The 55,656-nt window shown below is 37.7% G+C and overlaps 4 protein-coding genes and 1 pseudogene across 4 annotated transcripts; 2 read left to right on the top strand and 3 right to left on the bottom strand.

The window, feature by feature from the left end:
• The first annotated feature begins 3,614 nt into the window (after window positions 1–3,614).
• On the top strand, window positions 3,615–4,241 carry LOC140037959 (secreted RxLR effector protein 161-like). The gene has a single exon (XM_072083147.1). It carries the CDS (start codon window positions 3,615–3,617, stop codon window positions 4,239–4,241), a length of 627 nt encoding a protein of 208 aa, XP_071939248.1.
• A 2,270-nt stretch (window positions 4,242–6,511) lies between these two features.
• On the bottom strand, window positions 6,512–8,884 carry LOC113735923 (protein indeterminate-domain 4, chloroplastic-like). Its single transcript, XM_072083246.1, has 3 exons — window positions 8,594–8,884; window positions 8,020–8,416; window positions 6,512–7,685 (listed from the first exon to the last, which is right to left on the bottom strand). Exons 1-3 carry the CDS (start codon window positions 8,763–8,765, stop codon window positions 6,815–6,817), a joined length of 1,440 nt encoding a protein of 479 aa, XP_071939347.1. The 5' UTR covers window positions 8,766–8,884; the 3' UTR covers window positions 6,512–6,814.
• Window positions 8,885–18,612: 9,728 nt separating this feature from the next.
• On the top strand, window positions 18,613–19,991 carry LOC113735038 (probable aspartic proteinase GIP2; annotated as a pseudogene).
• Window positions 19,992–31,832: 11,841 nt separating this feature from the next.
• On the bottom strand, window positions 31,833–39,070 carry LOC113735922 (disease resistance protein At4g27190-like). Its single transcript, XM_027262888.2, has 3 exons — window positions 38,870–39,070; window positions 38,689–38,763; window positions 31,833–36,136 (listed from the first exon to the last, which is right to left on the bottom strand). The coding sequence occupies exon 3, from the start codon at window positions 34,709–34,711 to the stop codon at window positions 32,237–32,239; it is 2,475 nt and encodes an 824-aa protein (XP_027118689.2). The 5' UTR covers window positions 34,712–36,136; window positions 38,689–38,763; window positions 38,870–39,070; the 3' UTR covers window positions 31,833–32,236.
• Window positions 39,071–49,915: 10,845 nt separating this feature from the next.
• On the bottom strand, window positions 49,916–50,305 carry LOC113735921 (uncharacterized). The gene is made up of 2 exons (XM_027262887.1): window positions 50,110–50,305; window positions 49,916–50,046 (listed from the first exon to the last, which is right to left on the bottom strand). The coding sequence occupies exons 1-2, from the start codon at window positions 50,303–50,305 to the stop codon at window positions 49,916–49,918; spliced, it is 327 nt and encodes a 108-aa protein (XP_027118688.1).
• Window positions 50,306–55,656: the final 5,351 nt, after the last annotated feature.

The raw sequence follows: 55,656 nt of genomic DNA, 5'->3' as shown, positions 1-55,656 counted from the left end.
GAATCGAATCCTTGAAAACTAGGGTTGATTCTCACTCAATTCAGATTATTACTATTCGGCTGAATGGAGATAATTTTCTCCGATGGTCACAAGTAGTCCGGATGTATATCAGAGGTCGTGGCAAGATGGGGTATTTAACAGGTGAAACAAAGGCTCCAATAAGCACGGATCCTGCTTACGCAACATGGGACGCGGAAAACTCCATGGTAATAACATGGCTTGTAAACTCAATGGAAGAAGATATTAGTTCTAACTACATGTGCTATTCAACGGCACAAGAGTTATGGGAAAATATCAATCAGATGTACTCTGATTTGGGAAATCAGTCCTGAATTTTCGAGTTGACTCTCAAAATTGGAGATCTACGTCAAGGGGAAGACACTGTCACAAAATATTTCAATTCGCTTAAGCGAATATGGCAGGATTTGGATCTCTTCAACAGTTATGAGTAGAAATCAACAGAGGATTTTCAGCATCATAAGAAAACTGTTGAAGACAGCCAGATCTTTAAATTTCTGGCTGGGCTAAACGTTGAATTTGATGAAGTTAGAGGGAGAATTATTGGGAGACAACCTCTTCCTTCAATTGGTGAGGTGTTCTCAGAGGTTAGAATGGAGGAAAGCAGAAGAAATGTAATGCTAGGAAAGAAGGGTCCTGGAGTTGCTGTTGAACGATCGGCTTTAGAGGTTGTCTCATCCTTTAAAACATCAACTTATCAGCGTAGAACAGAAGAAAAATCCAGTGAAAAACCACAGGTCTGGTGTGACTATTGTAATAAGCCTCGTCACACTCGTGACACATGTTGGAAACTGAACGGAAAACCTCCAAATTGGAAAAACAGAGGAGAGAAGTCTGGAAGAGGAGTTCCTACTACTAATGAAGCTGATGCTGGCCCTTTCACCAAAGAACAAATGGAGCATCTTCTTATGCTACTGAAATCCAGTTCTACCTCATCTGACTTTCCTAATGCTTCTATGGCTCATACAATTGGATTTAAGGCTCTATTCAATTCTTTTTGTCTAATTCCTCAACCTTTTCTGCTCCATGGATCATAGATTTTGGAGCCTCAGATCATATGACAAATTCATTTAAACTCTTCCAATCATATACACCATGTTCTGGAAATAAAAAGATCAAGGTTGCAGATGGAGGTTTCTCTCCTGTTGCTGGAAAAGGTTCAATACAGACCTCAAAAATATTAACCTGAAATCTGTTCTTTATGTTCCAAAATTGGCCTACAATCTTTTATCAGCTAGTAAACTAACAAAAGATTCTAATTGTTTGGCTATTTTCGATGAATCTCATTGTATTTTTCAGGACAAGAATTCGAGGATGACAATTGGCAGGGCTAGAATGATCAATGGCCTTTACTGTCTTGAGGATAATTCACCTAGTGCTCAAATTGCTCAAGAGTCTAGTAGTAATATTTCTGTATCTGCTTATGAACAAATAATGGTTTGGCATTACAGATTGGGCCATCCTAGTTTTATTTATCTAAAACATTTGTTTTCTTTGCTTTTTAAGACTGTGAACCCCCTGAAACTAAAATGTGAAAGTTGTTTGCTTACTAAAAGTCAACTAAAATCTTATGTCCCAAGGCCTTATTTACCATCAAAACCATTTTATTTTTTCATAGTGATGTTTGGGGACCCTTAAGGGTTACTACTGTTTCTAAAAAAAGGTGGTTTGTAACGTTCATAGATGACCATACTCGTCTATGTTGGGTATACTTAATGCATAAGAAGTCAGAAGTAGCAACCATTTTTCAAAATTTCTATAACATGATAGAAAATCAATTTCAAACAAAAGAAAGTATTTTGCAGTCTGATAATAGAACAGAGTATTATAATAGTATTCTTGGAACATTTTTTGAAGAAAAAGGGATCTTACATCAGTCTTCTTGCACTGATACCCCCGAACAAAATAGAATTGCCGAGCGTAAAAACAAACATCTGTTGGAAGTCGCTTGTGCCATGATGTTTTATATGAACTTACCAAAATATTTTTGGGGGGATACTGTTTTAACAGCATCATACCTAATTAATAGGATGCCTTCTAAGGTCTTACAATATAGTACTCTTTTAGAGTGCTTTAAAAACAATTTCCCTGAATCAAGAGTTAATTCAAATTTGCCTTTAAAAATATTTGGATGCACTGCTTATGTGTATATTCCAAAGAAATCTGGTCCAAGTTGGATCCTAGGGCCGAAAAATGTGTCTTTGTTGGTTATGCTCCAAATAAAAAAGGGTACAAATTCTTTAATCCTCTCACACGAAAAGTCTTGTCACTATGGATGCAACTTTTTTGGAAGGTCTTCCTTTCTTTAACAAACCTTTGATTCAGGGGAAGAATTCTAGTGAATCAAATTTTTAGGAAACTGAAGCTTTACCAAATATAATTTTTGAAACAGATAAGGAAACGAAGATCCCTCAATTTGATAGTGCAGAAACTGATATTGGTTTATCATATATGGAAATATTACGATGAGAGAAAAATCGTTCCAATCTTGAGCCTGTGGTCTACACTAGGAAAAATACTTTTAAAAAGGGTGAAGGTCCATTGATGAGTCCAGCTCCTGTTCACAAGAAGTCCTCGAGTGAAGTCTGTCCAAATACATCAGGTAATACTTCACCTTTCTTTTCTTCTACTGTTCCAGAATCTGACCCAGTTTTAAACCCTATTCTTCCTACTCAAGAATCTGATCTTGATCTTCCTATCGCCATTAGGAAAGGAACCTGTACTTGTATTAGACATCCAATTTCCAAATATGTGTCCTATGATAACCTTTCTCCTAAATATAGAGCCTTTACCACTGAAATTTCAAAACTTGTGATTCCTAGAAACATTAAAGAAGCGTTGGATGATCAGAACTGGAAATCTGCAGTGTTTGAAGAGATGGAAGCATTGAGGAAGAATGATACGTGGGATATGGTGGAGTTGCCTAGAGAGAAAAAGATTGTTGGGTGCAAATGGGTGTTTACAGTTAAAAGCAAAGCAGATGGTACTGTAGAAAGGTACAAGGCCAGATTAGTTGAGAAGGGTTTTAGACAAACCCATGGAATAGATTATCAAGAAACATTTGCCCCTGTTGCCAAGATAAATTCTATTCAGGTCCTTTTATCTCTTGCTATTAATGCAAATTGGCCATTGCACCAACTTGATGTGAAAAATGCATTTCTTAATGGAGACCTAGAAGAGGAGGTGTTTATGAGTCTTTCTCCAGGTTTTGTAGACAAATATGGTGTTGGAAAAGTTTGCAAACTGAAAAAATCTCTTTATGGACTTAAACAATCACCAAGAGCTTGGTTTGAACGCTTCGGCAAAGCTGTTAAAAAATTTGGTTTCTTACAAAGTCAGGCTGGCCATACTTTGTTTTATAGGCATTCAAAAGAAGGTAAAGTTGCAATTTTAATTGTATACATCGATGACATTATTTTAACAGGGGATGATTGTGGAGGATTAGAGAATTTGAAGAAGTTTCTGGTCAAGGAATTCAAAATCAAGGACTTGGGAAACTTAAAGTATTTTCTCGGGATGGAGTTTGCACGATCCAAGGAGGAATTGTTGTAAGTCAAAAGAAGTATGTGCTTGATTTGCTCAAAGAGACAGGTATGATGGAATGCAGGCCAGCTCAAACTCCCATGGAGCCAAATTTGAAACTTCAACTAGCTAGTGCAGAGAAAGTAAGAGACGGAGAAAAGTTTCAAAGACTAGTTAGAAGACTTATTTATTTATCACACACTCGGCTTGACATAACATTTCCAGTAAGTATTGTTAGTCAGTTCATGCATTCACCGGGCCCAGAGCACTTTGAAGCAATTCATAGAATCTTAAGGTACCTAAAGAGAACACCTGGCAAAGGTATTTTCTTTAAGGCACAAGGACATCTTCAAGTTGAAGCCTATACTGATGCGGATTGGGCTGGATGTATAACAGATAGAAGATCAACTTCTGGATATTGTACATATGTGGGAGGTAATTTGGTAACTTGGAGAAGTAAGAAGCAGAATGTTGTGGCAAGGAGCAGTGCAGAAGCAGAGTTCCGGGCTATTGCTCAAGGTATTTGTGAAGTGATATGGATTGGAAGAATATTACAAGAGTTGAAGGTTTTAGAAGTACTTCCTATGAAATTGTATTGTGACAATAAAGCGGCTATTTCTATTGCTCATAGTCCAGTTCTTCATGACCGAACGAAACATGTTGAAGTAGATAAGCACTTCATCAAAGAAAAAATAGAATGAGCTGTAGTCTGCATGACCTATGTGCCAACTAGAGACCAAGTGACAGATCTGCTTACAAAGAGTCTTCCCAAAAAAGAGTCTGATTTGTTAGTGAGCAAGCTGGTGATGAACGATATCTTCAAACCACCTTGAGGGGGAGTGTAGGAAAATCTGTATTTTTAGGAAGTAGAATATTGAGTAATAAAACCGTGTAAATTAGGAGAGATTAGTGGAGAGAAATTCTATATAACTATAACTGTGTATTAGCTGTAGAGGAGCTAATTTGGTGTAAAATCTATTCCTAGGATTAAGGATATAATTGTGAATAGTTTCCTAATATAGGCTAAAACCTGTTATATATATTCTTTTGGATCAATGAAATAATTATTCCCCTCATTCATTATTTTCAAGTTAATGTTTTATCATACAACCCCGATATGATTTTCAAAATATACACATATCCCCCTTGGTTAATAAATAATTTTCAACTTTATATAAAGGTATTTTTGACATTTAGGTGATTCTGTTACAAATGATCATTTCTGTCACTTTGACACTTTAATCCAAATTATGAAGGGATTATATATAGCTTTTAAAACCATTGGGGGATTATGTAGAAAATACTAAATTATAGGGGGATAAAGTGTAATTTGCCCTTGCTTTTAATTACACTGACAGGTATTTTAAATGTGCAGCACTCACACATGCATACACTTTTACCCTGTGCATTTGGCACTCCTAGCCATTGTCTACTAGAACAATTATTTTTAAAATTTTTATACTTTTATAATTATGGGAATATTAACTAATCCACTAAAAGGGCATGTACAATTTATTTAGGCGCTATTAACAGTAAAGGGTATTAAATTGTTTGATAATTGATTTATTTATCAATCAATAAACCTATTGAATTTATTGTCAAATAGTTTGAGAAAGTACATCATAGTTGCTGTTTTTAATGTGTTAAATCAATATCAAGTAACACAACTTAAGTATTGGTTAAAAATATAACACATGGATGTCGACATTCTAATCCTGATAATACATACAAATTGTTGGATAGTTATATACTCACTCATTCATGTCTTATTATCTGTACATGTTTATCGTAGCTGTCACATGCCGGAAGGTTTCTTCCTGCCGGGGCTATAGGTGCAGACCTGATCTAGAATTTCTTATGATATTGGAAGCACTTTGCACCCAGTTGGCATGTAAAAGACTAAACCCAAAAGGTTGCTAGTTTAACGACTTCCTTCCGCAGACCTGCATCATTATTTTACAGGAGCTGTCCTCTTACAACCATAACATCAACTAATTTTCAAGTTTGATGGAAACCTTTAGGCTTGCTTGGTGTTGATTTCCTAGTTGATGGAGAAGCATCATCTGTTATAATGTAGTACCAAAGGTTGTGAGGAATTGCAATTTGCAAGCATGAAATTGCTGTGTGCCTGTAAAAGAAGGAATAAACAAGACTTTAGTACACAGGAATTTTATGCAGAAGAAGGTTTTAGCTACAGTCTCTGTCTAAGATTTGGTTTTCTAATACCATTCTATTTTGAGCTGGTGATGTAGGGGTTCAAGTTTGGTTCCGAATTTGAATAGCCAAATATGTTAATCTTTTGCCTGGCGAGAAAAGTGTTCCTACGATCTTCATTGTGTATTTTATTTTTGGGTAAAATATCAAAAAACTCGTGATTTGTCAAATGTCCAATTTAACTCTCTCTGGTTTGAAAACTTACATTATAACTCCTTGTGAATTGAAAATTAGACGGAAAGCATCCAATCTAACAGTTATACATGAAATGTCAATATTGCTCCTGTATAAATGAACTTCCTACAGTTTGCCGAATGTTCAATTTAACTCCTTTTTGTTTGAAAACTACACTATAACTCCTTGCAATTTTGACTAAATTGAAAATCAAATGGAAAGTATTTCATGTATAGTAGGTGCAATATTGACATTTTATGTACAACCGTTAAATTGGATACTTTCAATCCAATTTTCAATTTAGTCGAAATTATAGGAAGTTATAGTATATGTTTCCTAATTAGGGAAAGTTAAATTGAATATTTGGCAAATTATAGGAAGTTTTTTGGTATTTTATCGTTTATTTTCTAGTAGGAGAGGAATGAGATTTAAAAAATAGAAAGGAACTTTGCTAGTTACCTCTCAGCATCGTTTTTAATTTGTGTTAAAGCTTTTGTGCTCCGATAAATTTCGTATGTGCTTATCTATTTGAAGTGATCAAATTCCCTCATCGTCCTAGATCAAAATCAAAGAGATTCAACAATTAATGAGAAATATTTCTCGAAGCCTCATTGCTTTTTATACCTTTTGACTCTTTCTTCTGTTTGTGTCAAGAGAAAACTGCCCGGTTACAGAAATCAATCACAAGCATACATGGCTCGGAGAAAACTGAATTCTGTAGAGAACTAAATGATAACGAAGGAAGGGGAAAAAAACTTTTGTGTTGAGTCTAGGATTAAAAATCAGATGGTAAAAGCAGAGAAAGAGACAGCGAGCTGGAGCCAGACAGGATTGGTGGCAGTGCATAATTTCATCAGTGTTTTCCTGCAATCACCTTCGCCTTCATTTACCAATCTGAATGAAGATGATGCAGGTTTTGTTGCGCTTTGGAGTAGTCCATGACATCACCTTCCAATCTTCTCTTCTTTGCAAAACTTGACTGAGCAGCCGCAGCGGCAGGCTCTACCCCTAGGAAGTCGAGAGTCAATCTCTCACTTCCCCCCATGAGGACGTGATCTCTATCCGAAAGGATACCAGAAGTTCCATTTGACGAATGCATCAAAAGAGTATTGGGGTCATATAGGCCACCAGATTGGGAAGCACTGAAACTGTTAATTCTCTGAATTCCAGCCTCCGTAGACTTTCCGTAAGCATCTAAATTTCGCATATATAAACTATTGGGAACTCCACCGGAAGTTTGCCCGCCCACTGCACTAGAACCCTCCTGAATTGAGTTAGAAGTATTCATACTACTGGTAGAATACCCTGAAAATCCTCTGAGGAGGATTGGAGCCATTGAATTGTCACTGATTTTTGCACCCATTTCTGCAGCCTTCTGTAACAAGGCTGTTGCTGAGCTGAAAGCCGATCCAATTGGTAGATGAGAATTGCCATTGTGACCCCCTAAGGTGCTGAAGCTTGTGCGAGGATTCGCCCCATTTGGGCTAAAAATAGGATCCACATTGCTTGACACCGCCAGGAGCCCCTGAGCATTCAGGGATAAAGGCTTTAGTACTGAAGTATCCATGTTAGCGTGAGAAATGGACAGATTCATCATGGGGTTAGTGGGGTCAGGCACTGGCAATGGAGAAGGAAACAATTCTTGTGCTTGGTGTTGTAACATTCCTCCCGTGGCTGCAGCGAGGGTCTGGTTCATTTTGTTGTTCTCTTCGATCAAAGCATCACAGAAGGCTCTGTGAGTCACGAAACTATCCTTTCTGCAAAAGAAAGAATCTAAGAAAACCTCTTCAAGTGGAATGCAGGCCTGATTATTGAGGGCTTTTTCTCAACTTATTTTCTGAATCTGCTTTTAGCTTCTAATTTTAGAAAATCAGTTACGTGATATCATCAATTGCTATTTGTTACGTCTTTTAGATTTTTCTTTATCTTTAAAGCTAAAACAAGCCAAAATCAGAACCAACAAAGACACCTGTTTCTTGGATTCTGATTTTGGCTTCTAAAATCAGCTTTTACAAAAATCAGAATCAGTTGAGGATAGACCCTAAGTATGCAGATGCATTACATCAACAAGAAGTTTCATGAGTATTTCACCTTGAGAAGATGGTTCCACAATCACAGCGGTACTCGCGAGTTCCACAGATCTTGGTGTGGGCCTTCCAGTCGGACTGCACAGCATACCGCTTGGAGCACTTGTCACATTTCCATTTCTTCTCTCCATGCTTCCTGCAGAAATGCTTCTTGATCCCAGTTAAGTCCCCTAGAGCCCGGCTTGGATCATGATGAACACAGCTCGGTTCTGGGCAGACATATACCCTCTTCTTCACTTGTGTCGTTGGCCTTTGCTTAAGCTTCCAGGGCAGGTTATGGCCTCTCCTGTGCAGTTGCAGATTCTGATCCCTCTGGAATCCTTTGTGGCACACTTCACAAATGTACCTGTTCGTCGCCATAAGAGTCCTAGGTGACAAGGCCACAACCTCTGCATCAGGATCTGCAAGTAAACAGAAAACACAATCAACATTAAGCAAGACACAATCATGATTAGTCTACTTTGTTTTTAATTTGATTAACTAATTAGCTATGTTGGTTCGATATTTGGGCAAAAGAAAAACAGATTAAAAATGAGATGATCAATCAAGTAGAGTTATAATTAGTATTGTTGCATTGCCTGGATTCCCAGGAAGATTTCTTTTCTTCTTAGAAGTTGTTGCAGTGTTTTGAGTGGACTGATCAGCGCCATTATCCAAAGGATTAGGACTATCATTTGATGATTGTGTAATTACAGTTCCTGGAAACTGCTCATCTTCTTCTTCAAAATCCTGAACTACATAGTTGGACATGTTGATTGCAAGAAACAAACTAATCTCGCTTTTTCGGGTCCGCGGGCAAGAGATTCTGTTGCAGGTTTTGGAGAAGAGGGAAACATTACTGAAGTTATATGGTTCTTGGAAAGTGTAAGCAAGCTAGGAGACAAAAACAAGGAGAAATTCCTCATCATACTCGATCAAAGAAACCATGGTCCAAGAATTGTTAATCAAATGCCTTAAAAATTCTGTTGAACAATGACACATCCATTCTTAATTCTTCAAGAATGGACGTTTAGGAGTTGCTTTGTTTGTCCTATTTAGCAGCTCAAAGCATCAGTCGTTCACTACAGATACGTAACATGTAATCTATTACACAACTTTATAGCTACTTAGTCAGATGAAAATGAAACTCATGACTCGTTAAACTCAATGCAGATTTACATGTATATAAATCTACATATCATTGACTGCAGTCTAGGGTACTAAACACTTCTAAAATAAGTTAATTTGCCGTTCATGGATGAATCTACATGACAACTAATAGAAGAAGAAAGAGCAAAGAAATGAGTGGGAGAAAAGAATGAGTCGGGAAATATGAAGATAAGGGCATCAGACAATTTGTAAGCGACAAAGAGGAGAATTACAAGCGAGAGATCCATATAAAGAGACAATCTAGGCCTCCTACTGTTAAATATACTAATTTAGTAAATTTGTTCAATCGTAATATTATAAACTCAAAAGAGTTTTGGATACCTGCTTCCTACCTTCGTCCATTCACCCTGCAGCATATACTCTCATGACCGAGCAGCATTGTGGCGCCCCACCTTTCGGCAGCTCAGGACCCCACAATGACAACGTGTTCCACACACTAACCGACTTTTCAATACCGTTTGTACACAGTAACAGAGCCAACACCCTATAGACTAGACTAGTTAGAGGGCTCAAATTTATTTTTCACAGTACATGAAATTAAATTAGGGGTGCAATCAAGTCAAGTCGCTCGCGAGTAGCTTGTGAGCGGCTTGGTAAAAAGCTTGGCTCGAGCTCGGTCAAACTGAGCTCGAGCTACTCGTTACATTCAACGAGTCAAGTTTGAACTCCAAAAATAAATATTCGAGTGCTCGACGAGTTTAATCGAGTTTTCATATTATATTTATATTATATTATATGAGAAAAAATTTATAGGTTTATTTCAAAATTCGAGCTCGAGCTCGAGTAGATCGGACTTGATATTTACTCGAGTTTACTCTAGATTAAACGAGTTGAACTCGAGTTTAATTTTATTTTATCGAGTCGAGCTCGAGTCCAAATTTATTTACTTGTTCGAGCTCAAGCTCGAGCTCCAGTCTAAATTTATTTACTTGTTCGAGCTCAAGCTCGAGCTCGAGTAGCACTGATTCTAATTGAGTTCGAGCTCGAGTATGGTGCTACTCGAGCTCGAGGCTACATGAAATGAAGTAATAGTACAGTTAAAACCGATTGATGTTTTAGTTAAACGTATAGTTTTGTTTTTAAGTTTAATTGGTTTTGAAGTTGATATTGTTCTTAAATCTAGAAGTGAAATCATGCTCTCTATTTGAATTTGAAAACTTTGAAGGAATTTACTCTTAAAATAACTTCCACAATTAATTTTAAAGAGATCCAAAATTCCTGTAGATTATAATGAATTTTTTTTAATTGTTTTCGGGCAATCGAGATGTAATTTTTAAAGTTTTTAAATTTTCTAAACCTATTTTCTCAAATTTAAGTGGGGGCAATTAGATACATGTGGCTCCCCATGTTTATAAACATTGTAATGAAGCTATGTCTCTTGTGTAAATTTTTTATTTTTTTTTACATCTCTTTTGCAAAACGTTCTCAAGTTAGGCAAAGGAAAATTTGTCAATTCGGTCTTTCACATTTTTGAAAAAAAAAAACTTTTTTAGTCCCTCACATTCAAAATCAACCAAAATAATCCCTGATATAAAAGTGTTTACCTATTTAGTTCCGATGCTCATTTTCGCTCACATCTCCTTCACTTCCTATATGTTTCAAGTGGATGGATCTCTATCATTTTCAACCCCCATTTCTACAGTTTCTATGCGTGATTTTATCTGACCACCACCCCAGTTCCTCAGCCACAGAGGGCTTCTTTTTTTTTTTTTTCCTACTGGACATGGATAGATATCCCCAAGCTCAATTTCATCTCTTTCTTGGATTATTATGTTAATTCTATGGTAACATCATTTGCCACTTGAGTAACCATGGCAAGATCACTGATTTACATTCTTGCAATGGTTTAATAGCTCTCGCATTCCATTTTTATCCTTGAAATTCTGGCTTCATGAGGGAGGTGTGCATTTTTGGCTGGAGAAATGAGTGAAAATGAGTTTTGAGACTAAACGGGCTGATATTTTTAAATCTGAGTGATTATTTTGGTTAATTTTGAATGCAAGGTACTAGAAAATTATGCAAACTACTATGCAATTTACATTTAAATCTTGATCCTAACAAAGATTAACAAGAAATGTGAAGTACTCATTCTCCTATGCTAGTATAATTTAAATAGCACACTATAAGCAACAATAAAAACTCTAAATATTTGTCCATAAATAAACATGTATGTTTAATCAAATAAATTATCTAATCGTGCACAAATTAGGTCGATTCAAAAAGGAAGAAATAGCAAGTGAAAAAATATCCACACCTTCTTAAATAGGCAATACAGTACAAATATGGAGTATGTAAGACTAGATTTGTTTGTCTAACTGCACTCGAATTACCTTTTTTTCGAGACTTCTTAGTTTTGCGAGTGGGGACTTTGATGATAAAATAATGACTTACATCTTCTATTCCGCCAAGATGCCAATAAGAAAAGCAGTAGGTAACTAGCTATAGATTACATTTGCTATACTTGACCGCGTACAACCTATTCTAATCCTAATTCTAATTCTAAGAAAATAAGAGAGTCAATTAGGGTTTATGAATAGTATCAAAGTCCACATTAACCATTCAATTCTCTTATCCCTCCCTTTTTTAAGTCCCTCTTATCCCCTGCTAGAAAAAAATTTTTTTTTTTAAAAAAAGTCCATATCAACACCTCGACTAGGTGTCTAAATCTGGTATTTCAAGTGGAGATAAGGTGTATAGGTGTCATGTGTGTGGATATGATTTGTTTTTACTGTATTGCCCTTAATTACCGAATTTACCCTTGTTACAATAGCGGGTGTTGGTTGTCTTTTTTTCTTTTTTTTTTTTTTTCTACTCAGGGGGTATCCGGGCTTCGGGTATGCTGGACCCGACTAATCCCCCTGAGACCCGAGAGAAGAGGCCCCATTCCTTCGAACCGGTAACCACCGAGACCCGATCTCTGGTGGGAAAGAATGGACAACAAGACCTTAGGAGGATTCCTGTGACCAACCGAGCTGCCCAGGAGAGGCGGGTGTTCAGCAATATGATTTTTTGGTCTTTCCATGAAGTGCAGTTGCATTCCAATTTAAATTCTTGCAGCGATTTGCAGCGATTAGCTGTAGTGTAATCGTTGCTAAGCATCGAGATTTCACCTATATATTGCCGATTTGTATAATTTGCAATTGTCGAATGTTAAGAAATTGCCTTTCCCGTTCATGGGGCGTTGCTCTGCGGCTTGTTCTGGCTGTGCTTTACCAAAGCTCCAGACTCGTTAAATTTCCAGTTTTCTGACTAGTTAAAATGGATATGTATACATGAACATTGTGATTTTATTGACATGTTTCAATAGTTGTTTTAGGAAAGCTGGTTATAAATCTTTTTAAATGAATACTTTATTTTGTAGTAAGATTTATGATCATACCTGTCTTTATTCTCCTTGTCTAAAGAGTAGTTAATCGTCAATCAAAAAAAAAAAAAAAAAGAGTAGTTAATCGTCTCCAATTGGTGTGGAGTATTTCTCTTGGCATGAGTCCGATTAGGTATTGTCTCTACTCTTGCCGTGTTACGAGTCTGATTAGGCTTTTTGTCCCTATTCTTGCAGTGTTTTACTTATTTTGGGCTTGCTTAATACCACAACTTGCAATTAGGGGTGTAAATAAACCTAATAAAGTTGAACACTTTACTATTTAAAAATTCGGTTGAGGTTGCAATAACTTATTGAAAAGTACTTTTCTAATAGAGCTTTTAATAAAAGTACTTATTAAGTGTTTAAGTAGTTTTTAGTCTACTGTTAAGTGCTTTTAAATATACTATTTGGAAATATAGTTCAATAAATATTTATTGTACTGGATAATGTGTGATTTGAAAATTTTTAAATGTATTCATCTTTTTATTTAGTGTATAATATAGAATAAAATGATTAAATTTAATGTTTTATTTTTTAAATCATCAAAGCCACTCTAAAGCACCAAATTTGAACTTTTGCTAAAAGTGTTTTTAATACCAAAAATTTCACTCCTAATTTTATGGAATGATATTTATCAAATGCCTTAAAAGTATTTTTAGCACTTAAAAGTGGTATTTTATCAAAAGCACTGCAAACCTTAAACGGGGGCTAAACTTGTTTGATTATTTTAATGAAATTGAAATTTTGTTTGTTTATTTGTCGAAGCGAGTTTGAACAAGTTTTTTTTTTATCAAATTTGAATGTTATTGAACATTAAATGCTATTCAAATTTGATTTAATTAGTTGGTGAATTAAACTCAAACGACCTCTTATTAAAGAACTCGATGTAGGTTAGCTTATTTTTCAATCCTAATTGCAGTCGAACACACTACAATTAGCAAAAGTCGATCCACTTCTTTTGCTCAAAAACCATGTATATAAATGTCATGATCGACTATCCAATGATATATGTAAGGGTTAACAACAAAAAAACCCCCTATGATTTAGCCATCATACACAAAAGCCTCCTGTGGTTTCATATCATACAAGTTGATACTCCATGGTTTGAATTATTCTGAAAAGTGGATGGAAATCGTCAAATGTACCGTGCGTGTCTTAAACGCACAGGAAAGGCGCGTGTTTCTTGCGGAAAATAGATTTCTACCACAAACTTTCACCTGATATGCCTAATTTATCCTTCATACTTTAATAACAAGAGACGAGCTAGCTGTTTGACAAAATAATAGAAACCCAGGTGGAGGATTGCAATCTTGTATGATCTTTGAACGCTAGCTGTTTGACAAAATGGCCAAAAGACACTATCAACAGCAACATCTCCACCTGGGTTTCTGTCTCGCTCTCTCTCCGTCTCACTTAGCTTCTTTAACCCCACTTTTTTCGAGTCTTAAACTTAGTTTATTGCTTCTCAAATTTTCTTATTTTCCTTTCTGCTCTGGGTTGGCCGCTCCCTGGCAATGGACAAACACCATCAGCAGCTGCCACTGGCGAAATGCTCGCGGCAGCAGCAATGCAGCGAATGGTTAGTCTTTGGTCCCCTGTTTTTCGTTTATGTAGCCAGACTTTTCTTTACCAAGTGCCTCCTTGATTCAACAGTTGGGTCTTATGTTTGAAAATACCCTTCGAATGCTGTCTTCAATTTTGGCCGAAGCCGAAGTCTCGGAAGACTCGGAAGCTCGTATGCTTAAACAAATAAATCAACAAAGTATGAAGATAGTGGGGTTGTTTTATAGTAGAGTGTATTATTCTTTTATCCATGCAGATAAAAAGGCGAAAAGGAAGCAAGTGGCCGGGGAGTGGGGAGTGGTGGAACTTTGTTTCATTCATGAAAGAAAGCCAAGAACAATATGCTCTTTGCCTGAAGAAAGGAGGAGGCAAAGCAAAGGAAAGCAGAAAAGAAGCAGGAAGAAAGGCCGTTATTCTGTTTTCTGACATATTTTACTCCCTGTATGGTTGTCCCCCTCAACTAATCCCACTTAGTCTTCTTATCCCACAAATAATCAATGAAAACTCTTTTCTCCCCCTTTTTTCAAGCTCTGTTCGGATACCTTTTATGGATTTTTCTGTTTTTGTTTTTGTGTACGTGTTTTTTCTCTCCCATTGGTTTCGACAGAATGAAGGTGCAAAATTACTTCTGCAATTTTCGCTTATATCAAAAGGATATTTTCGTCTTTTCACACAGCTCCATCTGTTTTAACGATTTCCGTCCACTTTTCAGAATAATTCAAACCATGGGGTATCGATTTGTATGATATGAAATCACAGGGAACTTTTCTGTATGATAGCTAAATCACAGGGGCTTTTTTGTTGTTAACCCTATATGTAAATATCATACTACATGTCAGCTTAGCAGAATCCAAGCATAGTACTACCTCTCTATGTAGTCAGATCAAGTCAAGTCAGGAATAACTCTATCTAAGTGTAATTTGGACATATATCAAATCAGGTCGCAAAATTACGTCGTTTTTCGTGATTACATTTTTTATTATATTTTTCCTCACATACATCAAATCACTACAGTAATTTTTCTATAAAAAATCCAAGAAAATACAATCTAAACAAGGCATAAACATGTCTCACCACTTTGTATAGCTTATCCATGCTGTTCTTTTGAAATGTAGCAAACTTGGAATTAAACTACTCCATCTTACAATGTAGTAAACTTGGTACATAGTTCCAATATCCTGCCATTCTTCTTTTATTCACCACATGAAATCTAGGCAGCCTTAAGCATACGAGATCAATATATAACTTTATACGCTCATGAATTTTTTTGGAGGAGACAATAAGTGGCCATATATCAGAGTTCCAATATCACATATTGTGGAGTCCAATTATGTATTTGTCCGTCTCGGCACCGTCTTAGGCTAATAACTCAAGTGGTACTAGGAAACATTTCCAAGACCCTTTATCCTAAAGGACCAGGGATCGAATCCTGGGGAGACCCCCCTCCAAACACTACCACGGCCCTAAGCTAAGACGGTGTCGAAGCGGACAAATACACAATTGGCCTCCACACATATCTTGAATAATTTGCTGGCTCTGTATTCATCACAAAATGAAATTAAACAAGTTGATGAAGCTGCCGGATGTAATTGACTTTCTTTTGAGAAGAATAATTGAAATATATGAAAATAAGACCAAACCAGAATACGTTACTACTAAATATTATATTGCTGTACATCAGGGATAAAAGGGATTACCTTTTTTTTTTTGGTAGGTAAAAGGGATTAGTTATCTTTACCACAATGTCATGATTTCTCTCCAGATTGAAATTCGTACATTTCTTGGAAAACAGATTCTGCTTTGTTCTTTAATGGACGACGGATTTTGCCTTCTAGTGACACATTTCTATCAAGCTCTTGTTTGCATTTAACTTGTAAAATGACGCTTTAATCTTGTGTTATTTTTTGTAAGAAGCAAACCGTGTAAATGGTCTGAATCTTTAGATTCTTTACTAGGATTAAAAATAGGTTAAATTACCCATAATTACTCCTATGAGCTTTTGTATAATATCACATTACTCTGCTAAGATTTTAAAATATCCACATACACTCGGTGGTTTATGTTAAGCAGAAAATAGACAGAAAGTATCTCTGGTTACTACAATTGATCTATTCGTGCTCCAAAAGTTTATGTGATAAAATATAATATCCACTTAACCTCACTATAATTTACATAAACATTTACTTGACCTCTCCGTGATTTTGCATTCATCTATATAATTTTCCTATACTTTTTATGTAAAGCGACTAAATTCTTATTCAATTTGGTACTTAAATAAAGGCTCAATTGACATCTCAACTAACAATAACTCTTACAAGGACAATTTTTTTATCAAATTTTTACTTTACATAAAATTACAATGAATTGTATGAATATTTTAAATCTTAAAGAAATCATATAATACCATGAAAAAGTGCAAAAGGGGATATGAGCAATTTACCGTTAAAAAAAATCTACAGTTTTATGGGTTCATCGGATAAGAAACAGAGAACGCAGTTGTAGGTGGCTATATCTCCCCCACGGCTACATGGTCGAAGGAAGCCAGTTGAATATTCTCGAGTACTGAAAAGCAAATTTAAGAGATATATGAAAAAGCTCGGGAACGCGCTCGAGGGAAATATCTTTTGACGAGAAAGTCACAGAATGAATCAGATTTTGCTTTAGTAAGCAGTCCCACGCAGACCAAGGGCCCAGACAATCATAAGAAAAATCGTCTCCGATGGTTTTTATCCAATTCAATAGGATATAATCTCAACCACTGAACTCACCACCAAAGTTGGTGGGGGTGGGAGGTCGGGGATCAACCCTGCCTTCCCCTATTCGTCATAAAATGTGGCAAGTCACTTCATTTCAAGTGACTTTCAGACGTGCGTGTCACACACTCGTTTGAATCAATAGATGATTCAATTTCATTCGATTTTTTTTTATCTCTTCAGGTCTTCCCTTTCTCATAGCATTGAATAATTGTAGATCGATTGTATAGACAAAAAAAAGGATATAATCTCATTTAATCAGAATTATTCAGAATGTAACTCATCTTTAACAGCTTGTAATTATAAAATAAAATTACATGAGCTTCATATATAATGCTAAAATTAATGTACAAAATATATTCTGAACCTTATATGTTTTTTTTTTTTTCGATCCAATAATGGCCATCAATCTTTAGGGACCGTCCCTGTCCCATTTCCGTCCCACGCACTTGATTGATCTGGCCTTGAATGTCTTTCGATGTCAAAGCCACCGACAAAAAATAGTTCCACGCAGACAAATCTACTTGCAATTTGCAAAATGGTGTCATGCTTAGATTAGGTTCTCACAAGTTTCAATTCAGAGCAATTGTTTATAAAATGATTTTTTTTTTTTTTACGTTATAATCTTATCAATTTATACTTTACTTGGATCTATTTGCACCATACTCTACCTATTTGCATTTGAAGATCAAACTAGTTTGAACTGAACCATCATACTATGTGATGAGCTGGGCATTAAGAAAATAACAAATTCTACATTTCAGTTGTGTACAATTACCTAGTACCATACTACCATTCATTTGTTCAAGTTGGATATATAATTCGAAATTGTTATTAATCTACAAAATTTTCTAAAGGTTCGAGTCTCACACAATCGAGAAGTGGGCTAATTTGAAGTTTGTCCCTTTCCATTCAGTTGACATAGTCTTTTACAAGATTTAGTAAAAATTCATATAAACTTTGGCATTCGTGTGACTTATGATGGTTGCATCAACTCAGTGAAAAATGAAAAAATGCACCAAATTATATACAAATGCACCAAAAGGGAATAGTAATATCTCAATAGAAATTGTAATATTTTTTGGGGGGAAGAAATTACAAGAACTACTAAAATATAGAAAAAGAATGTTAACATTTATCATTATAAAATTTCATATTCAACATTTTCAAATTTTCTATATTCTAAATTATGATTAATTTAGTACAAGTGGCTTAATTATTTCTCTCAATATAATTACGTAATATTTTCTAAGTTGCGAGCATAATAAAGTAATTTAACCATTGATAAGATAAGCATTAGACCCAAATGACTGACAGGGAAGTGAGTGATTTATTTCCAAAACCTCAAGAGAAGAAGATAGTGAAATTGAGAAAACCTCCCCTAACGTTTCTGAAATTTTCCCTTCATTGAAAAACGAATTTATATCGTCATTCGCAATCGGCGGCGGCTTGTCCTGGGCCAGTCTATGGCACGCAGCCTTGTACGATAGGATAATTGGGACCGCCCAAGGTTTTATATTTATAAATAGACAAAGGCATTTTCCAAACCCATCTATCCTTCTTATCAGCTGTAAACAATTGAATTTGCAAGAACTCCTCTAGCTTGATTCATTAAAAAATGATTTATATCATCGTTCCTGATTGGTGGCTTGCCGTGGACCAGCCCGCCAAGGTTTTGTATAAATAGAGGAGCCGTTTATCCACATTTGTCAAGTAAAACCCATCGAGTTCATCCTTCACAACTGTAGCAACAGCTTCTGAAATCAATATGGCTTTTTCCGACACTACATTTGTCAATTTATCCATTTTCATGCTGCTTTTGGCTTCAAATGTTTCAGCTCAGAGCTCATTTCGCCCACCTGCTCTAGTTCTTCCGGTCCGAAAGGATGCTTCCACTTTGCAATATGTGACCAAAATCAACCAAAGAACACCCTCAGTTTCCCTGAACCTAGTTCTTGATCTTGGAGGCCAATTCTTGTGGGTTGATTGCGACAAAAATTACATATCATCTACGTACCGCCCGGTTAGATGCCGCAGTGCCCAGTGCTCACTAGCTGGGAATGATGGGTGTGGAAATTGTACCAATGGGCCTAAGCCAGGGTGCAACACTAACACCTGCGTCGTTTTCCCTGACAACACCGTTACTCATACTGCCACCGGGGGAGAGGTAGCTCAGGATTCTCTCACCGCAGCATCAACCGATGGCTCGAATCCAGGTCGATCCGTCACGGTTCCTCAGTTCATTTTCGGATGTGGCTCTACTTTTCTGTTGAAAGGACTTGCCAGTGGTACAGTTGGCATGGCTGGACTTGGCAGGGCGAGAATTGGACTGCCATCCCAGTTGTCTGCTGCCTTCAGTTTCCATAAAAAGTTTGCAATTTGCCTATCAACTTCATACACGGTTGATGGTGTTGTCTTTTTCGGTGATGGCCCTTACAATTTTCTTCCAAATGTTGAGGCGGCCGGGTTTTTGCAATACACCCCGCTTTTCATCAATCCAGTGAGCACTGCTGGAGTTTCCAGCCAGGGCGAGCCTCGGAAGAGTACTTCATTGGAGTTAAATCTATCAGGGTGGGCGATAAGGCTGTGAAATTGAACAACACATTGCTGACCATTGATAGACAAGGCTACGGCGGAACGAAGATCAGCACTGTCAATCCTTACACTGTACTGGAGACCTCCATCTTTAAAGCAGTCACCAATGCCTTTATTAGTGAAGCTGCAGCAAGGAACATCAGTAGAGTTGCTGGAGTAGCACCCTTTGAGGTGTGTTTCAGCTCAGAGAATGTTCTTGGCACAAGACTTGGTGCATCAGTTCCATACATTGATCTTGTTTTGCAGGGTCAAAACGTGGTTTGGACCATCACTGGTTCAAACTCCATGGTTTCTGTGAATGATAATGTTTTGTGCCTTGGATTTGTTGACGGCGGATTGAATCCCAGAACCTCAATTGTGATTGGTGGTTATCAGTTGGAAGATTTGCTCTTGCAATTTGATTTGGCAACTTCAAGACTGGGCTTCACCTCTACGCTTTTGGGCGCTCAAACCACATGCTCCAACTTTAACTTCACATCCACAGCCTAAACTATGTCAAGAGAGTCATTTGATTCCCAATAGATGCTTTCTTAAGCTTTATGTTATTTTTATTTTGAATTTTTTTGGGGTGTATCACTCGTGGTTTGCATAAGAATTTGATAAGCAGAAATTTGTAATTGAAATATAATTGCTAAATTTGGCATTTTATTTATGTTTCAATTATGGCCTCATGATCAGTGTCTTTGGATTGTTGTAAACTTTTTGTTAATACAGAGATTTTATTTTCGACTATAGAACATTAATCTTCTTTTGACTGTTAATGATAATCATACACAACCACGCATGCTGTTAAATCTTCTATTAGTGATCTCCCAAAGACTTCGATGGTTTGACATGACATGAGTTGCAAAATCCCTGCAATTATGGTATCAAAGAAAAGAGTACATCTACCACCTATTATGGTATAGTTATTCATGGCAACTTGTATAGCTGATTGTGAGAAATTAGGGATGGCAATGGGGCGGGTGTCCCCGCGGGGGTTGGGGCGGGGGTGGGGGGGATTTTTCCCCCCCGCTTAGAAACGGGGCTGGGGGCGGGGGAGTATACCCCCGCCCCATCCCCCGCCCCGCCACCCGCAAAACAAAATATATATATATATAATTATATATAATATATAAGTTAATTAGTTATAAACTTATGATAATGATATTATTAGTTAGATGTATTATATAATGTATATTAGTTTATGTAATATAATTGATATTATCAATTATATGAATAATTATACATGTCTACTAATAGAATTTATTAATTAGTTATACTAAATTTACTAATACATTTATACTAAATTTCTAATTACACTTAATAGAATAACATTTTTTTCTCAAAAAAAAAGCACAAACACAATAATGAATTAGTGATTGCATTTGTACTAAAAGTGAAAACTTGACTATTTTAGTTATATTTATTTCATCATATTGGATTGTATTCAAATAACTTCTGTTTGATTGATTTTATGAGTTTCAATTGTAAAATTACAATGAATAATAATTTGGTGATGTGTTGATATTTTAGTACTTGATTATTTATTAAAATTTAATTATAATAAAATTTTATTAACCCCGTGGGTGACCCCGCGAGGGAAGCGGGGCAAGGCGGGGCGGGGACAGGGCGGGGGACGGGGAGAACTAATAGGCAACGGGGCGGGGGATGGGGGAGAGGTCCCCCGCCCCAACCCCGCCCCGTTGCCATCCCTATGAGAAACTCAGTAAATGTCCTCACAGGAAACAAATTGATCTCTAATTTTGGTGCCTACACCAAAGTTGGAGCTGAAGAAAAGAGACAAAGTACAACTTACACAAATCAAACTATTATACATACTAAACAGGCAAAAAGTAGAAAGGGAAATCAAAAGTGAATAATTTAATTAGAAGCATAGCCAAAACTTGGATAGAGCTGGTATTCAAGGACTTAACAAAAAAAAAGAAAAAAAATTACTATCTTATGTTAATAAAAAGTTTTAGGGTTTGGGTTTGGGGTTGGGTTTGGGTTGGGGACGAGCATAGCTATTCGACAGACTGCCCGGGACACCTATGAATTGGTCCGACTTACATTGCATTATTAAAGCTGAGGAGTAACTGGGCTTGATCGAGAATCTCCAGGCTAATTTATCGTAGCATGTATCCATCATGATTGAATCGCCGTGCTGTGTGATTGGAGTAACCCAGATAAGGTCCATCTGCAGCCCGTTTACTAAATTGGAACATGTACAAAAGAGAGAGACTACAAATAACTTAAGTTTTGTCGGGTAGGAGGTCAAGTATATAAATTTTGTCTTCTATCATTTTGCCATTAATATATGACTTTTCTAAACTCATACGGTACATAATGCATCCGTCTAATTCGACAGTGGTTCAATCCCCTAGTCTAGAATCTCACTTTTCAAATCTTGATACATGTAACAACTCACGTGAAATCACTTAAATCAATCAATTCCTACAACAGAAATTATTACATGTGTCAGGATTTGAAAAGTGAGACTTGATAAGGATTTGAAGAGGGAGACTTGATAAGGGGGCTCTATAGTAGGATCCAAAGTTTCCTAGATTAGAGTAGGAACATGCACCCGTCTAATTCGATTGTGGTTTAGTCCCCTAAACTAATAGTAGTAGTAGGAGTAGATATTGACGATTGACAAAAAAAATTGACTTTAATCACTGAAAAAAAAAGAGGATGCAACAAAGGAATAACAATAAAAATTAGAAATTAAAAAGCAAGCTTTTAGTCGTTCAACCAATTCTAGGCTTTAATCCTTAATCTAAACAAACCCCTTTTTGGTCCAAATTTCTTGTCCAAGATAACTAATTCTGAAATTACAATCTTCAATCTACTCCAGTACCATTGCAAACTCATAGGATTTCCCAGTAGTTGTGGTTCTGAAGTACTTGAAAACGCCATTCTCAATGCAGTAACGTTCCTTCAGAATCGTATCGTTCTCATCCCCAAAATGGATATGATTGAAGAAATCATCACCTGGATACAATCTCTCGAATTGCCCTTCTTCAATTTCATCATCTAGATCTTCTTGATCAATCGAATCATTCTCAACAGCTTCGTCGTCCAAATCATTCCAATCAGACAAACGCTCCTTGCCAGCATCGGATGGCCTAGCCGCGGGATGTTCAAGCCGGGCATGTTTCCTTAATTGAACACAATCCCCTGAGAAGTCGCGTGTTTCCAACTTCGTACTAACGTGTTCAGAAATCTCCGAGCAGATTCGACAACAATCCATCCATTAATCTGCCCCCGACAAAGAGGGCAGAGTAGTTGATCATCTGGTTCATCTGCCCCCTACTGTTTCTAAAAATTTCACTTAGTACCCCTCCAATTTTAAGGATTACACTTACATCCCTTACTTTAAGTTTATGGTTACAAAGTCAACCCTTGTCAAGATAAATGACTTAAAGTGCAAAAAATAGTGCAATTTTTTGTGGACGAGCACAGGATAAAAAGTCTGCATCAACTTACAATAATGAGCAACCCATTCAGTCTATTTTGCACATATAAATTACCATTATTTCCGCAAATGTTCAAAAAAATATTGCAAAACAATTCAATCAAACAATGTGACTTTTCCACAACACTTTTCCATCATATTAACGGACTTACAGTTTGATTTATTATCTAAATTCAGTTTGCCAATTTCACTATTGGTTTGAAAACATGCTTAAAAAATAACTGCAACAAAATTTTAAGCATAAAACTCGATATTTAACCACACTTGCACAATGGTCAAACTTACATAAACTAGAATACATACAAATTCTAAGTACATAGTGTTAGAAATTTCCAAAATTTATAAAGGATCTGTGGACGGATCCTTGTTGATCCCTCCATGGATCCATAATCCTGCAACGAATTCAATTGTAATTGAACTCGATTCGTGGACCGGATTCTGTTAAGAGAGTTGTGAAATTCCATCTAGTTGGATCTATGGGCGGATCCTTAGTAATGGTCAATTTTTCTATTTTGACACCTTTTCATATTTTGGCGATTTATACCCCTCCAAATGGTGTCTAAAACTTGTGTAAAACCTCTGACCACTTGTGTTAGTAAAATCAAGGAATAGACATCAAATCGTTGGACAAAAGTTACAACTCTTAGTTTATAACAATCTCATCTATATAAGAACAAGTAAGAGGATGGTTTGCTGCAGAAAATTACTTTCCTACTTACTTGAATCCTTTGTAAAATACACCATTGTTCAAGTAGGTTTGTCTTACTTTATACAAGAGTTGAAAGATAAGCAAACTTCAAATTAACCTAAAGGATATTTGTCCAATTTCTATTGCACACAATACTGCACAAATAAAGGCCAAAGGAAAGTGATTTTGAATCATGATTTGAACCCATTTTTTGTATCTTATACTTTGCAATATTTAGCCATTTCTTTTGTAATATCCTCAACAATCTGTAGGCTTAAATTTGTTCTTTTGCAACCGCTGGTACATTAAAAGAATTAGCATCCAACATTATCAAGTTAGAAAGGTTTGATGGCAGGAACTTTATTAGATGGCAAAAATGTATTCTTTTCCTCCTTACTGCTCTTCAAGTAGTTTATATTTTGACCACTCCAAAACCGTTGATTGTCAATCCTGATGAAGCTCTTGAGAACATGCACAAACGCCAAAAATGGTAGAATGATAATGATGTTGGGGAAACCGGGTATTTTTCCCACTCAAGATTACAGCTAGTGATTAAACCGATTCAGTAATTCCTAGGAAAGATCGTCAAAACAATCTCCTTAGACAGAATTACCATTCCAAGTAAATTCCCAGGAAAGGCTGGAGGGGTCACAAGCGGTCCCACTTAAAACCCAGTCTCCTAGACAGAACTTACGTGCACGGTGTATTATCACAACTATATCCGTGTATACATAAATAATACGTACACACGAATAAGAAAATACACCCAAAAGAATCGTATAATACACTACAAATAAACCCGGCAAATATAGACAAATATATTGAATACTATATTACAATAGAAAAGAAACTAATAAATAAATGCGGAACAAATAAAAGAGATAAGGAAAGAACGCACCCGAAAAATTGATAACGGAGTTCGGCCAATTTTGCCTACTCTCCGAGCACCACTCAAGCAGCCCGCTTTTATAAATTTTGGAGAGAAGAAAGAATACAAAGAATTACAAAATCCTTATGGGTAATTCTTTGTTGTTCTTGGTACAATTTAATTTGAAGGATTGATAGCTATTTATAGCAATCTCTCAATTCCTCAATTCCTAAAGCTTCCGATGTGGGATGAAATGTTTGCCAAAAACTTCAACATTTGTGGGCTTAAAAAAGTCAACAAATGTGGCTTGAATTCAAAGATTTGAATTCAACAAATCTCCACCTTGGCATAATTTCTAATTCCACCCAAAAAATACAAACCTTCTTACCCAAAAAATAACCAATGGTCCTTGCGGTACTTTCAAATTTTGCGCCGTCAGGCGCCAACTCAAATGTGCAGGATGTTAACCAAATTTAAACAATGTTCAAATTTGGCTCTTGTAACCACCTTGGTCAGCATATCTGCAGGATTCTCCGTAGTTCGAATCTTCTGGAGAAAAATCTCCTCTTCTTCTAGAATTTCCCGCACAAAATGATAGCGAACATCAATGTGCTTCGTTCTTGCGTGCAAAACCTGGTTCTTTGCTAAGTGAATAGCACTCTGACTGTCACAAAACACGTCAATGTATTTTTGACCAACTCCCAAGTCTTCAAGCAATCCTTGAAGCCAAATTGCCTCCTTCACAGCTTCTGTAATCGCCATGTACTCTGCCTCCGTTGTTGACAAAGCTACCGTTGACTGCAAAGTAGATTTCCAACTGACTGGCGCCTTGGCAAATGTGAACAAGTAGCCAGTTGTAGAACGTCGCTTATCCAAATCACCTGCATAGTCAGAATCACAATATCCAACTATACATTGACCAAGTGATTTATCCTGCTCAAATACTAATCCAACATTTACGGTATTTTGGATATACCGTAGAATCCATTTCACAGCTTGCCAATGACCCTTGCCTGGACCATGCATAAACCTGCTTACCACACTAATTGCCTGTGAAATGTCGGGTCTCGTACACACCATTGCATACATCAAGCTACCAACTGCATTAGCATACGGGACTTTCGTCATGTATGCTCGCTCTTCATCCATCTTTGGAGATAATAGGCTACTAAGTTTCAAATGAGGAGCAAGCGGAGTACTTACAGGTTTTGAATCTTCATTCATGCCAAAACGTTGTAGTACCTTCTTCAAATACTGCTTCTGTGTCAGACAAAGCTTGCCTCTCGTTCTATCCCTACTTATCTCCATGCCGAGAATCTTCTTGGCTTCTCCCAAATCCTTCATCTCGAACTCTTTACTCATCTGAGCCTTCAATTTGTCAATTTCAACTTGGCTCTTTGACGCTATCAGCATATCATCAACGTACAAGAGTAAGTAGATGTAGGAATCATCTCGTAGCTTGCGCAAATACACACAGTGATCGTATTTGCTTCTTGTGTACTTCTGACTCATCATGAACTGGTCAAATCGTTTGTACCATTGTCTCGGTGATTGTTTCAATCCGTACAACGATTTGCTCAGTTTACAAACCCAATTTTCTTTACCAGCAACTTTAAATCCATCTGGTTGAGACATGTAGATTTCCTCCTTCAAATCACCCTGAAGGAACGCAGTCTTCACATCTAGTTGAGCTAGCTCCAAATTTAACTGCGCTACCAAGGCCAACAAAATTCTAATCGAGGAATGTTTAACAACTGGAGAAAATACCTCATTATAATCAACTCCCTCCTTCTGAGCGTAGCCTTTAGCCACCAATCTTGCCTTGTAGCGAACATCAATCTTGTCAGAAAATCCTTCTTTCTTTGCAAATATCCATTTGCATCCAATTGCCTTCTTGCCCTTCGGTAGTTGTGTCAACTTCCACGTCTTGTTCTTCTGAAGAGATTGCATCTCTTCTTCCATAGCATCTTTCCATCTATCATTTTCTGTACTTCGAACTGCTTCAGAAAATGTGGATGGAACATCATCAATAACTGGAAGTGCATAGGCCACCATGTCAACAAAACGAGCAGGTTTATGAATTTCTCGTCTTGCCCTATTGACGGCAATTGACTCTTGCTGCTGTTGAGGTTCTTGGGTTGAAACCTCTTCCTCATCTGACTGCTCTTCTGCCATGGGAGAGTCACTGATGGTCCTGTTTGCTGGATTCACCATTATTTGCTCAAACTCCACCTGTTTCGACGTACACTCCACCTGTTGCGGAGTACCACTGGTTCCATCTTGTGTTACCTTATTCAACATGGCAGATTCATCAAAGGTAACATCCCTGCTGATAATGGTTTTCTTTGCTTCTAGACACCACAACCGGTATCCCTTAACTCCAGCACTAAAGCCCATAAAGAGAGCCTTCTTTACACGTGGATCCAACTTTGATTCATTTACATGATAATATGCAGTAGAACCAAAAATACGCAAAGAATCATAATCTATTGCAAGTTTTCCAAACCATACCTCTAATGGAGTCTTGCCACCGATTGCAGATGATGGCAAGCGATTAACGAGATGTTGAGCGTATGTCACAGCCTCAGCCCAAAACTTTCTGCTTAACCCAGCATTAGACAGCATGCAACGTACTTTCTCCACTAGTGTCTTGTTCATACGCTCTGACACCCCATTTTGCTGCGGTGTTCTTCTAACTGTGAAGTGCGGAACTATGCCACATTCTTGGCATATCTTCTGGAAGGGATCACTCTTATATTCTCCACCGTTGTCTGTTCGGAGAATCTTGATCTTTCTTCCCGTCTGGTTTTCAACCTGAGCTTTCCATTTAAGGAAAATCTCTAGCACCTCATCCTTGCTCTTCATAGTAAACACCCAAACTCTTCTGGAAAAATCATCAATAAAAGTGACAAAATAATACCTGCCACCAAGGGATGGAGTCTTGGCAGGTCCCCACACATCTGAGTGCACATAATCCAAAATACCCTTGGTATTATGGATACCAGTGCCAAATTTCACTTTTCTTTGTTTTCCCAGAACACAATGCTCACAAAATTCTAATTTGCAAACTTTCGTACCTTTCAATAATCCTTGTTTGGCAAGATTTTGCAAGGATTTTTCACCAGCATGTCCCAATCGCATGTGCCACAACTTTGTTGCCTCTGCATCTTTCTTGCTACTGGAAGATGTTGCTGCTACTGCTATCCCAACAACTGTACTACCTTGATAGTAATACAGATTATTCTTCCTCACACCTTTCAACATCACAAGTGCTCCCGAAGTTACTTTAAGAATTCCATCTCGCATCCTCACTTCTAGGCCTTTTGACTCCAAGAGTCCCAAGGAGATGAGATTCCTATTCAAATTCGGCACATACCGAACATCCTTCAGGATTCTGGTGGATCCATCATGATTACGCAACTTGATTGAACCTATCCCAACTGTTTTACATGGATTGTCATTTCCCATGTACACAACTCCACCTTCAAATTCTTCAAATTCAAAGAACCACTCCCGCATGGGAGTCATATGGTAGGTACAAGCTAAATCCAAAATCCACTCATCTAGATGGGATGTTAAAGGTGATACAGCCAAAGAGAAATCTGATTCCGCATCACTTTTGCATTCTGCAATATTTACGTCTTGCGGAGCTTTCCCTTTCTTCTTCAACTTTGGACAGTTTTTCTTCCAGTGCCCTTTCTCACGACAGAAAGCACACTCATCTTTGGCAACTCTGCTTTTCGATTTGGACCTTCCTCTTCTCCCCTTTGATTGGCTTTGTTGACGACCTCTTGCCACTAACGCTTCATCTGGTTAGTAATCGAATCGGAACAATCTTTTCTTCATTAGGAGTTTATTCTGACCACTTTTCTTCAGAAATTTCTCCTCCAATGCCCTCCACAATTTCCATGCAGAAGTCTCGTTCTTGAAAGCATATTTTTGCTCTTTGGACAAACACGATCGAATAGTTCCGCATGCCAACCGATTTATGGTACTCCACTCCTTTTCTTCTATGTCATCTGATTTCTTTTCTTCAATGGCAATGTCAAGACCCTGTTGGAAAAGGGAGTCCATGACTTCGCCTTGCCACATGCCGAAATGGCCAGTACCGTCAAATGTGTCCACCGCCACCTTCAAACTTGACATTGGAATCCTCGACCATGTGGACGAGGAAGCCGATGCCCCAAATATAATTCTTGACGTGGAATTGTCAGATGCCATTACAGACTCAAATGATAGTATTCAATATAACAAACTACAAACAAGCCAAAGGACGAACCTTCGACTCTGATACCACTTGTTGGGGAAACCGGGTATTTTTCCCACTCAAGATTACAGTTAGTGATTAAACCGATTCAGTAATTCCCAAGAAAGATCGTCAAAACAATCTCCTTAGACAGAATTACCATTCCAAGTAAATTCCCAGGAAAGGCTGGAGGGGTCACAAGCGGTCCCACTTAAAACCCAGTCTCCTAAACAGAACTTACGTGCACGGTGTATTATCACAACTATATCCGTGTATACATAAATAATACGTACACACGAATAAGAAAATACACCCAAAAGAATCGTATAATACACTACAAATAAACCCGGCAAATATAGACAAATATATTGAATACTATATTACAATAGAAAAGAAACTAATAAATAAATGCGGAACAAATAAAAGAGATAAGGAAAGAACGCACCCGAAAAATTGATAACGGAGTTCGGCCAATTTTGCCTACTCTCCGAGCACCACTCAAACAGCCCGCTTTTATAAATTTTGGAGAGAAGAAAGAATACAAAGAATTACAAAATCCTTATGGGTAATTCTTTGTTGTTCTTGGTACAATTTAATTTGAAGGATTGATAGCTATTTATAGCAATCTCTCAATTCCTCAATTCCTAAAGCTTCCGATGTGGGATGAAATGTTTGCCAAAAACTTCAACATTTGTGGGCTTAAAAAAGTCAACAAATGTGGCTTGAATTCAAAGATTTGAATTCAACAAATGAGACTTGCCACGGTCATATTCTCAACACATGATTTGTTCAATGTCTACCATTTAATTCCAATTTCCAACTATCATGGAACTTTGAGATCAATTGGAATCCAAATATATGCAAGAAGATGCACCAAATAAGAAGTTTCTTATCTCCTCTTTTAATAGTTATAAAATGGTAGATAATAGGTCTATTACGGAGCAATTTGCTGAGATTAAATGGCTTCTTAATCACTTTACACAATACAAATTGCACATGAATGAAGCCGTTATATATTATATGTTCTATAATAAATAAGTTACCCCCATATTGGAAAGATTTCAAAAGAGACCTCAAACATAGAAAGGAGGATATCTCTCTTGAGACCCTTGCTAAGTCTCTTCGAGTAGAGGAGGAAATTCACACCCAAGAAAATAAGAATACACAATTCCTTGAAGAGAACCAAAGTGCATATGATAGAAGAGGAACAAACAAGCAAGTCCCAAGGAAGTAGGAGAGGCCAACAATGCAAGAATTAGTCCAACAACAAGAAAAGGAAGAAAGGGCAAGTGCTTCTACTACAAAAGGAAAGGATACTACAAGTCCAAGTGCAAGATTCTTAAGAATAAAAGGAGAAGCAAGACTCTTGCAACAATGTAAACAAAAATCTGGTTGTTATGATTTCTGAAATCAATATGATTGAAAATGATTTTGCTTGGTGGATTAATTTCGGTGCTACATATCACATTTGCAACAATAAAGAGGTTTTCATGATCGTGAAACTGATGGATGAAGACATCGTGGTTTATATGGAAAATTCTACTACCATTTCTGTTCAAGGGGTTAGTGAAATAGAATTAAAGTTCGCTTCCAAAAATGTAGTAACTTTGACTAATGTACTCTATGTGCTGGAAGTTAGAAGAACTTAGTGTCGGGTAGTTTGTTAAACAAGTTTGGTTTTAAATTTGTTTTTGAGGCTAAGAAGTTCATCTTATCCAAGTTTGGTATGTATGTAGGTAAGGGTTATCTTCGCAATAGGATGTTTAAATTAAATGTACTTGCAACTGGTAATAGTAAGAATAATATTGTTTCTGCATATTTGGTTAAGTTTTCTTCTAGTTTAGAGTATAATAGACTTGGTTATGTTAATTATAAAAGAATGCATGAAATGATAAAACTTGATCTATTGCCATATTGTGACAAAAATAAAGAAAAGTGCAACACAGGCATGCTAACAAAAAAATCACAAGAATTCCACTTCTTGAAGTTGAAAGAAGTATCAAAGTTTTGGACCTGATTCATAGTGAAGCATGTGACTTACATGGCACACCTACTTTAGGAGGAAATAAATATTTTGTCACTGTTTATAAATGATTTCTCTAGATATTGTCATGTTTATTTGCTGCATTTAAAAGGTAAAGTCATGCATAAATTTAAAATATATAAGAGTGAAGTTGAATTTTATCATGAAACATCTGTGAAATGCTTAAGGTCTGATAGAGGTGGAGAATATAATAATATTAACTATTTAGTCTGCCAAGATAAAACATAAAATTACTATTCCTTATGCTCCGTAACAAAATGGTGTAGTTGAAAGGAAAAATCACGAGTTAACTCAAATCGTTGATGCACATTTGTCAAATTTTAGCCCAAGCCAAGAATTTTGGGGTGAACCTTTATTAACATTTTTTGAATCCCAGAACCTCAATTGTGATTGGTGGTTTTCAGTTGGAAGATTTACTCCTACAATTTGATCTGGCAACTTCAAGGTTGGGCTTCACCTTTACGCTTTTGGGATCTCAAGCCACATGGGCCAAACTTTAACTTCACATCCACCGCCTAAACTATTTCAAAAGAGTCATTTGATTTCTCTAGATGCCTTTTCAGACGTTTTACTGTATTTATTTTAGATATGTACTTTTTGGGTGTATCGATGATTATTTGCACAAGAATATAATTAGCAGAACATTTATGTTTGCGTGATTTGCTGAATTTAGCAGTGTATTTTTGTTTGGATTATGGCCTTATGGTCAGTGCCTTTGGATCGACCACTATTAGTTGCAACATTTTCTACTAATAGATCTTTCACAGAGATGTCAGCTTAGAATATAGAACGTTAATCTTGTTTAGATTCTTAATGATAATCATATACAACCATGCGTGCTGATAAATCTTGTAGTAGTTTTCTGCCAAAGACTTAAATAGTTTGATATGAATTACAAAAGCCCTGCAATTATGTTATCAGAGAAAAGAGTACGTGTTTCACCTATAAAGGTTTAACGAGTCATGGCAAGTTGTAAAACTGGTTGTAACTGTTTCTCAGTAAATGTATCATAATAAACAAATTCCTTTTGGTTTATATAGACTAAAGTCAGCTCTACATCTTGCAAAAATATGCTTATACAATCATATAATTGAATGAATATTATTCCCCTTAAATGATGTCGACAATATAATAACTATTAGAGTTGGGCAAATGGTCAAGAACGACTTTACTGTCACGTTTTGGGGCTCTAATATTGGACCTAACAGTTAGGAATGAAAAGGATGTGAAAAGGAAAAAATAAATAAAATTACAAAATGTCCGCAACATATTTCAATAATTTTAGACAAGGGGGGGTCCATATATATACAACTACAACAAATCACGAAGTACAACGAAGAAAGAAAGGAGCACACTTTAACACCGCTTGATACACATTTTTATTCAGCAATCTGCTTGGACTGATTAAACTGAGTTGTTTCTCACACACGATTCATAAATCGATGAGGTCCCTAGAAAGGGTTTCACTGTGCATGCCTTCTCACTGCAAGTAGGCTAGTTGGACTCAAACTTTGGGCAGTATTTAATATTGAGATGCTCAATATACTGATAAGATTGATGGCAGATTCTAAGCAATTGAGGCAGATAACGAAGTTCCAACTTCTTCAGTTTTGGAATTTCAGCAGAACAAACCTCGGTCTGCATCTCACATAGTATGATTTCTGTCATAGATGCACAATCTTCTACCGTAAGGTCTTCAAGGCTAGGAAAATATTGTACCATAGAGCATGAAAGAACAAATCCCAACCTCGGACATGTGTGAACCGACAAAACTTTTAAAGCCTTGAAACTTTCAGCAGTTATCTCACCTTTCCAGATTTTGTTCAAGTTCCACAAGTAATGAAGACTTAGGTGAGATAGATTTGGTAATGCAATTTCATCAATGATACTGCCACCATCTACAATGGACTCGATGTCAGAACATTCGCTTACAGTACAGAACTTCAGTTGTCTGATAATTTGAATGCCAAACTCTGTTAAGCTTCTGATCCTAGATTGGTGATCAAGATAGAAGGCTGTGGCCCGCTTGAGGACTTCCTTAACTTCATTAGGTATGTGATCAATATCAGTACTGACATATCTCAAGCACTTGTGTTGCTGATCATAATCCTGCTCTGCATGTCTTGGGACACGAGATGCCGACCTTTTGATGTCATGGCCAATGACAAATTTGAACTTCCTCAAATTATCAGCTTTCCAAGCAGGACTGGATCCAAGGAAAGTCCGTAGAAACTTTATTTCGGGGAAACAGATACAAAGAGTATCCAATTTGTTCAGATTGCTCAATTCCTTTGCTACAAATTCTGCATCTGTATTCCACTGAGTATCCCCGGATTGCACTTCAATGCTCAATTCTTCCAGTGACTGAAGCTCAGAAATTATACCACAAGGAACCAAATTTTTGTGTTTATTATGAAACTTCTTGTCATCCACGTATGCATAAAAAGATACATGAAGATGCTTGAGAGATGATAACTGGCCAATGCTATGAGGTAGGCTATAAATCTCAGTACCTGTCAGATCAAGAATCTCTATGGACTTTACTTCCCCAATTCTGGGAGAAATTTCAGATAAGCATGGGCAATGGCGAAGAATCAGCGCTTGGAGCCCACTTAAACTGTAAAGTGATGCTGGTAAGGATCTTATATTTGTCTTGGATAGATTCACAACTTGTAGACGAGGCATGCTGTTGAAAAATGATGCAGGTATAGTTGTAAGACGTCTGTTTCTTTGAAGGAACAACATCTTTAACTTGCGGCAATTTAGCTCCTCGGGTAGCTTTGAAATGTCATTATCCATGAGAAATATCATCTCGGCTTCTTCCCATTCACTTTCTTTTGGTGGCAATTGTAAACCTGCCCCAGCTCTTGACAGGAGGCAATTTTCTACCCTGGGCAACTTTTGGGGGCTCTTTGCTATTGATATTGTCCTTGGTTCCAACATCAGCTCTTGGTTCCCAACTTTGTTAAATTTCCTTCCCACCAAGAAATCCAAGGATCCTTCTTCCGATAAGATGATCCATGATGCCAAATCCCTTATCAAGTCATGCATTTTAATTGAAACACCATCAACAGGTTCCACTAGAGAGGCTTCAGTAAGATGCCGAACAATTCTGAACCCTTTCCTTGATGCATCTGCTGAATTCCCCGTGACAAGGCCCTCCTGGATCCAATAATTGATAAGCTCAATTATTTGAATGTTATGATCCTCTGGAAACAAGACACAGTATAGGAAGCAGCATTTCAAATCATAGTCATGCAATTTGTCGTAACCAACTTTTAGCTTCTGGAGTAGAGCTTCATCACAATTTTCAACGTCACCAGATTCTAATCCAGTAACTGATAAAAGATTACCCAGCACAAGCCTCCAGCCCGAGACATCACTTTCCTTAGCCAAGGCTCTTCCAATAACAATGATCATCAATGGCAAACCACCACATTCTGAAACTATGGCTTCTGCACGAGGCCTTATACTGGGGGAGTTAATGACACCTCCTACCTGTTCCTGGAATAGATTCCAAGCTTCTTTCCAAGAAAGGGCACCTACTTCTATCTGTCGATCTGAGGCCACATTTTTGCAAATGTGAACTGATCTTGTTGCCACCACTAATCTAGAATGGCTCTCCAAATTAATACCTAATGCCGCCAAATTAATACTGTCCCATACGTCATCAAGTAGCAGCAAATATTTCCTGCTTTGTAGTGCATGAAATAACTTGCTTGCAAGTTCATCTGCTGATTGAATGCCTTCCATGCTGAGCTCTATCTGCCTTGCAATCTCAAGCTGAATCTTTTTCCTGCTCCAATATCTTGAGACGGTCACCTGAATAAGAAAATCAAATTTATCTTTTATTTCAGGAGCGGATAACAAGGCCTTAAGTACGGTTGTCTTGCCAATTCCACCATTTCCGTAGATGCCAATTCTTCTGTATTTATCATCTTTCATGCATTCAATTATCTTCTGTACCATGCAGCTAATCTCGGTTCTTCATCACCCCGAGTCATACTTATATCATCTTTTCTTGATGAATCCACTTTTGGAGCTCCCAGAACAGTTACACTTCTTGAAGAGGACTTGGCAAACAGACGTCTTTTCAGATTCATGAGTGTCTTAGTCTTCACTGGATTAACTCTTTTATCGCCAGATTCGGAGGACATACTTTGATAGTCGTGAATTATTCCTTCGGGATCAGAAATAGAACTTTCTGGTCCAGGGATGGATCTCTCAATTCTAAAATCCCCCATTTCACCTGTTGGCGAAATCTCTTCTATCTCTGAAATTCTGACTACCTCAACAACCGTTTTATTTGGAGTCATTCCTGCTTCAACATCCAGAGCTAGCTTTTCCTTGGCCTCTTTTTGCACTGGGATTTTGCCTTCAGGTTTACAATATCCATGTTGCTTTTCTCGTGTTTCTATTGGTTCAATTCCTTCCGCTTCAGAGATCAAATTTTCTGTTTCAGGAATGGATCTTCCTGTTACTGAATCCTTTATTTCATTTGTATTCGACATCTCTTTTACCTCCGAAAAAGTAAGTTCACTTTTTTCTACTAGATTGGATTGAGTCTCTGCCCTTTCAAGAGATACTGTATCTGGCCTTGTCTCATATTCATTCAGCTCCAGGTGTGCCATGCTGGATAATGGTGACAGCAGCTTTGATAAGCCTGACTTTTCCAACCTTAATCCTTCAGGACCTAATTTTTCAGGAGTTTCTCCAGCTTTTTGATCAATAGCTGATAGTGATATCCCTTCATTCTGCAATGAGATTTTGTTTTCGGCTTTTACACGTCCATCTTCCATTCTACAAGTTTCTGCAGTTTCAGAAACAGCAGCTAATGGTGCAGAAATCGTCTCTTTATCTTTATTCTGCTCCATTCTGTTTCCCAAAATTGGTTTTTTGCTTGCTGGGGATGATTCCCCTGCAGCAGCATTAACATGAACAGCTGTTCTTCGGATTATATGTGTTTTGCCCACTTCCACAGTACGATATTCATCGCCCCCAACCTTTGAATATCCCTTTATTCTCTTGGATCTTCCAATCATTGCGTCATCCACTGTGTCATTTTTATTTGGTGATTTGTCCAAATATTCAGATATCTCGTTCATCACAGCATCCAGGCGGGAACGGATTGTAGAATTTCGAACTCAGAATCATGTGCCTTAGATTTCAGCAAATCATACACCTCATATTTGATATCTTCCACCTTCTTCAGCCATGTATGGCACTCTCTTGTGGGAATCTTCCCCTTTTTGAGCTCTCGCACTAAATCATTGATGATGGCGTCTCTCTTATCAAATAAGGAATCAGACTTTAACTTGAGCTCCTGTAAATTATTTTTGGGGGGATTGTCTCTTGCATGGAACCAAAATTTCATCTTCATGATTTCCCTTTCACCTGTGACATGGGCAACAATATGATGTCATGAGCTTTTTTCAATTTTTTGCATACATGCATGGTAATTGTTACGTTGCATATAGTTTGGAATTAGCTGAATTTGTGCAATTTAGCCAAGAAATTCTCTCCTACTGACCAGAAGATTGAGAGAAGCGAAAGTTAACCTTGCCAGATATATCAAATTGACTTATTGAACTAGTCATATGGCGGCCTTAATGTAACAAGTCAAGATGCAAATAATTGTAGAGAGAAAAAAGAAAAAGGCCATAATATTTTGCAAAACCTCCACTAAAGTGGCTCATTGAACAACCGACAAAGAAATATGAGAAACTGTGCGTATTTCATGTCCTCTTCTATTTATAAGCTAATGCCAACTTAAGAAATTGGTCTGTGAATTATTGATTGTACACATACTAATAAGTAAATATTATTTTTTTAAAAGATTAATTTTCTATATACTGACAGTGTATATACTTTCACCATTTGATGTATGACATATAATTCGAATTTAAATTTAAAATTCAAATTTTATACATGTGTCATGTATTCAACTGTGATATTATATACGCTGTCAGTATATATAAGATTTACTCTTTTATTTGAAATATATTTTATTGTGTTTTAAAATTTAAAATTTTATTGCGGTATTTTTTTAAAAATTTGCAAACCACCCACCACCCTTCCTCTCCTCTCTCCCACACCACCACCAACCCTGTCCTTTCTCCTCCCTCTCTCTCCTCCTCCTTCCTCTTCCTCTTTCTTTCCTCCTTCCCTCACTCCCTTTTGGTCCTCTCTCTTCTCCGCTCTCCACAACCCCCTCCCCCCTCCTCGATCTAGTTGCGGGTCGCTGCTGTTGGAAAATTAGTTTGCAGTGTGAAAAGTGCTTAGTTATGATTTCATGGTTTGTGACATAGCTCTTCAATTCCATAACTTATGGTTGTGACATAACTCCTCAATTCTACAACTTATAATTTGTGTTATGACTCTTCAATTGCATAATGATTTGTGTTATGATACTTCAGTCGCATAACTCCCAAAACACTCAAATTGATGTCTAATCAAGTGTGAATCATGGAAAATCAATTAGAACTTGAAACGTACTTGGAGATCCTCAAGACTTTATAAATAAAGTGTCTTGAGCTTGCAAATACAACTAGCTACTTGAATCTCCATCTTGTAGAAACTATACTTAGACTTGCTATAGGCTAGTTTCTTATTTTCCATTGTATCCTAAAGGTAACTTACCACTTCAACTTAGTTAGAAAGTTAAGTGGGAGCAAATAACACTTTAAAGAGAAAGATCACACAAAAACTCTCTTGAATCCCCCATTGTTAGTTTGGTCGAGTTCTTGAATTACACTTGTAAAAGTTTTGTAATAGGTTCCAAATTCTTGTAACCTCACCAATTCTTCAATATATAGCTGCATTCCCTACAATTCCTCTCCCTTGCTCCCTCCCTCTCTAGGTCCTCAATTTGGTTGCGAGTTACTACCAAAAGAGAGGAGAAGGGAAGGGAAGGAGGAGAGGAAGAGAAGGAAGGAGGGGATAGGAGAGGGAGAGAGGAGGGAAAGGCGGTGGTAGCGATGGGTGGAAGAAGAAAGAGGTGATAGTTTTTTTTAAGGTGTATTTGAAATTGTATATAATTGGAGTGTTTCTGGAATTGCATTATTGTACACTCCAAAAACAAAAGACAAGTTTGTGAAAAATTCCACAATCCAATCTGAGCAGAGCTGCTATCTTTCTTGTACTATTCACTGCATCACAACTATTCGCTAACCAAGCATTCAACTGTCATGTTGCAATCAATCATATCAAATTGTTTGGGATGGAATGGGACGGTCTTTCCCTACCCTGTTCTACAAAAGTTTCCGCCTTATCCCCCATTACCCCGACCCTCATCCCCACTCCGCTACCCCGCGGGTACACCCACCTTGCCCTATTGTCATTATTATTTTTTATTTGATTTAATTTCTTTCTATTTATATAGATCCGGTGGGGGTGATACTGCTCCAAAACCCCTCCCATTCCTCCACTTGCAAGGTGGGCACCCTCTAACACCCACCTCCGTTGCCATCCCTACAATTGTACTATGGTTGAAGGACACCCTTTTCTTTAGGCGGACTAGTATCAATGAAGATGGACTTTGTCGAATTGGGCATGTCTAACAGTCAACTGTCCGGATGAGATCTGAATTTAACGGAGTTTTTCTAATCCAGTCATGTTATAGTTGAAGGACATTAGTTTAATGAAGGCTCACGAAGCAGTTATATTTAATTAACATGTACAATCAGAGAGAGCATATATTAGCAGAATTATATATAAGATATCAAGAGACTTCTATATTTTCTGTTTTTCGCTAGCTCTCCGAAGAAGAGAAACAATAATATCGTTGAACTAAGTAACATGGAGGTGATGATCAAGAAAAAATGATTTTGCTTTTCGTGTATTATGAAGAAACAAATAACACAGAAAATGAAAAAAGTGGCTTCCACAGAAATATATAGTAAAAGCTGCATACCTGTAATATATAGTAAAAATATGCAAGAACTTACACTGAAATTTATCTTCCTTCAACTTCCGTTGTTGCATGCAGTAGAGTACCTTAGCTTGAAAAACTTCAGCAAACCCTGATTTAAGAGTGAAAAGTACGATATTAAGGAGTTAAGATTTATGTAACCGGGATTTTAGACAGCAGAACCTCAGAACTAAAAGCTTGGAAATGGAGTGGCTTACGCTTAAATAGACACTTCAAGTTTGCCGATGAAGAGGTGCTGCTTGAAGATCAGATCCAGATCATGGGAGATGTGCAACGATGGATGTAGCTGCGATAACGTACGTTGACCAAAAGGCAAATAAATTTCATTAGGTAGCCGGCCAAAATACAGAATGATTCCGAATTCTTTTGTTGATTTCACTTGTTGGTAACAATATGAAGATGTGACTAGTAGACAGATACTATATTTCCAAGTTCATCCTTTGTGAAACAAACGGAGCAAACCTTTGACGTATTCAACATATTCCTAGTAAGCTTGTGATCAATAAACTCTATGGGACCTAGTGAATACTTAAAAAACTTTCTTCTGTGGGTTGGTATGCGGTTCACCTGTGCGTCCGAGATGACGCGGACAAAGGCACAAACGATTGTCAAACCAATTATTTCTGTTGATTTTGTCCAATTCTATGAGATTTTTTTTTTTAAAGCATGATTTACTGTAAACATAAAATAAATATATAACACACATGACATTAAAAATGATATATATGCAATAATTTGAACTTTATTTTATTTTATTTTATTATTTTGCCAATCAAGGCATTCAACCTTTCAGGAATAGTCATTCTGATGATTGTTTTACTTGAAGTCCGAGATGATGCACTCGTACACTACGTCTATATTAAAAAAGAGTTAATTTTTTACGTTGCGTGCGGAGGGAGTGCATCTTTGGAAATATATTCCAAATTGATGTGGGCCCGTAATTGCGAAAAATAGGTGGACAAAACTGGAAACTCGCTTGCTGTAGAAAATGGACACGGTCCAGGTGAAACAAAAGGTTCTGACGGAACCCGGTTATTGGGGTGACGGAGCGATGACGTGATTAAAAAAAAAATTTGCTGTCTAAACAATTCGGTGGGTAATATAATGTATCAGGTAACATTACACATATTCTTCGTTCAATTCAAAATTTGACATTTGTTAATATTTTCTTAATTTTGATTGGATCACATTGTTTCCCTATTAATTAATTGCAATAAGTGGTGTTTGAAAGAAAAATTTACTGCAACACTTCCAAAAGAAAGTGATATTTGCACTTCTAAATTAGCCCCTTGCACTTCTTGAAAACATATTATTCAGTGAGCGATTGACGTGCAAGATGTTAAAATGGGAGTGCGACTATTAATTCCCTTTGAAAATATTGTTTGATAAATAATTCAGGCAAAGATTAAGAGATGCCCATCAAGATGATCAAAATTCCTTATTCAAAATTGACTTTTGGAGGTTAGTTAATTATGTTAATATTGAAGGTTTAGTTTTTTGTACGAATCTCAGCTTAAACGTGAAGCTCGGGATAATGGTAAGGAATTAGGATCTTTTCATACTAAATATGGCTATGCAAAAATTATGGCCCCCTCTTCTTCAAAATTAAAAACTTCCAAAAGAAAGTCTAAGAGTGCATTTGATAAAACTGAAGTTTGAAATTTAAAATTTGAAATCTGAAAATTGAAGTGTAAATCCATTAAGTTATTAAATTGTTAAGCACTAAATCTAATACATTTGAGTGTATATTATATTTAGCAATAAGTATATAGTTTATCACTTATCTTTTAGAACAAGTTTTGCCTAGAAAATTTAGGGCCCAAGTCTATGTCTAAATCCACTAGATTTCAAAAATATTCTTCTTTTAGACAGTATTCTTCTAATAGTTGCTCAAAACCATCTTCAAAAAGCGTTTCTTACAATACAACTTTTAAAGTTTGATTTCTAAGAAGTATTAATAGTTTAAGGGTATCTCCCTAAAAGAGTGAAATGCAGTTTTAGTACTTAAACTTTGACCTTTGAGTAATTTTGGTACCTAAACTTTGAATGAAAGAAAATTTCGAATCAAATGTTACAATATTTAAGCACATTTAGTACTTTGAAGGATTATTTCAAATTCTTACCGAAGAGAAATCAAGTGCTGTCACATAACCTGCAACAGAAATTTTAAATAAGCTTCCCAAAAAAGAAACTAAAAATAACATGCTAGCCTAATAACGAGTTTAAGGATTAATAGAACATCGGTCACTCATTTAAAAAAATAATATAACTTATCTTAAGAAAATACCTTTTTTTTTTTTGTTGAAACCACCCAATCGAACTAATCATACACACTCAAAACTCCTTTCTCCTCTCCATACACCTTAATAATTTTTTAAAAAAAAAACCATTATTTCAATTGAACCTTTATGGATTCAACTATGAAATTGTAAAAATAAAATTATTAAATTTAGTTTCACATGAAGAGTCTGAAACAACAATTTGAAGATCCTTTGATTATGTATAAACATGAATTCTTTTCAATTTTATTGCCGGACACGTGACAACAAGTGATTTTTGCAGTAAATTTGAAAAAATCTGTTAACGTTACCAAATGTGCTTAAATATTATAACAGTAGGTACCAGTTAAGTGCCAAAACTACATTTTACTCCATCAAAAAATCTGGCTTCTACTATTCAATGTTATAATTGTGATAAAGTAGGATGTAATGCAAAACATTTCAAATTCAAAGACAAAATATCTAATCTTCAATTCAATGATGAAATTAAGAATAAACTTTTGTCATATTTTAGAAAAAGAAACTGACTAACAATAGCCACATACTAAAATAAAAGAAGAAGCAGATCAAATACATGAAGTCCGAGAAAATTCCTTCGGGTAGTTCTCATGATGATGATTGTAATTGATTAGGAAATTGTAGTTGCTTATATTCTGCTATATATATAGAAAAACATTCTTTCCAAAATAAAATAAATAATCAAGGTATGAAAAAAGATTATGTACTTAAACTTAAGAGTATAGTTGTTCAAGAAGAAAGCCATAAAACCGTTGAACCTTTTAATCTCAATGAAGTTCTCTCTAGAATTTCTAAGCCACAAGTTCCAATTACCATTCAAGATTTACAAAAATAGGTTAATCGATTAAAACAATAGTTAAAATGGCTTCAATATGATCATTTGGATATTACATATCAAATTTTAGCCTTACAATCTGAATTTCAATTACAAAAAGAGCAAATAATCGCAACGGATCTTCTGTGCCACACCCTGTCTCACACCCTATCCCACTTCTTCTAATCTTGCTAAGTGTCCCTTGATAAACCAAACTCTCAAACAACCCAACCCGAACCATGTTAAATTGATTAATCGATTAACCGGCCAGAGAAACTTAATCTCTATAACCAAAACTGATTAAAACAAAAACTATCTCACAAAATCACAATTTATCAAGGAAAAAAGCCCTAAAACTCAGTTTAACATCTGTCCTCTCGTCATCATCTTCACAATTTATCACACAAGTTGATGATCCGTTGCACACAAATTGTTCAAACTTGAAACAGACAAATTGATGATCCGGGTTAGACTATCTTTCTCACGCCCAACTCTCCCGCAGTAGACTATCTTTCTCCCCCATTCACACACATAAATTTTGCAGACTAAAATCTAGCAGGAAAATTCAAGATTTTTGAGAGGAACCCAAGTTTTATTTTCCTTTTTCCTTGGTGGGTTTCTTCGAATACTAGATTTTCTTGTAGAAATATATTTAGTTTTAGTGTAAATTTGTACTGGGTAATGGGTACACAATTCTTTAGAACTATGGGAGAAGTAACAGTCACAATTCTTTAGGCTGTGGAGTTGTTGGCGGTGCATTCTGGAGGGAAGCCCTGAGGAAAACGTTTGGCATCTGTACAATAATTGTATATCATGTAATTCTGCTGCACCCATTCCAGTCTGGCTTGACTGGTGGCATCAAGTTCCTGAGAGAACTATGGCTTTGTGGAGTTTGATCCACAAGAAGATTTCCCAGAGCTCTATACACAAGCATCGGCCTTGAAATTTCTCAAGGAAGCAGTAAAGGGAGATTGTGACCAGTCAGTCTTGACAAGGCTGCCTCTTGTGGTCTAGTCTTCTGCATCCCATAGACTAGCGTATACCTTCATCGGCTGGTTCTTCGGATATGGAATCCCCCTTGCTTCCAAATTCTAGTGCGGGAGTGTTTGTGCGGGAAAAATCTTCGAATACCAAATCTTCTTGGTGGGTTTATTCAAAATTGCGCAATGGAAGGTCAACTGGGTCTGTTTCAACGGTGAAGATGATGAAGATGATGACGAGAGGACAAATGTTAAACTGAGTTTTAAGGCTTTTTTCCCTTGATAAATTGTGATTTTGTGAGATAGTTTTTATTTTAATCGGTTTTGGTTATAGAGATTAAGTTTCTTTGGCCGGTTAATCGAGTAATCAATTTAATATGATTCGGGTTGGATTGTTTGATAGTTTGGTTTATTAAGGGACACTTGGCAAGATTAGAAGAAGTGAGATAGGGTGTGAGACATGATATGGCACAGAATATCCGCTGCAGGAAAATAGGGAAGGCCCATCACACTACCGACTTGGGAACACAATAGAGCTGAAAAGTTAAAATTAAAATGTGAACATGATCCTCGAAGTATCCTTATCCGTCATAATACAGGATTCTTGGCAACTTGAAAACCAAAAGGATGGGGTGGGGTCATCATTGATCTCATCTGCAAACGGGGAAACCTATAAAACATCGAAGAGGAACCCCTTATCTTGGCCACAATGGGAAGACTTACCAGCTTCCTTTCACTTGAAGAGGTTCCAAGTGAGCAGCCTAGTGTCGAAGGCCAATTTTGAAACCTGTTTCTCCTTTGATCTTGGAGGATCAGCCCCCATCATTGGATGATCATTAGCATCAATCTTAGAGGACCTTTTCGGGAAAGCCTCCGGTTGGGCTTTAAAAGCCTCGGCCTTCTCCTTCCCTTTAATGAATTAAGAAAGCTCATCCAAGATGCTCGGGTACTTGGACATGAACTCTACCATCTGGGTGAGTGATTCTGCATTCATAGTGGGTTGCTCCATGTGGTCTTGATAGTTGCCACCTTATGGCCCTATAGGGCCTTCGAGTGCAGGAAACCGACAAGTATCCGGGTAGAATGTCCTTGTGCCATGAAACTCCTCGTAAGCTTTAAGAATGAACAATCCAACAAAGTAATCAGGAACTATCGTTCCCATAGACAACACCACTTGTGTCAGCAAGATCTAGAGAGTTGAGATCTTGTAACAAGGTGGATTCAGAACCAATGCTTGCTGAACATAAAAAGGAATGTCGGCGAGGCTAGTCCTGCTAGTCTCACTCCAATGCTTAACTTAGAGAAGTTTAGAATAAGAAGAATGAGTACAAAGGAAGATAATCGAGTACTTTTGAGAAGGTAAGGCACGAGGCATTTATACAAGAGAGAGCGAAGGGTGGGAGAGACCTCTGACACCCTAGCTTGAGATAGTCCAGCAATATTAGGGTCAAGTGACAGGTGCCAAACCTGTACAATAATAATAAATAAAACCTAACTACCACCAAAAGTAGCCAATAATCAATTTTAGGTACTGGAGCAGGGACTCTAGATGTGCAATGGGTTACTTGATTCACCCAATTCCCGAAGAGTTTGCTTAATCAGATATACCGGAATTAATAATCTGACTAAATTCACTAACTAGTAGGACAGTGGCAAGCAGGGTTGTCTCCTCAGGGACTGGAGAGAAATTTATTTCCTTACGAATCAAAACAAATAAGGGGTTTTAGAATTAAAAGCTAACTAAATAATTTAACTGCAGAAAATAATTAATTAAAAGAAATAATTATGAGAGCTCTAGCCAAGGGTACACTTCAGAAATGGTTCATGCACTGATCATTGATGCAAAAATAATTCCAACATTTATTAATAGATTGGTTATAGTTGTCATACACGCGATAAACAACCAGTCTTTCCTTAATTTCTCGATAGTCAAGGTATGACCGTTAACTATTTCTCTAACCCAAAAATAACCCCAGGTACGACCGTAGGATTTAATTTCTAGATTGCATTAATAATTAGAAATGCCCAATCCTAACCAACAAGCACGTTACAAGGGTTTGTTTAAATTAGATCATACGTTTCCCTGACATAAACCCAATTATGCCAGTTGCTACTTAGATAGGGATATTCGAACAATTACGAATTCAATTACCCCTAATTAGCAAAATAGCCTATATGAATAACTAATTATTGCGCACTAATCAATCATACATACGAGCTATAACAATTAAAAATAGAAAACATATAAATACCAATAAATGAAAGAAATAATTAAAAGCAGTTTAGATCTCATAGTAATTGCTGAACCAATTCGTCAGTTGCCCCTTGACTAAAATTAGAGAATTAGCTCCTCATAATTAGAGAACAAGCCGCGCGTGTGGAGTTTGGAAAAGTTTTCAGATCAATTCTCCCAGTTTCGGTCAACAACAAGAGAGAAACGCAAGGAATTTGATTGCTTCCAATTGTTCTCCAAAGCATACGAATAAGATGGTCTAATGTTGTCTCCTAATTTCGGTCAAAATCACGTGAAAAGCAAAGCCAAGGGTCCATAATGGCGGCTGGCTTCCTAATTGCTGACAAACATACGAGAAAGGTTTTTGCTTGATTTCTCAATTCGGTCAATTCAAGCATGAAGAGTTGATTTTCAAAAGTTAACAATAATGGCTTTGTCTTCTGATTTCCCCCTTTTACATACCAAGCCAAAACGAAATTCAAAAAAACCCAACGCCGAACCTAAGCCAAACGAGAAAATCTCTCTAAAAACCAAGTAGTCTCCTAGGAGTCTAATAATTCCTCCCTTTAGTTTTGGTAGCCCCAAAATTCAAGGAAAAGATTTCCTCATATCAGAAATTGACATTCAAATAATCAAGACTCCCTAAATAAAATAAAATAAAATAAAATCTATTACAATTTGATTTCTTCAGCTCTCACGCGGGCCCCACTGTTTGAAGTGCCCCACGTACGACGAAACCTCTAAATTTTGATTTTAAGCACTTTTCAGTATCAAATCCTGCAATTGGCACCAAAACCATATCTAAGTAGAATCCACCCAATTAATGAAATATTTAGTCAAACAATTGTGCAATAATGCCCAAAATATCCCACTAAATGCACCCTATCAATCTCCTCCGCACCTAAACTATGCTTGCCCTCAAGCATAATTAACTCAGAAGTGTAATCAAGATACCAAGCAATTCACAGCAGTTCATACCAAAATGGCATTCCAAATTCCCCAATAACCTCATCGAAATCAGAATATACCAAATCAACAAATCTCGCATTTAGTGTGCACTCATTCACTCCAAAGTGTATAGGATATGTATACAAGATGGCTCTCAAATCGATATGATAGAATGACACTACCATAAGCTTGCTCATATATCATATCACTACCACTTACTTATGAATTAAAATGCAACAATCAAGGGACTTTGCAAGGTTGTAATGGGGTGGGGTGAGAAGGTAGGATAAACAGAATTTGAAGGGTGTAAAAATGTAAAGAAAATGCTCAGAAATTCATTACATAGATTCGCGCACATTTGAAACTTCAAGGCACCTCAACAGTCTAACAAGTGAAGTAAAAGTTGGCACTCGTCACATCCTTCGGCTTCTTTTCTTTCTCATGTTTTTATTCATCTATTTCTCCTCTCTTTTTCTCTCTTTTCCCCTTTTTTTTCTCTTTTCTTTTTTTTTCAGTAAGTACCAACACCATAAAAATCAACTTCACTGGTTGATCACTTGCTCTTTTTCTTCTCTTTTTCTTTCGTTTTCTTCTCTTTTTTTTTCTTTTTTTTTTCTTTTTCATATATACATATGTAATGCCTCTCAAATAATACTTCAAATTTCTATGTAACAAAATCAAAACACTTCTTTACACGAAGTTCAAAAAGAAAGTCTAAAAAGAGGTTTTACGGCTAAAAACTGGGGTATCAAACGAAAAATAAGGGTTAAGACTCAATTTGGCTCCCTAATGGTAAATAAACTAAAGGTTGGTTTTTTTTTTAGAAAGTCCAAAAATGGTTCAATCCTAGGTGCCCTATCATTTTAATCCATTAAACTCATTTAAATGTGGTCTTGACATGTATAACCGAGTAAGTTCTAGAATGACAAACCATGTGCACTAATCACTCAACAAACGAAAAAATTAGGCTCAAAAATTGCACAAGTCGTCAAATTTATGTCAAGTTCACCATATTCATCAATCAATTCATTATCGAGAAATAGTAGAACACCCCATGGCATGAACTTACTACTTATACTCATATCTCAATCACATTCATCACCGTTTAACTACTAAGGCAAGAAAAATGCAAACCAAACAACTAAAAGCACCACTAAAAGCATAGTTAACCCTCCCCCACACCTAAACCTTACATTGCCCCCAATGTAAACAAATAAAGAGCAAAACATAGGTAAAGGGACAACGATACTTCCCTTAATCACGGAGGAGGGCCGAAATGAACTAAGGCTCTGGAGGAAAGGGAGGTCGGAGACCCACGTGGTAGAGGTACTGGGCCAAGTTCTGCGCCATTCCAGCCATTTGTTGCTCCATTCGATCCAATCGAGTATCCATGTGGTGCAGCTGGAAGCGAAGGGCTGAAGACTGGCTATCGGTGGAGGAAGATGGTGGAGGTGCTGAAGTGGACGGTCCAGGGGCATCTATAAAAGGACCACCGACCTCCGAGGTGGAAGATTTGGAAGCTCTGCGCTTTAGAGGAACCTGGATCGGCCCCGGTGGAGCAAATTGAAAAACGCCATTCACTTGTTGCACTAAACCCATCTTTTCCAAACAAATCAAATCAAGGAATTCCATAGTACAAACACAATGCAAATTATGATTATTAAAGTCCAAAACCCCAAGATTTACAGCCAATTGAGTGATAAATGAGCCCAAGATTAATGGCTTATTTTTCTTATTTAAGACAGTTTGGAGGTGGAGGGCAAACCAGCAACCCAAATTGACCTTAATCCAAGCAACCATACACCAAATGAAAAAGAACTCGGGTTTGGTCAAAGTACCCGAGCTATCCTTTCCACCAGAGAAATTGTAAGCCATAAATCTATGTAAATAACGATAGGCAGGACTCTTAAGAAAAGACGCCTTAGACTGGCTGGGGTCATGTTTTGTCGGTCAACTGACAATTCTCTCCAATAACCAATGTTATGAGAGAAAAATGGCTCCGTGTAATCGCACGGACTGTGCATATATTCCTCACTCTGGGAGTAGGGAATGTCAATGAACCCAAGGGCCAAATTAAATTCAGTGATAAACTGGGTGAACTCTCTACCCATCAATCTAAACCGCACTACCCCCGGAGTAGTAACAGAGAATTCGTCAGGGACATTAAATTCAAAAGTGGCATAAAATTTCTAAATTAACTCAGTAAAAGCAGGTAAAATGATAGCAGCATAATAGGTCTAACCTATGTCGGCTAAATGCTTCGTGATCTCATCCCTAAGATTCAGGAGATCAAGTGTAGGGCCGTGGATATATTTACAAAGAATTATCTTCCTTGTGCAAGCTGCGGCGTACCATTCCTTGTTGCCAGCCCGGGTAAAGGTCAAATGACCGTCAAAGTGGTTTGAAAAAGATATATGTACCTCCCTATTCTGTCCAAGACGGGTCCAGGGCCCTCCCGGAGCAGTCGCTGGGATAGGTCTACCCAAGGGGACCGTAGGCTGTGGGGTGGAGGTGGAAGGTTTGTTCTTGCTTTTATTCTTTGGTTTGGTCATTTGGTCTGCTGGATAGGCGAAATGCGCTAGAAATATGTGAACAGACAGCCAACAAGGTAGGGTTTACCAATTACAGCTCCTAAACACCAACAATCAGGGAAATAAGCAACAAACTTCTAAAAACCAATTAAACAGATGAAAACAGCAAAAAATCCCCAAAATACTACTGGTTTAACCCCAAAATTTAACAAGTAGTCAACACAGCCCCAGATAATATCACAGCTCCCAAATCAAGCACAGAATTTCTGTCATCAGCTAGCAATTCAAAAATCTGGCCTTAGCTACGAAATTAAAAATCTGTCCTCAGCTAATCAAAAATTAATAAACTGGCCTCAGATAAAGTGTCAGAAAATTAAAAAGAAAACACCTAGGGGGAGAACAGGCAATGGCTATGGTGAAAAAAGCTTAGGCGGCAACGATTGAGGAAAGAGGCGACTGGCGCGTGTTACACGCGCGGTGACGACGACTGCTGGGTCTGCTAGGCGCGCCTTGGTAGGCTTGGTTGCGGCCGGGCTGGAGCACACGAGGGTGGCTGCATGGAAAAGGCGCACGCCTGGTGCCTTCTTGCTAGCTGAGTTGGTACGCGCTAGAGGTGATGCGCGCAGAGGAGATCGCGCGCCTGCTGGGTTGCGCAAGCGTGCGCTGCTCGAGCTGCTGGGCTCGCTTTTGCACGAGCTACTGGCTGGGAGGGCACCCGAGCCAGGTCGCGTCGCTGCAGGTTGCGACTGGTGCTTGGAGAGCTGCTTATGCACACGGCTGACTCGCGTGTGCCACATAGGAGCGGTTGCTCGTGAGTTGTGGTGGCGGACAGAGGCAGCGGCCGAGCAGCGACGGACAGCGACTAGAAGAAAAAGGAATGAGAGGCGGCGGACGTGCGGCACCAATGGCGGACAGCGATGGAGATCAACGCTGCGGTTGAGGGTGAAAGAGAGTGAGGTGGCGGACCTTGGCCGTGGTGTGGTACGGCGAGGGGCAAGGAGAAAAGAAGGAAGAAAAAGAAAGAAAGAAAGAAAGAAAAAGAAAGAAAAAGGAAGAAAAAAAAAGAAAGAAGAAGAGAAGTAGGTCAATCGTGGGGCGTCTTTTTTTTTCAAGAGCCATTTTGTCTTTTCACACAACCTTTTTTTTTTCTAAGAACAAAGAACCCCTGTTTTAGGCGTGGGCACGCCTAATTGCCTTATAGTCTTCTGACCATTCGTCAAATTTTTTGATCCTTAACTTCAAACTTCCTTCCTTAGACGTGACCACGTATCGCGGGCACGTCTAACTACCAGCTTCCTGCCACAAAACGACAAACCACTCAATAACTCTAACACTTAACAAAAAACTCCAAAAATATACGAAAATTAAAACAAATAACCTTGGGTTGCCTTCCAAGTAGTGCCTTTCTTTAACGTCTTTGGTTAGACATAACCGGAACCCTCAAGCAAGATAAATTGGATCCTTGAGGTGTACAACTTTTATTTCTTCCACAGAGAATCCTTCATAATAAGGTTTGAGACGATGGCTATTCACCACAAACTTCTTCTCCGTCTTTAAACTTTGGATCTCTACTGCACCATAATGAAATACATTAGAAACGATAAAGGGACCAATGCAATCAGAACGCAACTTACCAGGAAAAAGTTTAAGTCTCGAGTGATACAAAATGACTTTTTGCCCCACTACAAATGATTTCCTTGAGACTTGCTGATTATGAAAGATTTTGCTTTTCTCCTTGTAAATCGTGGCATTCTCGTATGCCTCATTCCTAATCTCTTCCGATTCTTGTAGCTGCAATTTCCTTTGAGCCCCCACTTCTTCCAAGTCCATGTTACACTGGTTCACTGTCCAGAACACCTTATGTTCGAACTCCACGGGAAGATAACAAGTCTTACCGAAGACAAATCTGTACGGGGACATCCCAATCGGCGTCTTATACGTAGTGTGGTACACCCACAGTATATCTTCTAACTTAAATTCCAATCCTTCCTATCTGGGCGCACCACCTTCTCCAAAATTGATTTGATCTCCCTATTTGACACTTCGATTTGATCATTTGTCTGCGAGTGATACGGTGTAGATACTTTATGGAGCACGCCATATTTTCGGAATAAGGTAGCAATCGTCTTATTACAGAAGTGCATGCCCCTATCACTTACCACAGCTCTCGGCATCCCAAAATGAACAAATATATTAGACTTTAGAAACTCTGCATCCACTCTAAAATCATTAGTATAGGTGGCTTTGGCTTCTACCCACTTAGAAACATAATCAACCGCAAGTAAGATATACACAAAACCAAAAGACAAGGGAAAAGGACCCTAAAATTTATCTCCCAAACATCAAAAATTTCAATGAATAACATGGGGGTTTGAAACATTTGGTCCCTACGAAAAATATTTCTCACTCTTTGACACTTATCACAGGATCTACAAAACAAGTACGCATCTTTAAAAAGGGTGAGCCAATAAAAGCCACTCTCCAGTACCTTACGAGTTGTTCGCTTAGGCCCAAAATGCCCTCCACATGCAAACGAATGACAGAAATTTAAAATAAAGTGAAATTCACCTGCACTTACACATCTTCTTAGTACCTGGTCCGAACATTGCCTCCACTGGTAGGGGTCGTCCCAAATATAATATTTGGTATCACTTTTTAACTTATCTCTCCTAGTCTTGGGTCAACTTGCAGGCGATTGGTTAATTACTAACAAAATTCACGATGTCGGCATACCAAGGTACAGGCGAATCAAAAGCAAGTAGTTGCTCCTTTGGAAATATCTCTCTCAATGGTTGTTCCTCTTTATGTGTAAGCAAGCGGCTCAAGTGATCAGCAACCAAGTTTTCTGCACCACTTTTATTTTTAATCTCCAAGTTGAACTCTTGAAGGAGCAGAATCCATTTGATGAGTCTTGGTTTCGCGTCCTTCTTTGTCATCAAATACCTTAAGGCTGCATGGTCAGAGAAAACTGTTACTTCTGCATCCAATAAATAAGGTCTAAACTTTTCTAATGCAAAAACAACAGCTAATAATTCTTTCTCCGTTATAGAGTAGTTAAGTTGAACTCCGTTTAACGCCTTCGATGCATAGTAGATTGCATGTGCCGCCCTGCCAATCCTTTGCCCCAACACCGCTCCCACTGCATAGTCACTCGTGTCACATATTATTTCAAATGGGAGGCTCCAGTCCAGCGGTTGGATGACAGGCGGTGAGGTTAACGATTCCTTCAATTTATCAAACGCCACTTTGCACGCATTGGTGAAATCAAATGTTACATCCTTTTGCAACAGCTTGAACAAGGGTGCTTCAATCTTCGAAAAATTCCTAATAAATCTCCTATAGAACCCTGCATGATTCAAAAAGGAACGTACTTCCCATACACTTACGGGGTAAAGTAAAGTAGAAATGATATCAACTTTTGCTTTATCGACCTCTATACTCCTAGCCGACACTACATGTCTTAAAACAATACCATATTCTACCATAAAATGACATTTCTCTCAATTAAGGACTAAATTTGTCTCTATGCACCGTTTCAAAATTAAAATTAAATTATCAAGGCATTCTTCAAAACTATCTCCATATACACTAAAATCATCCATAAACACCTCAATAATCTTTTCTACATATTTAGAAAATATACTTACCATACACCTTTGGAAAGTTGTTGGAGCATTGCAGAGGTCGAAAGGCATCCTCCAATAGGCAAACGTACCAAATGGACAGGTGAATGTAGTTTTCTCCTGGTCCTCTGGTGCTATCGCAATCTGGAAATACCCTGAAAAGTCATCAAGAAAACAATAGTAAACACGACCAGCCAACCTCTCTATCATCTGATCAATAAAAGAAAGAGGGAAGTGATCCTTTTTCGTCACTGCATTCAATCGCCGGTAGTCGATTCACTGACGCCATCCTGTGGGTTTCCTTATTGGAACCATCTCACCTTCCTGGTTCTCTTCCACCGTTACTCCCGCTTTTTTTGGGACCATTTGAATTGGGCTCACCCATGGACTGTCCGAGATGGTGAAGATGATTCTCACTTCTAGGAGTTTAAATATCTCCTTCTTTACCACTTCCATCATTAGTGGGTTCAATCTCCGCTGCGCCTGTCTTACCGGTTTTGCATCATCCTCAAACCGTATCTGGTGCATGCATAATGACGATTTGATTCCTTTGATGTCTGCAATGATCCACCCAATTGCCTCCTTATGATCTCGAAGAGGACGAACCAGGTTGTTTTCTTGGCTCGATGACAGGTGTGCAGATATTATCACCGGTAGTGTCTCCTTGTCCCCAAGAAATGCATATTTTAAGTGCTTTGGGAGGGGTTTAAACTCCAGCTCAGGTGCCTGCACAATGGAAGGGATCTCATACCTCAAGAAAATTGGTAAAAGTGAGTGTAGTGCTTCAACCGCACGATACATCTCATCACTTATTTTCACACTGAGAGTTGCGCTCAACTCAATGTGTTTTGCCAAAGCCACTTCCAATGCGTCCTCCCCATGCGGTTCAAATGTTTCCTGTACAAGAGACTCAATAACATTCAAAGCAAAAACAGACTTAGATTCCTCAGGGTATCTCATCGCATCAAAAATATTAAAATTTACAATTTCACCATCAAACTCCATTAACAAGGTACCCTTATTCAAATCTATTTTTGTTCTAGCAGTGCTTAAAAATGATCTACCTAAAAAAATAGGTAACGGATTTAATGACCTTTCATCCCCCATATTTAGGATATAAAAATCTGTTGGGAAGTCTAGCTCATTGACCTGTACCAAGACATCTTCAACTAACCCCTCTGGATAAGCATTGGTACAGTTTGCTAATTAGATTATAATGCATGTGCCTTTTAATGGCCTAAGATTAAGAGACGCATAAATATTCTTAGACATAACATTTATTGACGCCCCTAAATCCAACATCGCTTTCCTAATTGGAGTACCTCCTATTTTGCAGGGAATTGTGAACATAACTGGGTCCCCACACTTCGATGGGAGTTTCCTTTGGAGTATAACTGACACATTTTCTCCCACCGCCACTCTTTCATCACTCCTAGTTTCCTTTTGTGGGTACACAAATCTTTCAAAAACTTGGCGTACTTAAGTATCTGTTTGATTGCATCAAATAAGGAGATGTTGATCTCCACTTTCCGGAACACATCCAAAAGCTCTTTTTCCTTCTCTACCTTCTTTGTCTTTTCTAATCTGTCAGGAAAAAGAGATAAGTTAAATTTAATAAGGGGTGAAGGAGTAAATGTTACCTTAGAATCCTTGCGAATGCGTCCTTCCTCTTCAATGTCCTTTTCTATCTTCTCCTCACTTTTGCTTTTCGAATTTTCCATTTTAGGTCCCTTCAGTTCCTTGCCACTCCTTAGTGTCATGGCACTTACATTTTTGGAATTTACCTCGGGTTGCGATGATAATTTTCCATAAATGTGGGACTCCAGACGATTGATGGCAGTTGCCATTTGACTTATTCGAACCTCCATATATTTCACGCCTGCTCTGGTATCCTGCTGAAACTTCGTGCTCGTGGTTAAGACTCTAGTTTCTTGCTGGAGCTGAGCCATATTTGTGGTCAATGATCTGGTCTCCTGCTGGAGCTGTCTAGTCTCTTGCTTGATCTAAGTAGTAGTCGTGGTCAGACTCTTGACAATATTCTCCAAAGAGCTTCCTGAGTTTGAGGATGAAGGTTGCCATAGTTGTTGAAACTCTGGTGGACAATTTGAGAATGAATTTTGTGGCATGTTTCCATAGCTGAAATTGGGATGATATCTCCAACCGGGGTTATGCGTGTTAGAGTACAGGTCATATTATCTGCGGGGCGGGGGCACGCCTCCGACCATGTTTACCTGTTCTGCCACATCCTCTTGCAAAAGGGGATATGTGTCCGTACAGTGCTCCATGCTTGTACAGATTTCACATACTTTCGCTTGCTTCGTATTCCCCATGGCTAATTGCCTAACAACTGACATCAACTCTAACAGTTGCTGCTGTATGGATGAAATCTCTACCTCGTTGATTCTACGGGTAGGGTTGCTCTCGATGAAACCAAATTGCTGAGAGTTTTCTGCCATGGTTTCGATAAGCTCCCATGCTCCGTTCAGTGTCTTGTTTGCCAATGCTCCTCCACTCGCAGTGTTAATGATACTCCTGTATGTAGACTGAAGCCCTTCATAGAAGTACTGGATCAACAGTTGTTCACTAATTTGATGCTGCAAGCATCTAGTGCACAACTTATTGAATTTTTTCCAGTAGTCATATGAGGGTTCTCTGGGATACTGCTTAATGTTGCATATCTCCTTCCTCAAACTTGTAACCCGGGATGCAGGGAAGAATTTTTCTAAAAACTTCTTTTTTAACTGTGTCCATGTGGTAATATTACCTGCAAGTAGGTAGTATAGCCAATCTTTAACTGCATCCTTGAGAGAGAAAGAGAAGGCTCTCAATCTAATTTGCTCTTCACAGGAAGTTTCATACTAGAGCAAACCATTTCGAATTTCTTGACGTGTTTGTGAGGTTTTTTACCAGAGAGACCATGAAATGAGGGTAAAAGGTGAATCAACCCCGACTTCAACTCGAAGGCTGTATTCTCAGCCAAAGTTGGGAATGTAATGCACAAGGGTTGGTGAGTCAACTCCGGGGCAGCTAATTCCCTTAGTGTTTGGGTGTTTGCCATACTATATTCGTCATCTACTGACTCATTTGCAGTAGATGTTTGCCCTTCTTTTCGTCTCTTGGTCTCTTGCCTTCACCTACGCGCTGCCTTCTCAACCTCAGGGTCGTATATCAATTCATCTGTGCGAGAAAAATGGGGCATAAACTAGTAAAAATACCAGGAAAAAATTGAACCCAAAAAGAAATAAATATTTCAAACGCCAGTCCCCAACAACGGTGCCAAAAATTGACAGGCGCCGAACCTGTGCAATAATAATAAATAAAACCTAACTACCACCAAAGGTAGCCAATAATCAATTTTAGGTACTGGAGCAGGGATTTTAGGTGTGCAATGGATTACTTGATTCACCCTATTCTCGAAAAGTTTGCTTAATTCGATATACTCGAATTAATTATCTGACTAAATTCACTAACTAGTAGGATAGTGGCAAGTAGGGTCGTCTTCTCAGAGACTGAGGAGAAGTTTATTTTCTTTCGAATCAAAACAAATAGGGGGTTTTA

This window comes from Coffea arabica, chromosome 3c, assembly GCF_036785885.1.
Source record: "Coffea arabica cultivar ET-39 chromosome 3c, Coffea Arabica ET-39 HiFi, whole genome shotgun sequence".
Classification (NCBI taxonomy): Eukaryota; Viridiplantae; Streptophyta; class Magnoliopsida; order Gentianales; family Rubiaceae; genus Coffea; species Coffea arabica.
The sequence above is the reverse complement of the archived record's forward strand: the minus strand, read 5'-3'. Positions and strand labels throughout refer to the sequence as shown.

Excerpts from the sequence above, each read along its gene's own strand:
- LOC140037959 (XM_072083147.1), top strand. The coding sequence starts at position 3,615 with ATGGAATGCAGGCCAGCTCAAACTCCCATGGAGCCAAATTTGAAACTT.
- LOC113735923 (XM_072083246.1), bottom strand. The coding sequence starts at position 8,765 with ATGTCCAACTATGTAGTTCAGGATTTTGAAGAAGAAGATGAGCAGTTT. Across the intron at positions 8,417-8,593 it reads AAATCTTCCTGGGAATCCAG|ATCCTGATGCAGAGGTTGTG; the intron begins GCAATGCAACAA and ends GTTTACTTGCAG. Across the intron at positions 7,686-8,019 it reads TGTGGAACCATCTTCTCAAG|AAAGGATAGTTTCGTGACTC; the intron begins GTGAAATACTCA and ends TTTCTTTTGCAG.
- LOC113735922 (XM_027262888.2), bottom strand. The coding sequence starts at position 34,711 with ATGGTACAGAAGATAATTGAATGCATGAAAGATGATAAATACAGAAGA.
- LOC113735921 (XM_027262887.1), bottom strand. The coding sequence starts at position 50,305 with ATGGACTTGGAAGAAGTGGGGGCTCAAAGGAAATTGCAGCTACAAGAA. Across the intron at positions 50,047-50,109 it reads GAGACTTAAACTTTTTCCTG|TAGAGATCCAAAGTTTAAAG; the intron begins GTAAGTTGCGTT and ends ATTATGGTGCAG.